This window comes from Dipodomys merriami, unplaced genomic scaffold (genome assembly GCF_024711535.1).
Source record: "Dipodomys merriami isolate MVZ:Mamm:240054 unplaced genomic scaffold, mDipMer1.0.p SCAF_128, whole genome shotgun sequence".
In the NCBI taxonomy this organism is placed as follows: domain Eukaryota; kingdom Metazoa; phylum Chordata; class Mammalia; order Rodentia; family Heteromyidae; genus Dipodomys; species Dipodomys merriami.
In genome coordinates, this window is record NW_027202582.1 from 18,778 (window position 1) to 89,922 (window position 71,145).

General features: G+C 41.5%; 3 protein-coding genes across 8 annotated transcripts in view; all 3 read right to left on the reverse strand.

The window, feature by feature from the left end:
* Positions 1–433, reverse strand: part of LOC138824225 (steroid transmembrane transporter SLC22A24-like) — an 18,632-nt gene extending 18,199 nt beyond the window's left edge. For all 3 annotated transcript variants that reach the window (XM_070017898.1, XM_070017896.1, XM_070017897.1), the window contains exon 1: positions 1–433. This exon is cut by the window's left edge and continues 127 nt beyond it. In XM_070017898.1, the coding sequence (XP_069873999.1) occupies positions 1–275 (275 nt within the window). In that variant the 5' untranslated portion in view covers positions 276–433.
* A 6,907-nt stretch (positions 434–7,340) lies between these two features.
* LOC138824226 (steroid transmembrane transporter SLC22A24-like) lies at positions 7,341–40,467 on the reverse strand. 2 transcript variants are annotated; one of them, XM_070017899.1, is made up of 10 exons: positions 39,903–40,467; positions 35,457–35,560; positions 23,644–23,798; positions 23,365–23,527; positions 21,640–21,763; positions 18,467–18,585; positions 14,828–15,042; positions 12,930–13,041; positions 9,699–9,902; positions 7,341–7,768 (listed from the first exon to the last, which is right to left on the reverse strand). In XM_070017899.1, the coding sequence occupies exons 1-10, from the start codon at positions 40,329–40,331 to the stop codon at positions 7,708–7,710; spliced, it is 1,686 nt and encodes a 561-aa protein (XP_069874000.1). In that variant the 5' UTR covers positions 40,332–40,467; the 3' UTR covers positions 7,341–7,707. The 2 variants fall into 2 exon arrangements, with proteins under 2 accessions (XP_069874000.1, XP_069874002.1); XM_070017901.1 differs by lacking the exon at positions 9,699–9,902.
* A 7,188-nt stretch (positions 40,468–47,655) lies between these two features.
* LOC138824228 (steroid transmembrane transporter SLC22A24-like) overlaps positions 47,656–71,145 on the reverse strand; it is a 29,004-nt gene continuing 5,514 nt past the window's right edge. The window contains exons 3-10 of one of the 3 annotated variants that reach the window (XM_070017904.1): positions 68,043–68,197; positions 67,764–67,926; positions 66,077–66,200; positions 62,972–63,066; positions 55,902–56,116; positions 53,140–53,251; positions 49,974–50,177; positions 47,656–48,069 (exon numbers count right to left, since the gene is read on the reverse strand). In XM_070017904.1, the coding sequence (XP_069874005.1) occupies positions 48,009–48,069; positions 49,974–50,177; positions 53,140–53,251; positions 55,902–56,116; positions 62,972–63,066; positions 66,077–66,200; positions 67,764–67,926; positions 68,043–68,197 (1,129 nt within the window). In that variant the 3' untranslated portion in view covers positions 47,656–48,008. Of the gene's footprint in view, positions 48,070–49,973; positions 50,178–53,139; positions 53,252–55,901; positions 56,117–62,971; positions 63,088–66,076; positions 66,201–67,763; positions 67,927–68,042; positions 68,198–71,145 lie in introns of all 3 variants that reach the window. The other 2 variants (XM_070017903.1, XM_070017905.1) reach the window with 2 other exon arrangements.

Sequence of the window (71,145 nt, forward strand, 5' to 3'; positions counted from 1 at the left end):
ACAAAGCGCCGGCACTTCTCTGGCCTGAGGTTGGAGTCGAGTGGGATGGAGATTCTCAGGAGGTCCTCCTGGCTGAGGAGCCCAGTGCCATTGTCAGAGAGCGTGCCATTGTCGAGGATGCGCACCCAGCAGCGGTGCTCAGGCACGGCAGCCGTGAAGTTCTCTAATAGAATATGAGGATATGCTATAAGAATTATGATAAAAAAGCAAAGTAGCTGAAGGATCTGGAATCTTCCTAGGACTCCAACATGCTCCAGTAGGACCTCGAAACCCATTGGGACTGAACAGGAAGTCTCCCCCAACGGGAATGTGAGTGCTGCTATGAGATATATTGAGAGGGGAACACGTTTCCCTCCACTAGCCCAGCAGTGCTGCACTTGTCCCAACTGACTGTCTTCTCATTGGGCCCTGTCTCACCACTCTATGCCTGGGGAAGGAATTTCCTGGTCCTGTGGGTTTTGGCAGCTAGATGGTTTTAATAGTTACTAGAAGAGACTTTTTGTTGTTGGTTTCCAGGAATGACTGTGATCTTTGTACTTCTTGAGAAGCTGAGTGATTTTATAATCTAAATGCATGTGTAAAATGTTATTTTCTTTTTTTTCCCCCTTCTTCAGAAGAGGGACATTGGACACCCAGAAATTAACTGGTTTATTATATTTCTGTGCAAAAAACTGGAGCAGAGTAGAATTTTCACTCAAGGTAATGAAAGATGTGGTTAATTAGATGTAAAGCAAAGTGGAATAGTGAATATTAATGCTGACTTTTGGTTAGTGTTTAAATTCTTCTAGCCATGGTGCTTTTATAACATTTGAAATAGGGAAAAAAGAATAGAGAAAGGGAGGAAGCAATTAATGTATTTGTGTGTATGCTGGTCATGGGGCTTGAACTCAAGACCTGAGAGCTCTCCTTGAGCTTCTTTTGTTCAAGGCCAGCATTCTACCACTTGGGCTACAGCTCCATTGCTTTTGTTTCAATGGTTAATTGCAGGGAAGAGTGCCACAGATTGGCCTGGGAAAGTGGCTCAGTGGTAGAGTGCTTGCCTTGCATTCATGAGGCCCTGGGTTTGATTCTTCAGCACCACATATGCAGAAAAGGCCAGAAGTGGTACTGTGCCTCAAGTGGTAGAGTGTTCACCTTGAGCTAAGAGCTCAGGTGAGTTCAGGCACAGAGTTCAGGCCTCATGACCAAAAAAAAAAAAAAAAAAAAAAAAGAATACAGCATATATTCCTGATGGAGCTGTCAGTGAAGTGAGATTACATCCCCTGACCAGGTAGGATTACAAGCATGAGCCAGTGATGCTTGACACCACTTCTCCTCTTCCTCTGCCCTCCCTTCTGGTTCTCCTCCTCTTCTTCCTCTTCCTCTTCTTCCTCCTCCTATACTTCCTCCTCCTGTTCCTCCTCCTCCTCCTGCTCCTCTTTTTTTCCTTCATCCTCCTACTTTTTCTCCTCCTCCTTTTTTTCTTCTGCCTCCTCTTTTTCCTCCTCCTTCTCTTCCTCTTCCTTTTCCTCTGTCTTCTTCCCTTTTTTTTATGAGTCATGGGGCTTGAACTCATCACCTACGAATGTATGTGATAAAATGTCCAGTCATCAAATAATATAAATAAATATAAATAAGTAAATCTAAGAGGTGAGTTTAAAAAAATAAAAATATTCTAGTGTGGTGTCTCGCACCCATAATTCTAACTACTCAGGATGGGGAGATGGAGAGGATGATGGTTCAAGGCTAGCCTAGGCAAAGCTCATGAGATCTCACCATGAGTAGTAAGAGTTGGTTGGGCGGTGTGTGCCTATCCTCCCAGCTAGGTGGGAACACATATGTGAGCATCATGGTCCAACAGGAGGCCCCATTAGACAAATTTTTGAAGGCAAAATGTCTGGAGATGAGGCTCAAGCAGTACAACACCTGACAGTTCAAACTCTAATATCACCAAAAGAAAAGCAGAATAGAAATAAACACAAAGGGTGGGGGGAGATGGTGGTTTGGAGACATCCTACATTGCCCTGCATCTTTAAAAATCTGAAACAAATCAGATGAGGACAGTAGTTAGTGTACAGAAACTAGATGAATCCAGAATTAAGAATTTTAGTTTCATGAAAGTGTCAATGGAACCTAACATAGGACTCTAGGCAAAATTGTAGAGAAAGGGGTAAAAGTACCTCCCTGGGGTGTGTGTGTGTGTGTGTGTGTGTGTGTGTGTGTGTGTGTGTGTGTGTGTGTGTGTGTGTGTGTGTGTGTGTGTGTGTGTGTGTGTGTGTGTGTGTGTGTGTGTGTGTGTGTGTGTGTGTGTGTGTGTGTGTGTGTGTGTTTACATATGTGTGTGTGTTTGCCCACATGGTCACACATACTCCAGTGCTGTGGCTAGGGTCCTGGGCCAGTAAGCTTTCCTTCAGCTATCTGCTTCAAGGCTGATCCTCTCCTGCTTGAACCATGGGTGCACTTGCAAGTGTGTTTTTGAGTAAGACTCTCACAGAATTTTCTGCCTGTGCTGGTTTCAAGCCATGATCCTCAGACTTGAGCATCCTGACTAGCTGATGAGAGAAAAACTCTCTTTTCTATAGAAGTGTATTGCTTATAAATTTCTGCCTTGGTGTGGTGGCTTGACTCCTGTTAAGGAAAAGAAGTGATCTGGGATGAGAAAGGACTGTTGAAATGTAAGGTTCTGTCTTTAAAGTGTTCTTTTTTCTTTTCAAGATGGAATTATGCCATACTCCAGACTATTCAAGATATAGCAGAGGGTGTGGACATCTTGTATGATTACTTCTGTACTGTTATTCTTATTTCTAAGTCACCTTATATAAATACACTGTACACTATCAAACTAGCCAGTAGGGAGCAGATTATGTTCCTAAACTCAGCTATTCTGACCAGAGAAGCAGTATCTCTGCATTAGAAGTAAACATCAGAGCAGCCTGCCTGCTCTGTGTGCTTGCTTGCCTGATTTTGGACAGTGGCTCACCCTTCCACACAGAAGTAAATTTCGCCATGAGGAGCAGTTCTTTATTTTTGTGCTTATCGTTGTGACCCCTGTGGTTCTTAGCATATTTATTACACTAAGATTGCAGGTGTGAGACACTGGGACCCAGTTTCATGGGCTTTTCTGCCTTTGCTAGTTTCAAAGTACAGGTTATTTTTGTTGTTGTTATTGTTGTTGTTTGTTTGTTTTTGCCAGTCTTGGTCTTAAACGCTGGGACTGAGTAGTGTCTTTAGGCTCTTTTTGCTCAAGACTAGCGCTCTACCCTTTGAGCCATAGTGCCACTTTTGGCTTTTTCTGTAATTAATTGGAGGTAAGAGTCTCATGGACTTTCCTGCCCTTCCTTGGCTGGCTTCAAACTGTCATGCTCAGATCTCAGCCTGGTGAGTAGCTAGCATTACAGGCACACGCCCCCCAGCACCTGGCCTGAACTAGTCTTACAGATCTCAACCTCCTGACTCGTGTGTGTGTGTGTGTGTGTGTGTGTGTGTGTGTGTGTGTGTGTGTGTGTGTGTACTATGTGTATCTATATGTGTATGAGAGAAAGATACAGAAATAACAAAACCCATATGGACATTTATCAGAAAGATAAGAAATGTGGATAGAGGAGAGGAAGACAAGAAAAAAATGGTGGTAGGTGTTAGGTTTTTAAAGAGGATTCTGAGTAAGAACAACACCACGCATGTCCTATTCAGGTAAGGGGTAGGTTTATTCATTGTTCTAGCTGGCACCAGGCCGTGTTGGCACTTCTCACGGCTGGCTAGTGTGAATTGCAGATGTCTGGCTAAATGGATAGAACTAGCAGGGCCTTGCTTGGGGAATGTGTAGATACAGTGTTGTTTAGCCCCAGGGGAGCCCTTTTCCTTGTGCTGTGTTTATGTATAATGCTTTGCTAAGGCCTTGTCTCCACTGTAACAGAGTTTGGTGCAAGTTCTGTACTGGGTAACAGGTCTTTGTAACAATTGGCCACCTGCAGACTTCTAGAGCTCCAATAAAGACTCCAAAACTTAACCTCTCTATTTTGTTATGACTGGATTTATATCTGATTTAAGGTAAAATATTACAAACTCCATAAATTTCAATTTCCTTGTGACTAAGTAATATTCCATAATATGTTTCTACAATTTATATTACTTAATCTATTAAGTACCTCAGCGGATTGGGAATTAGGATAATTTAAGGAAACTGAGGCATGGTGAAGTCAACTGAGATGTGGTATTTAGAAACATAGAAGTGCCATCTTTGTTTCAAAGAGGGACAATGGGATGTTATTCCTTCCTTGAAGGATGCATTCCTCACCCCAAGAATGAACTCTTGTCTGACTGGACTATTCCTTCCTGAGAAAAACTGCTTCCCCAAACGTAAGCCCCTTCCTGCTCCCAAATGCTGATAGTGGGGCACCTCCTTGTGCCAAGGATAGAGACCTGTATTATGGCAGGTTGCATTTTACCTGGAAACTCAGAAAGTAACAACAGGTGTGATTAGAGCACAGACAAATCACTATCTTTACATAACTTTGAAGCCAGATCCCCTGCCTTTACCCTATAAATACCCCCAACAGCCCAAGGAGCTGGGTATTTCTCTGTGTGTCTCCTTCTGTATGTGTGTGCTCTCCCTCTGGTCTGTGTCTCTCTACAGGTTTATCTATGTGTGTGTCTCTATAACACTGTAAAAAGAAGCATACTCTGCTAGAGTGTGCTCTTGCCCTTCTGTTTGTTTTTTGTCTGTCAGTCTGTATGCCTGTTTGTTTATTTATTCAATAAAATTGTGCCAAGTTTTCTAACTGTTAGTGAAATGAGCTTCCTTCCCACAGCTTAGTCCACTCCTTGGATTCTCACAGCTTAGCATGCTCCCTTCCCAGGCAACACTAGGCCCATATAGTAAAGGCAGGAAATAATCAACTTCCAACCCCCTTTACCTTGGGATGGCAGTTCTTTGGGGGCATCTACCACCATTGAAGGCAACAAGAGCCCCTTAGAGTGACTTCAGGTGAGGGCAGCTGCAGGACCCTTCACCTAATATTTGGACAGCAGCCATAAATCCTAATCTGCCATGATGAAGCCCCTGGCCCTCACATCCACACCAGGGTCTCTGCCTCCTAGCCCCTTCTAGTTGCTCCTAAACCTCTTAGGTTATATAGGTCACCTCAGACAATAGCCAGTGCTTCTTCTCACTTCTCTCTGTGAGAAGGAGTCTTGATAGTCCCCTTTCCTGGCAATGAACCTTTCTTTATTCTCTGTACCTTTATTTGTGTATGGTTCTCTGACAAAGTCTAATAACCTTTCAGTTAAACTTTCACTTACCATTCTGACTTGTCCAGAAATTCTAATTCTGCGATCAAAGTCAAGGACCCTAAGTGAAGAGTTCGTACATTAAAAGGGAAGCTTCACCAAACCTCGTCTCCGACTACTGAGAATTCCAGTTTGGCTTTGTGAGCATAATAATCCTTCACAAGCCCCCCTGAGGACCATGAGGACTCAAGCAGGCACAGTAGAAAGATGGTTATAAGGTTTATTAGAGGGACCATATTTCCCAGAAGAGGAAACAGAGGACATAGGCCCTATGCAAGTGGAAAGTGATGGGGAGGCGTGTGTGTGTGTGTGTGTGTGTGTGTGTGTGTGTGTGTGTGTGTGTGTGTGTGTGTGTGTGTGTGTGTGTGTGTGTGTGTGTGTGTGTGTGTGTGTGTGTGTGTGTAAGCACGTGCGCAGGTGGGTCTGGGTGGAGAAAGGGAGTGGCCAGCTCTCTGGCAGGACCTCTAGGGCAGGGAGGAGTTCAAGTCTGGTTAGAGCTGAGGACCGGAGTTGGGGATAATACTAACAGCTACAATAAACATGGATATATATACACAGGTATCTCTTGTATATTGATTTGCAGGTCTTTGTATATATGCCCTAGAATAGTTAGCATGTTCATATGATCCATTTATAGTTTGTTGGGGAATCTCTGCACTGATTTCCATAGCGATCACACTTGTTTAAAGTCCCACTAACAGCATAGGCGAGTTTGCCCTCCTCCCCATCCTCATCGGCAATGGTTGTCTGTCTTCTTGATGATTTCAACCCCACTGGAGTGACACTGAATCTTGGTGTAATTTTTGAATTGCATTTCTTTTCTGACTGAGGACTTTGAAATGTACATTATTCTGAAAATTATTTGTTCAGTTTACTTGTTCATTTATAAATTACATTATTTGTTTCTTTACTTTATATATTTTTGAGTTCTTTGTGTCACCAGAGGGAGGTCAGGATTAGTGAAGTTTCCCTTTCAATGTAGGAATGCTTCACTTAGGACCTTTGACCTCGATTGCAGAATAAAAATTTCTGGACAAGTCACCAAGAAAACTTGGCACAGCTTTTCTGAGTAATTATGGAAGCAGGCAAGCAGACAAACAGACAAAAAGCAGACAGACAGACAAACAGAAAGGCAAGGGCACATTCTGTTAGACTGTACATGCTCTCACAGAGAGAGAATGAGACAAACATGGAGAGAAAGAGCCAGAGACAGACACAGAGAGACAAGGACACACAGAGAGACACACAGAGACACACCCACGTAGAGAGAGACACACAGCTCCTTGGGCTGTTGGGCCATTTATACGGTAAAGGCAGAGTCTGGCTTCAAAGTTACGGTTTTACTTTCTGAGTTTGCAGGTAGTTCTGCATCTCGAGTTAAGGAGGTCCTTGCTATCTGCATTTTGAGGCAGGGGGTGGCTTACATTTGGAGAAGCACTTTTCTCAGGAAGGCATACATCCTGTCAGACAAGTCTTCTTTCTTGGGGTAAAGAATGCATCCCTCAAGGAAGGGGAAGGTATTTCCCTCAAATGCAAAGATGGTACTTCTGTGTTTTAAAATTCCATATTTCTCAGTTGCCTTCACCAGGACTCAGTTTCCTTAAGTTATCCTGTCTCATTTTCCCCTAAATGGCTTTATTCCCTTAATTTTAAGGGAATTACATGAAGGAATATCTCCTGTATTTGCTGTTAGCTGATAATCATTTTTCCTGAGTCAATTCTGCTTCATTTGTATAATCTGGATATGGTACCTTTATCTATTGCATAGCTGGTCAAGACTTTCTCCCATTCTGTCAGTTGTCTCTTGTGTGTTGTAAACACAATGTGCAAGGTGTTTGATGCTTTGGTTTTTGGTGGGCTTTTGTTAAAAAAAAGATACTGTTTAATTTTATTTATGTATTTTTAGTCTTTCGTGGTGCTTGAACTCTGGGCTTGGGCACTTTCCCTGCGCTCTTCAGCTCAAGGCGAGCACTCTACCACTTGAGCCACAGCGCCACTTCCTTGTTGGGCTTTTATTGTAGTGCCTTTTGAAATCATGACCTCATATTGCCATGCAAGCTCTCTACCACATGAAGTACACTCCTAGATAATTTTCTTTCTTTATTTTCTAAATAAGGTCTCATATTTATGCCCCAGCTAGCTTAAACCCCAGTCGTTTTAATACTTCCCTTCTTCCTGGATGACAGCATATGACAGCATGCACAACTATGCCTATCTTTTGGTAGTTATGATGAGGTCTTTACACACTTTTGCTTGGGCTGACCTCAATGTCTGCACTGATTTCCATAGTGAGTGCACTAGTCTACAGTCCCACTAATAGTACAGGAGAGTTCCTCTCCCTCCCCATCCTCATCAGCATTGGTTGCTTGTCTTCTGGATGATTTCATCCCTACTGGAGTGAGCCCTATTTTGGGCTTGTTTGGATCAACTCTCCGGAATTCCTTAAAATTGTGTGATTTTCACGGCAATATCTTCCTTCTTTACTTTTCTTGAAGCAGTTTTGCTGTGAAGTAAAAAAATCGAAACAAAAACAAAATCAGAAGACAAAGAAGATGTAGATTAAGCACATAATTCCTGCATGCCTGAGGACAGTCTCTGCCTGGCACCTTTGTGCCCCAATATCAGAGGGCTTCACACTGGCCTTGACACCAGCATATGCTGGGGTAGATGGTACTGACTGTTTCTTCTTATAAAACTGTCATTTAGACATTGGTGTTTGGAAAAAATCAAAGGGAGAACACAAAATTTAAGGAATCATAAATTTTTCCTCATTTTAAATTGTGTGTGTGTGTGTGTGTGTGTGTGTGTGTGTGTGTGTGTGTGTGTGTGTTTGTATCCTGGGGCTTGAACTCAGGGCTTGGTACTGTACCTGAGCTGCTGTGCTGAAAGCTACTGCTCTACCACTTGGGCCACATATCCGTTTTGATTTGTGGTGGTTAAGTGGAGAGAATAGGTCTCTTGGATTTTCCTGCCCAGGCTGGCTTCCAACCATGATGATCCTCAGATTTCAGCCTCCTGAGTGACTAGGACTATAGGTGTGAGCCATAGGTGTGCACCTTATATGTTAGTTTCATATTTCTTAAATTCTTCTTCCTCAAAATTTCCATTGCCTTTGGCAGAAACTTTGGTTAAATCTTATACGATCCAATTATTGAGGAACTTGTTCAACTATGCAAGAAGAGGATTTGTTTGTTTTTTGCCTGGTTTTAATTCCACAATTCTCCTTTACCTGAAGAAATACCCAGGATTGTGTCTATGTGATAAACTCACACCTTTGCCCATAATATATTGAGCACTCATTGTGCTGATGGGTAATAAAACCAGGGATCTGAGAAGAAGACATTTAATTTTCATTTCATTTCTGAGAAAATATAAGGAATGTATATTTCTTTCTTTTTTAAATATTCTTGGGTCAGTTGTGGGGCTTGAACTCAGAGCCTGGGTTCTGTCCTGATCTCTCTTTTTCTTTTTTGGTTGGGGGGGGGTTGGGAATTATGTTCTGGTCGTGAACTCTGGGCCTGGGCACTGTCCCTCAGCTCTTTAGCTCAAAGCTAGTGTTCTACCACTTGAGCCACAGCACCACTTCCGGTTTTTTTCTTTTTGCTTATGTGGTGCTGAGGAATCGAACCCAGGGCCTAAGGCATGCAAGACAAGTGCTCTACCAATGAGCTACCTTCCCAGCCACTGTCCTGATCTCTTTTGCTCAAGGCTAGCCCTCTACCATCTTGAGTCACAGCTCCACTTCCTGTGTTTGAGTGGTTAATTAGAGACAAGAGCCTTATTCTGGGGACATTTCTGCTTGGGCTGGCTTTGAACTGCGATACTCAGATCCTCAGATCCTCAGATCTCAGCCTCCTGAATTGCTACCTGGCAAATGTGTATTTCTCGTAAAAGCCCAGACTATATGACATGTATAAGTTTGACTAAATTGGACCTTTCTACCACTAAACTTACTGGTGTAAGACAGCCTGTGTCAACCTGATGAGATTGATTTGGGAAGAGAAAAGAGGAGGAGGAAGAGTGGAGGAAGGTGACTCTGATCACTATGCATCATTGTATAACAAATCGATGTTAATAAAAAATCAAAAACCAACAGGCAGCCTGTGTGATCTAGAGAGCCTCAGAGGAGTGTTCAAACTCAAGAATGCAATGCCACCCTACAAAATTAAGAAGAGTGAGGGGAGGGGTTGGTGAGAATGCTGAAAGGGATAACATTGATGAAGGTTCAACATATCACAAAATACCTTGATAAATGGCAACTCCTTTGTAGAACTACTTAATAAGAGTAAGAACAATAACAATAACAAACAGTTTTGTGGATAGGGATGAGGTTGATAATGAATAAGTGACTTGTATACACACAGAATATCCCTGGTCACAGATACAGGACACAGTCCCTGCCTAGTCAGGTGCTCACTGGAGTGTTTACTTACTCATTTTCCACATCCTGGATAGTGTTAGGGAGAGGTCGATTTTTTGTTTCTGGAAGGCAGAGGACTGCAAGGACAGAAAGGATGGGGAAGGCTCCATAGAGAATCCAGGGCAGGTGGGGAGAATACACTGCTAAGGTCATAAAGAGAGGCGCCATCACTGCCCCTACTCTGCCGAAAAGTTCAATGATTCCTGAAATGGTTGACCTTAGATTGCAAAGAAAATAATAAGGAAAGTATTTAAGAACTTGTATATTTTCTTTTTCTTTTTCACATTTTTTCTTTCTTTCTTTTTTTTTGGGGGGGGGGATATGGGTCTTGAACTCTGGGCCTGGGCGCTGTCCCTCAGCTCTTCAGCTCAAGGCTAGCACTCTACCACTTGAGCCACAGTGCCACTTCCTCCTTTTCTTTTTTTAAAGCCTTGATCTTCCTATGTAGACAAGGAGGAGACTGTCCTGACTTGCTCTCACAACTTCTTGGATTTCAGGTATCTGACATCATGCCTGCATCAAGTAAATTTTATTTATTGTCTTCATTTCATTTTGGAAGCAACACAATAAAGTTATTAAACACATAGGCTCTGGCAGCCAGTTGTCAATTGTCACACTTACTGCTAATGATTTAGAACCCTTAGTTTCATTATTCTTCAAATAGGGATACCTACAACACTAAATGAATGATTTAGATGGAGCATCTCTCTCAATATAATACAGGATATATACTCAACTTACAACCCACAGTTTAACTTTTTCTTCTAGTCCTAGGGCTTGAACTCAGGGTGTGGGTACTGTCCCTGAGCTTTTCTCTGAAGGCCAGTCCTCTACTACTTGAGCTCCAGTACTGTCTTTCTTTGGTTAATTGGAGATTAGGCTCTTATGAACTCTTGCCTGAGCTGGTTTCAAACTGTGATCTTCAGATTTCAGCCTCCTAAGCAGCTAGGATTACAGGCATGAGCACTTGAGAGTCAGCTTTCAATTATTTTTTATTCATTTTCTTTTTTTTTTTTTTTTTGGGTCCGGTCGTGGGCCCTGAATTCTGGGCCCGCTTGCTGTCTCTCAGCTCTTCAGCTCAAGGCTAGTGCTCTACAATTTGAGCCACAGGGCCACTTCCGGCTTTTTTCTTTTTGCTTATGTGGTGCTGAGAAATCGAACCCAGGGCCGCCTCCATGCATGCAAGGCAAGTGCTCTACCACTGAGCAACCCTCCCAGTGCCTCAGCTAATTTTTATGTCTAGCAACGTGCCATGTCCTTTAATGAAATCATAGTCTTCCCTTTTTTATTCATGTTTTTTGTAAAAAGGAATTAGTATTGTGATAATTCTTATATTATGTGATTCATCCAAAATGTACCTTAATCTCATTTACCCTGTTTTATTCTTTCTTAACTTCCCTCTCTCCCTTTTGAAACAATTTTAACACGTTTCACCATTTTTTTTCATTATACACACAAAGTATTTCAGCCATAATCACCCCATCTACTTCTCATTAACGCTTCCAATGTTTGCTGGTTAATTAATGATTTTTAATGAGTGAATGATTAACTGGATTGTTTTTTGCTGTTTAATTCTTTGAGATCTTCTTATGCACTGTATATTAATCCTTTATCTGATTAACAGTTTAAATGCATTTTTTTTCCATTCTGTTGTCTCTCTGGTCACCTGGTAATCATTTCTTTCACAATTCAGAAGTTTTGTCTCAATTCTTTTTTTTTGGGGGAGGGGTTCCTGTCTTGGGCCTGAACTCTGGGTCTAGGCACTGTCACTCAGCTCTTCCGCTCAAGTTTAGTGCTCTGCCACTTGAGCCACAGCGCCACTTCCGGCTTTTTTCTTTTTGCTTATGTGGTGCTGAGGAATCGAACCAGGGCCTCATGCATGTAAGGCAAGTGTTCTACCACTGAGCCACCTTCCTAGCCCCTTGTCTCAATTCTTGATTCTACTTGCTGATCAATTAGAGTGTTATTCAGAAAGCTATCACCTATGAAAACATCTTTGGTTCTTTGCCTGTGCTTTCCTCAATCAGTTTCACAGTGTCAGGCCATAATTACTATCTTGATCCATTTTGTATTAAATTGATTTTTGTATGGAGTGTGAGATAGTAATGTACTTTGAATTGCTTATATTTATTTATATATTGTGTTTCTCCAACTATTTGTTAAAGAGGCTATCTTTTTTGAATGTAAGTTTTTCCCCTTTGTTTAAGATCAGATGGCCAGAAGTTGTGTGTTTTTTTCCTGTGTCTTCTCTTCTCTTCTATCATCTAGGTGTCTACTTTTTGTGTTGGTATGTGTTTTTTTTTACTGTGTCTCAATAGTGTGTTTTGATGTTGGGAAGTATGACATCTGTAGCAGTGTCCTGTTAGTTCCGGATTGCTTTGGCTAGTTAAAATCTTGTGTAATCTTGTGTAATCTCATGAACCTCAGGATTGATTTTTTTCTATTTGTATAAAATGATATTGGAATTTTGGAACAGCTTGTATTGAAACTAGATTCCCTTCAGTAGTTCACCACCTTATTTATTCTCCTGATTCATGAACATGGGAGATCCATTTTCTTTTTAACTTTATTGGCTTCTTTAAAAAAAAAAAATTAGTACCACCCAAGCAGAAGCAGCCACAGACAGTAGTTAGGCCCTGAGATCAAATCCTAGGACCAGCACCATAAAGAAAAGTGATATGGGTCATCTGTGAAAAAAATCACGGCTTCTTTCTTAAAATGTATCATTTTTATTGTAGAAGCCTTTCATCTCCTGCGTTGGCTTTACTTGCAGGTGTTTAATTTAATTTGTGAGGCTATTGCAAGTGCAACTCTTTTCTTTCTGACCTCATTATTATTGGTAAATAGAAAAACAACTGATTTTTCCTCTTTCCTGGTTGTTGTTGTTGTTGTTTTGTTGTTGTTGGTGGTTTGGGGGCTTGAGCTCAAGGCCTCTGTTCCTCAAGTCTACTACTTTAAGGCACAGTTCCACTTCTGATCCTTGACTTTACAGGAAATAACTTTATTTTTTCCTTCTTAGTACAGTGTTGCCTATCAGTTTAAATATATAGCCTTTATTATGTAGAGATATGGACCTTCTAAATATTTAAATGTTTTATTATTTTTTGAAAGTTGAGAAGTTTTAATTTTGTCCCCACAATAAATGTCATTAGATCAGAAAATCTTCTCTGGAAACAGATCAGGTTTGTTTTGTAATTTTTAAGTGTTATGTAGCCCAGGATATCTTAAACTTGAGAGACAGTACCTCACTACAGTTGGGATGAGCTCCATATGGTGAATTGAATAGGCTGTGAAGCCAGAGGTATCAGCACCAATTCCCAGAATTGCTAAAACCATGCGCAGGGTCTGCTGAGTTTCTGTAGAGAGGAAGACACATCAGAGGCAGGCATACTTGACTGGAGAAATCTGTCTACCCCAAACAATTATGAGAAGTTCTATTGGAGGGATTTGCTAGCAAGAAACATGTGATAAACAAACAGAACCTAGGAGAAACTATGTAACAGATGAGCTAGTGAAAGCAGACTCTAGTAAGTTTGGGCTTAAGCACTGATTGAAGGAATGGAAAACACTTGTTGCAACTATCCCTGCCCATTTGAGTTTTATCAGCCATGGCAGAGGCAGGGAAAGTCAGGAAATGCTCTTTTTGTTGTTGTTGTTGTTGTTCAGGATGTGGTAGGAATACATGGATAAAAATCCGAGGCATTAATGACTCATGCCTTCAACAGTTTAGAACTAACAACAGGAGATTATTTCTTGACATAGGACAGGTATTCCAGCAGATGTACTAACAAGAGAAATGGATTCCGTTGGGAGTGAACTTTGTGAAGAAAGCAGGATCTAGATAACAAGCCAGGATTTTAAAATTTTAGCATTAGGACTCCTATGAGAAAGCTAGTGCTGTGTTGGGAATCACTGACACAGAAAATGAAAAAAGTTTTGAAGCCTAATAAAAGTAGTCAAAGATATGATTAAAAACGAAGGTACTTTCAGAGGAGAGCCGGCTGGCAGCAGGAGATAGAAGGGAGTATACAGTTCTAGCTTCTTCAAATACATTCCTGCCGTGAGAACATGATGGAGGGGACCAATGTAGTCCCCACAATCATCACTTAACGCCATGCAATTAATATAGTAAATTGTGCTGGGTGAGTTTCTTCATCTATTTGTTATTTAGGAATATATTATAAAACAAAAACTGGATTATACCTACTAAAGGGGTGACAAAAACAAATGTACTCTTACTTACCTGACGTACACAATCATAACCCCTCTTATATCTCTGTTATAAGAAAAAAAATTAAATACCATACTTAGGTTAGTGTCTTGTCTTTTTCCTATTCTTTCTCTCTACCTGAAGGCAAGGGATTTTGTTGTCGTTGTTTATTTTTTGTTTTCCTAAATCTTATTCCAGTGGCCTGGTGTTCCTGGTACATGCCTGAAATTCTAGCTATTTAGAAGGCTGAGATCTGAGGATGGCAGTTCAAAGCCAGCCTGGGCAGGAAAATTCATTAGACCCTTATTACTGATTAACCACCACAACACTGTAAGTGATGCTATGGCTCAAAGTGGTAGAGTGGTAGTCAAGCCAAAGAGTTTAGAGACAGCAACCAGCCCCTGAGTTCAAGCTCCATGACTGAACCCCTGCCCTCAACCTGCCAAATCAACAACAACAAAACCCTTCATTCAAATCAATGAGCCTCTTTTTTTAACTGTTGCATTTAGAGTGTAACAAAGGATAGAATAACCAAGATAGAAAGACTTGATAAATTGGAAAAAATAATTCCAGGGAGAGGATTGTGTGTCTTCCTGGGTTTACAATTGCAAGATCTTTGATAACACCATGCATGCAATTAGTTCTAAAGAAATTGTTAGGTATCAGTGGCACTGATGTTCAGATTTATTGTATATTTGATAAGGACAGCCTCGGGTCCTGAAGAACATTGTCTCCTTAAGAACTTTGGCTCAGTAAGAGCCTAAGTTTTGCAAACAACTGCTGTAGGGACAGCTTCTAAGCCTTCACACTAACTTCATGGGATCCTCCGGTTATCCATGGTGATGCCATTCTTTTGGCCCAGATGAGTAAACCAAAGAAATTTCTGGAAGATAGGAGTCATTACTTACTTTTTTCCCCAACTCATTTCTCACCTGGGGACAAAAAGGTGCTGACCAGAATCGAAAGTCCTGTGAGGAACATGAATAGTATCTGACTTTGTTTTCGGCCCAGATAATTCAATACCAAGAAGGGAACGAATCTGCTGATGAGTGTGACAAGGCCAAAGAGAATCTGGAACAGAAAGATATTGCTCCCCAGGTGCTGCAGGTTGAATACCAGGCCGTAGAAGGGTATGGAATGTGCCATTCTGAAGTTAAAAGAATAAAAACACATTTAAGATGATAGAGCAAATTAATTTAAGATACAAAGGAAAAGAAGATCAGTGAAGCCGGGTGCCAGTGGCTCAGGCCTGTAATCCTAGCTACTCAGGAGGCTGAGCTGTGAGGATCCTGGTTCAAGTCCGTGAGACTCTTATGAAAACCGGAAGTGGCGCTGTGGCTCAAGCTGTAGAGTGTTCACCTTGAGCTGAAGAGCTCAGAGACAGCATCCAGGTCCAGAGTTTAAGCCACAAGCCCGTCCCCCCCCCCAAAAAAAAAAATAAAAGAGCACTGAATTCCTTGCTTTCCCTGGGGAAATAGTACAAGTTTCCCTGCAGGAGCACACAAATGTATCAGTAGACATTAGATTTAGGTCCAAATCATTGTGACTCATACTTTCCTGCCTAGGACCTATTTTGGTAAAAATTCTTCATGAACTTCAAAATACTCTGTTTCTTCATCACTACTGACTAGATTCTTCAACATCACATAAGCAGAAAAAGCTGGAAGTGGCTTTGTGGCTCTAGTGGTAGAGTGCTAGCCTTGAGCTAAAGAGCTAAAGTGCCCAGACCCAGAGATAGGCCCCATGACTGAAAAAAAGAAAAAGAGAGAAAGAGAGAAATAGAGAGGGGGGTGGCTGAGATCTGAGGTTTAAGTTTCAAAGCTAGCCTGTGCAGAAAATATGTGGGACTCAGGCCGAGTGCAGGGCCTCAACTGGAAAAATGTTGGCCTTGAGCAAACAAGGTAAGGGACAATGCCAAGGTCCCAAGTTCCAGCCCCAGGATCAGCAAACACACCCAACATACACATAGGGCATTTTTTTTTTATTAACTTGGAATTTGTTGGGGGAAGCCAAAACTAACTCCTTTTTTTAATATACCAGGAGTTCCCCCACTCCTGAAAATCAAAATACTGGTTTCTCAGTAGCCCCCAGGGTCAGGAAATATGGTGTTTATTGAGACCCCAGGAAATGTGGAAAGCCCTGCTGATTGTTGTGGTAAGGTTGTGAGATCTGCAGCCCTGTTTGCTTATCAGTAACCCAGATAAGATCAGCCCTGTTTGGTTAACAATAGTAGATCAGCCCTGACATCCATCCCTATCCTGCCCCCAGGAGAAAGAATACCTGCTTGCTTTGTGTGGGCCCCCCAATTTCACTCACCTAATCAAACCAGAATGATAGGTTAGTTAGAACAGATACGATAAGATGGACTCTAACTCCACTGGCCACTGACATAAATATGCACTCTTTATGTGGGTGTTGTAAACCGTTTGGCCACCTGCCTGTGGCCAGGCTTGACCACATGGATTTTGCCTTTAAAAACCCTAGCTTGTGGGCCATTCAGGGTCAGAGTTTTCATGTGTGCTGCATCCCTGGCCGGTTAGCTTTCCTCTTCCACAGTAAAGTCATCTTTTTACTTGAGGCTATCTCTGAGTAGTGGACGCTTTTCCCCATAACGGAACTCAAGGGCTAACAAAAGCTTTTTTTTTTTTTTTTAATAAAGAAGCAAATTAATCTCAGAAAGAGACGGAAAAGTATGGTTATCATTTTTCTTAATGGGATTAAGGTAGAAGAGAAATGATTCAAGGAATGAAAATGTGCTCATTTGGTTGGCTAATTTATGGGTCTGTGGATTTATAACATAGATCTTGATGAACACAGAATTTGTGCCTTTTTCGTTTTTGTAAGTAATGGTGTTTTGTCAGGTATGAGAACTTCAATTCTGTTACTTGAGCCACAACCCCAGCTCCTTTTCCTTTTTGTTATTTTTCAAAGAGAGTCTTGCTTTTTGCCAGAGCCAGCCAGGACCCAAACCTGGCTGTTTATGCCCCTGCATAGCTGTGATGACACCACCCCTTTCTTCTGATTGGTTGAGATGAGGTCTTGTGAACTTTTTGGCTGAGCTGGCCTTGAACTGTGATCCTCCCAACATCAGCACTTAGAACACTTAGAATCATGTTGTGAGCCTCTGAGCCTGGCTGCAATTTTCTTTATGTAAGTTTTATTTCAATAAAAACTAAAAAGATAAAAAGTTCAAGTATGTTTCACAGTAGACTACTCCATATGCTAATATGCAGTGCTGAACTTTGTTCTGGAATGTGATTTCCATATTTCTGTAGTTCAGTCTCACTGAGAGATCTCATAAGTTAACCTTAAAGGTGGTAATTAAACATAAACCCTTTAACATCATTTTTCTTATCTTATGTATTGAGCTGTTGTATATAATGCTGCCACTGTTTTGTTTTGTTTTGTTTTGTTTTTGAGCGTCCTGGTCCCTGAACTCAGGGCCTGCATGTAGTCCGTGAGGGTCTTGGTGCTCAAGGCTAGCACTGTACTACTGGAGCCACAGCTCCACTATCTGGTATTTTCTTAGTCCTTTAATGGAGATAAGGGTCTCCTGGACTTTTCCCACCCTGAGCTGGCTTTGAACTGTGATCCTTACATCTCAGCCTTTTGAGTAGCTAGGATTATAGTCGTGAGCCACCAGTGAAATACCTGACCAATAATTTACCTGAGACCTCATTTTATTCTGGAATTTAGCCTCTGACCTACTGTAGTCCTAAAGCCAGAAAATCCCACAGAAAGCTAAGTAGAAACAGTCCTTGGAAAACTGCAGATGATGCTTACCTAAGATAAGCCAAATTGCCTGAGATTCTAGACAGCACCCCACCTAGAAATAGTGACCAATATCTAACCAGAAAGTCCTGCAGTTCTGCATGTACTCCCTGTACCACCCTTGTGACTTTAACCATTAACTTTTTTTTTTTGGTCCAGTTGTGAGGCCTGAACTCTGGGCCTGGATGCTGTCCCTCAGCTCTTCATTTCAAGGCTAGCACTCTACCACTTGAGCCACAGCGCCACCTCCGGCTTTTTTCTTTTTCCTTATGTGGTGCTGAGGAATTGAACCCAGGGCCTCATACATGCAAGGCAAGTGCTATACCACTGAGCCACCTTACCAGTCTTTTAGGAAATAATTTTAAAGCGCATCAACATCTCTATCCGACCAATAACCCTTTCTAAATTCCTTCCCGCCATTGGACCCACGAACCATGTATTAGAGATGTTTTATGATTTTCCCAGGGTGTGTGTTGAGTTGTCAAGGAATGATATGATGAGTGCAAAGCCCCAGCCTTCCCTAAAGAGTGTATAAAACGGCTGCAAACCCCAGGCTCGGGCCTCTCAGCGTCACCAGTTGTTTGTTGTGTGTGCAGAAGACCGAGCTAGCTTGCAACAAATACCTCGCTGCTGATTACATCGATCTTGGTCTCTGGTAGTCTTTATGGGGGTCCTGAACTCAAGCATTATACCAGTCCCTGGCCTGCTGTTGCTATTGTTTTTGAAAGAATAAATGTAGGTCCTCTCTAATAAGATATTGGAGGTAAAACATATTGATAAGTTTATTTAAAGGAACATACCTGATAAAACTCAGGCAGCAGCTTCTCATACACAGCCTGGGTGCATGGAACAACTGAAAAATGGATATTTTTGCCTTGGCGTTGTCCTCAAAATCTTCCTGCAGGTTGGATTTCACAACCTTGGACGACAAAAGTCAAAAGCATTCATGAGATGTCAATCATGTGCCAATTATATTGCTAAATACTAGAAGATGAAACACATATGGTATGTTGTATCATCAAGGAAAACTACAGAGTAGGGACTTGGGCAGAAACCAGTCTGGGTTCTTCCCAGTTGGGTAGAACCAGGAAAGATACAGGAAGAGGGGAATTAGATAAGATTAAAGCCTGTTTAAATACTGAGGCAAGGACAAGTAAAGTACCTTGACATTTAAGAAGGTATGTGTGTGTGTTTGTGTGTGTGTGTGTTTGTGTGTGTGTGTGTGTTTGTGTGTGTGTGTGTGTGTGTGTGTGTGTGTGTGTGTGTGTGTGTGTGTGTGTGTGTGTGTGTTGGTCCTATGGCCAGAAGTAAGGGCCTGGGTGCTGTCCCTGAGCTGCTTTTCCTTAAGGCTAGCACTCTACCACTTGATCATAGCAACTCTTTTGCCTTCCTCTGTTTTTTTTCTTTTTAAATTTTTTTTTTTTTGAATCCGGTTTTGGGGCCTGAACTCTGGGCCTGGGAACTGTCTCTCAGCTCTTCAGCTCAAGGTTAGAGCTCTACCACATGAGCCATAGCACCTCTTCCGGCTTTTTTTCTTTTTTCTTATGTGGTGCTGAGGAATCCAACCCAGGGCTTCATGCATGCAAGGCAAAGGCTCTACCACTGATCTACCTTCCCAGTCCTCTTTGCCTTCTTCTGTATAATCTTTTGGAGATAAGAGCCTCAGGCTGGCTTGGAGTCTTGATCCCCTGTTCTCAGCTTCCTGAGTAGCTAGGATTACAGGGGTAAGGCAGATGTGCCTGGCTTGTGTTTATTATTTTTATAACAGTTTATTCATTTTCTATATTAGGACTGTGGAGAGTTAATACTGGATATGACAGACTGTTCTATGAGTGAGTTAGTATTTTAGATTTTCCAAGTAAAGACACAAAATACAAAATGAGGAAGTGTCGCTGAAATGTTCCTTGGGACACTATTTAGTAATACTGTTTATTTCAAATGTTATCTATCATTAATGACAGATGTGAAGAATTCAGAGCTCCGATTGAAAGGCAAGAGTTTGTTGCTGAGGATCAGTCTGCAAGAATTTTCTATGCCTTCAAAACTACAATAGGAATTTCTAACATTTGCCTAGATGGATTCGGCTAGGCTCTGGATTTCTTTGTATGTTACCTCTCCCTTTTGAACAAAAACAATACAGTATTTCCACAGTGCTCATATAATCATTGCATTTTGGATGAGTTTGGGATGGTGGACTTTTTTTTTTACTCTGTAGCTTCACAGATTTATATACAAAGATTCTATAATCAGAGAACAATGCTTAAGTAGTCCCATCCACATTTACACCTCATTAAAATGTTAAGATTCTGTGGGCTAGAGGTGGAGATCATTTTCGTAGCATGTAAGAGGCCCTTAATTTAGTACCAGCAGTAGGAAAAATAGATTCTGAACTTTGAGCATATGTTGGTTGTAATGAAAGGAAACTTTTGGAGACACTGCTATTTCATATAGCAGAGGGATGACATTACTTTGATGGGGAACATACAACCTTTGTGTCTTCCTTGGTTAGCATTTTCTTACGTGGCATTTGCTGGCTTTCAGAGCAGCCTGTGGGCACGTTTGTCCGCAGTGCCACTGCCGCCCAGTTTGGTGATGTGTCAAAGGCCTCCTCCAGCTCTTATCACCTCAGTCCTTTCTAGAACATTAATGCTGGCTGAACACTTTTTGGTTTTCTCACCAATGCCTGGCACATGGACTGGATTAGCTCTGATTTTGTATTAGACTGTCTCTCAATTTTTCAGCCCTAGTTTAAAATGTTTCTTGCAGACAGATGCTATGAAGTTAATTCCGTCAGTTATATCCAACATTGTGCTGACACACTTTATGTATTCAAAGGTATTTATTTAAGTCTTTCTTTAGTTAAGCTGCTCCTGGGACTTGAACTCAGGGGCTAGGCATTGCCCTTGAGCTTTTGTGTTCATGGCTGCCACTGTGCCACTTGAGTCATAACACCACTTCCAGCTTTTGGGTGGTTAATTGGAGATATGGGCCTCACAAACGTTCCTTCCTGGGCTAGCTTTGAGGCTCGATCCTCAGAGCTCAGCCTCCTGAGTAGGTAGGATTATAGGCATGAGTCACTAGGGCCCAGCTACAAAGATTTTAAAATGAGTGAGTAAAATGTATCTATGAGTGAGCCAGCCATATTAGGACCTAGGTTCTAGAAATATGGAGAAAAACAAATAAGAGAAGCATCAGCAAACCCCAAACCAAGAAAAGAAATGCAAAAAAAAAAGATTTTCAAACAGCTTTTCTACATAGGCAACATCTAAGTACTCTCTGATAATGACAGTGTAAATGTCAGAGAAAGAAGGACTTTTATATAATTACTGCCAAAGCACTTGGATTAGAGAAGAGTTCCTATTTGTTGCCTACTAAGCATTTAATCTTTGAAAGAAATGCATGGAAGTTAAAATGATATTCAATCCTTTCCCTAAAGTGAACCATGATTTATTGAACTAGTGAGAAAGGGTTACTGCTTCCTTGCCCATATGTGTGTCGTGTGTTGGAAATTGCTCTTTTATTCAAACAATGATGTGATTTCTGACAAAAGATAGACACATTTTTTATTTGGTTCCTGTTTCCCTACACAATAATAAGACTGTGGGGGAACTAAGACGGTGATGTGCAAGTGTCACTTAGAAGCAGCGTGCTCAGGAGGCTGAGAACAGAAGATCCCAGTTCAATGCCAGCCTTGGCAGGAAAGTTCCCAAGACTCATATCTCTAATCAATCAACAGAAAACCGGATGTAGCATGGTGGCTCAAAGTGATAGAGTGGTTGCCTTGGTCGAAAAAGCTCAGGGTCAGTATCCAGGCGGTGACTTCAAGCCCCATGACCGAAAAAAACAAAATACAAAAACAAAGAAACTTCTCACTTAGAAAATTCTAATTTGGGATATGCCTAAAGGACCCAGAATAGTAGGATTGTGAGTTCAAATCATCCATTCCCAGTAATCAGCCCCCTTCTCAGATCACCTCAATGCTCAGGGTCTCCCCAGCATTCTTCTTTCCATTTATACGTGCAACTCTTCTAAGTTCCTCTAAGCCCTTTTCTAGCTGATTGCTAAAAACCAGCCACCGAGCAGACTCTACCAGCATCCTGAAAAAGAAGACAACACAGCTACAGTAAACATCTAACCTCTTATTTTACACATAACTTCAATCTGAAATATCTTTTCCTCTCCATTTCATATAGACTTTTTACATCATTGTAGAGTCATTTCTGATTAAATCTGCCTTCTCTGGTGGACTTACAGGAAGGGTATCTAAGTGTTTGTTTGTTGAAAGTAATTATAGACAACAAGGAGGAATGAACAAATGGTCTGAGTATCCATTGACATTCCAGTGTTAATATACCTATATGATCTATATGCCATATAATTAATCTCTGTATTGGATTTTTTTCAGAGATTTTATACACAATAAAATTCTTCACACTGGGAACTGGTGCTCAGACTTCTAATGATAGCTGCTCAGGAGGCTGAGATCTGGGGATCACACTTTCAAGCCAGTCTGGGCAACAAAGTCCATGAAAATTTTATTCCTCAGTATGATCAAAAACCAGAAGGAAAATTGTTGGCTCAAGTCTTAGAGTTTGCTCATTTTATCACTTTGATGAAAACGTAAAAAGTACAAAGCATTAAGTATTAAAGAAGATAGCAAAAGAAGGAAAGACCTCTCATGTTTATATACTACTGAAACTTTCTACTGATTCAATGCAGTCCCCCTCAGAATTCTAGTGACATGCCTTGTGTAAATAGAAAAGGCAATCTTAAAACTGATAGGGAAGTGCAACAGACTCTGCCGAGTCAAAGCATTCCTGGACAAAAAAAGCAATGCTGGAGGTATCACAATATTCGGCTTCAAATTGTGCTACAAAGCCAGAGTAATGAATCATCATGGTAATGGTAGGAAAAAAAGATACGTATTCCAATGGAATAGAATATAAGTCCTAGAAATAATATCACAGAGTGGCATATTATTACTCAAAAAGATAAACAAATTTATGTTGTTTATAGCAAAATGGATGGAACTGGAGGTCAAGTTAAGTGAAAAAAAAACAGAGTCTGAAAGACACATATCATATACTCTTGTCTGCAAATCTGGACTTAAATATATTTTATATGATATGGCACTTGTATGTTATGAGTATAACAGGGGCCCAATGCTGGGGAGCCATAGGAACACAGGGAGATTGAAGTCAGTAGTTGATGGGGGTGGAGTGCAAATATAACTTCATTCTGTAAAAAACAGCAGAGTTAAGCCTGTTAAACCAATTAAAATTAGTTTTTAAAAAGGAGGGAAGATGGCATAAGAAAAGGGAATAGAAGATGTGAATATAGTCAAAGTACATTCTTTACATGCGAATTGAAGGTGTGAATATGGTGAAAGTACATTATTTACATGTGTCGAAATAGCTCCCTCAGACCCCTCTTATTCTAAGCAATATATGCTTAAAAAGGAGAGAAAAAAAAGATTCCATAATAATTCTGTGGTTAAGATAGAAAAGCGCTAACTCCACAGCTGCAGCCTCCTCGCAGAGTACATTCTGTTCTCCTTTGTATCTCAGTAGCACAGTGGTGACTGTGGGTGAGGTGACAGGATCATTCAGAGAATACACAGATCCCAAGTGTCAGGTCCTCCCTCTAAGCCTCTATTTCCCCTTTCATTAGAGTTAAAGGCCACACATATTGTCCATACCTTGATAACACGCAGCAGACCAACAGAGGTATGGATAATATCAGCTGCAGGGTGATCCAGCTGCGAAAGAGAAAAGCCAGTCCTCCCAGCAGCATCTGCCCAGTACTGTAGGAAGTCAACATTGCTAACACAGCTGGGGATTGAGGTCTTGTCCACTCTATAACTGGAAGAAAACACACTTGTAATCATAGTTATATGGTTATAATTATTTTTTCCAAATCATGTTTTCAAGACATTTCTAGTCAAGAAGGATATTAAAGAATCAAATGACTTACTTACTGAGAACAAAAGCGTTTGCTACAACAGGGGGGACAGATAACCCAGCTAAGAATCGCAGGGAACAGTAAACAAGGAAGGTGGGAGCAAAGGCTGCACAGATGTCACCGATGGCCATTTGGAATAAACACCACCTGAAGATGGTTTTCCGCCCAAACCTAAGAAATATTGGACTATGTGAGATTATTCAAGACCAAAAACAATAACACTAAAAACAGCCAAAGATATCACATCATGAAATTTAAGGTAGATACTGAATCTTCCTATAAAGATTAGGTATCATCGATTTGAAATATGCTATTCTTTAAATTAAATATTAAAAATTAATGCTAAATATTATTTCTACATTATACTTGAGATTTGTTGCAATTTCTATATTAGCCAACAGCTGAAATGGAAGAAGCTGAGAAATTTGCCAATGAATTTAATGTCCACAGTCTCTCAGTGAGGACACGCAAAGTCACCATAAGAATTCTGGTGCCATGTCAAGCCATATAAAAGAAGAGGATAACATATGAGACTTTGTCAGAAGTGTTCATTAGTAGACACATATTTGGGATGACAGGTTTGTGTGTTATGTATGCTTAGAGTCCTGAGGAGTGAAATCAAGAAAGTTCTGCTATCTTTATTAGTGTCTGTGCACTGTCAAGGTGGAAGTCCAACTTGTTTGACAGACAGAATGGGAAGACAATCCATCAAAGTTTCAGATAGATAGCTAACACCCTCTCTCAGCTGTGTCTGGCTTCTTGTGCCTTGGAAAGTCTGTTTCATCATGAACAATAGACAACTCAGAAACCTCCTCTCCCTTCAGGAGTGGATAGAAAGTTCACAGAAGAGAGAATAAGGCTCAAAGAAGATTTAAACCATCTAAATAGACCCATATCAAGGAATGAAACAATAAGAGATCTCCCATACAAGAAAATCCCATAACCAGATGGATTCACAGTCGAATTCTATAAGGCCTTCAAAGCAGAACTGACACCAGTATTCCTCAAACTTTTCTATGAAATTCAAAGCAAATGTTCACTCCTAAACTCATTCTATGAAGCCAGCATAACCCTCAATCCCAAAACCAAACAAGGACTTATCAGAAAAACAGAGAGAGAGAGAGAACTATAAATCTATTTTTGATGAACATCGATGCAGAACTTTTCAAAAAAATTCTGGCCAATCACTTCAACAACTCATCAAAAAACATACACAATGAGCAGACAGTATTTACTCCAGGGATGCAAAGCTGGTTCAATATTTCCAAGTCAATTGTTATAATCATCACATCAATAAGAGTAAGGTCAGGAATCACATGATCATTTCAATAGAGGAGGAACCTCAAAAAAATAGAACCCAAACTTCCAAGAATCAACAATGAATTAATAAATGGGCAAAAGAACTGAACAGAGACTTCACAAAAGGAGTACAAATTAGCCAGGTGCTGGTGGCTGTAGTCCTACCTACTCAGGAGGCTGATATATGAGGATCATGGGCAGAAAAGATTGGTAGGCTGTGAGATCCAATTCACCATCTGTTCCACCACCCCCCCAAAAAACCCAGGAAATAGATTTGTGGCTTAAAGTGGTAGAGTGCTACCCATGAGCAGAAGAACTCAGAGACAGCACTAACGCCCTAGGTTCAAAGTCCATGATTGACAACCCCTCCCCCCCAAAACAGAAGAACTACAAATGGCCAATCAATACATAAAGAAACACTAACTCTGGTGACAAGGAAATGGTCATTGAAACAATACTTGAATTCACCTCACTCCAGGCAAAATAGTCATCATCAAAAACGTAAGCAAGTAATGGAGGCAAGGATTTTTGGGGGTAAATCACACTTTATTAATACACTACTTTTGGACCATAAACAAATGTGAGCACTGGATAAACCAGTATAGATGTTCTTTAACAAACTGCAATAAAAAAAAACTACCATGCAATCTAGTGCTACCACTCTTGGACATTTATTCAGAATGATGTATATCAGATTATTATGGAGGCCCCTATATGCTCATATTCATGGAAGCACTATTCACAAGGGTCACAGGCCATGAAGGGATCCAGAAAATGTATGTATCATGAGTGTTATTAAGCTAAGAAAAAGAATGAAATTACATCATTTCAGAGAAATTAATGGAACTGAAGATCATCATATGAAATGAAGTAAGCCAGATTTAAGAGTACAAAGTTCACGTTTTCTCTCATATGTACATGCTAGACCTAAAATAAGCATATATAAACACATATCATATACACATGTTGTATATACAATTATATTTATCGAAATTATATAAGATTGTACTATTATATATTACAGTATTATACTAATGTATATTATATACTACAGTACTACAATATATAATTATACATATTATGATTATATATATAATCATACATACAACATAGCATTTTATCATGTATATATGAAATCATTAAACTGTGGTGATGGATATATAAAATCCCATGGTGAAGCCCCTTTAACAATTAAAAAGCATTTCAATAAAAGTGAGTATTAGAAGATGGAGCATGACTGTCTGGGGTGAGGGCACTCTTAGGAAGAAACTGAACAGAGGTTAAAGGATGGTGAATAGGATCAAAATACTTTCTATACAGAGGTGGAATGGAACTATCAATATAGGTTGTTGCAAGTGCTTTAGAAAGGGAGAGAGGGAGGGATGGAGAGTGATACATGGAGTTACTCTAATCACGATACATCATATGCATAAATGGACATGTCAAAATGAAATCTTGTACAAGTAAGAGATGTTACTAAGAGGCTACTAGGAGATGTAAGAATGCATAAATAAGGAGATAGAGGCAAGATGGCAGATTACTGAGAGGAAAGTCAGTGTCTCTCCTCACTGACAGAAGGCCCAGAGCTCAAGTAGGAAAAGCAAGCTGAAGTAGGGATACCACGCATAGTCCAGTAGAAATAAATACTATGGAATCTTAAGCCTGTGAAATTGAGGTGGGGTAGTGGGGGAGAGAAAACCTGACTTAAAGGTATCCAAGAGCCCTGTGGCGGGGGTTCAGGCCTGTATTCCTAGAAGCTCAGGAGACTACGCCAGCACGGCCACTATGAAAGTCTATGAGATTCTCATCTCCAATGTTGGGAGTGGAAGTGTGACTCAAGTAGTAGAATGCCTACCTTGAGAGAAAAAAAACTAAGAGAAGGGACGGTGCCCTTCCCTTGAACTTTTTCAAGTCCCAGGACTGGCACACACACATGCATGCACTCCCCCACCCCTACCACCCCAAACAGAAAAATAAAAACCAGTCTCAGAAAGACAAATATCACATGCTTGGTTCTCCTTCCTTCCCTCCCTCCTTTCCTCCTCCCTCTGTCTTCCCTTCTTTTCACACCCTTCCCTTCCTTTCCTTTCTTGCCAGCATTGGGCTTGAACTCAGAGACTGATTAATCTCCCTTAGCTTTTTGCTCAAAGCTAGCACCCTATCATTTGAGCCACAGCTTCACACCAGCTTTTTACAAGTTCATTGGAGGTAAGTGTCTATGGACTTTCCTTCCCAGGCTGGGGTACAGCTTTGATCCTCAGATCTCAGTCTCTTGAGTAGCTAGGAGTGTGTCACCATACCTGGCTTTTAGTGTCTTTCTTTTGGGTTTTATAGCTTTCATTGTAGAGGTCTTTAACTTCTTTGGTCAAGTTTAATCCTAAATATTTTAGTTTTGAAAGCCATTGAGAATGAAATTGTTCTTCTGGCTTTTTTCGTAGAGGGTTTATTGTTGTTATATAGAAAAGATACTCGTTTTTTATTTTGTTGATTGTGAATACATCAGTTCATCAGATCCCACTATTGTCTAAGTTTATATAATACAAATTAAAAGTTCTCTAAATGTCTTCTTTTTTGTGTTTAATTGTGAAAGTACTGTACAGAGGGGTTACAATTACATGGGCAAGATAATGAGCACATTTCTTATCAAGCATTGTAGCCTCCTCCTTTGTTTCCCCTTCCCATCCCTTCTTATCCTCCCTTCCCCCTCCCCGTTCCCCCCACCAAAGTTGTAAAGTTGGTTTTGCTACATAATGACTTGTACATCTCATAGTTGCAATGGGTCCTCCTGTATCCCTGTTTTTTCCCTTCCCCTCCACATATACCAACATCATAGATAGTGAAAGCAGGGGTTATACCATGGGTGAGGGACATACAAGGCAACAAAGACATAATCTTATAAATATGTTAGAAACAATTGCATGAAAGATCTCTCTATCTCTCTCTCTTTTTTTTTTTTTCGGTCAGTGGTGGGGCTTGAGTTCTAGACCTGAAGCTGTCCCTGAACAAATCAGCTCAAGGCTCATGCTCTACCACTTGAGGACTACTTCTAGTTTTCTGGTGTTTTTTTAAAAATTGTAATTAAGTCCTTACATAATTTCCCAAATTTCACAGTATTGTGGGATAATGATGCTCATTTAAAGGCACAAACTCATTCTAACTTTCCTGGAGCAAATTGTCTATCATGGTCTATAACATATAACGGTGTACACATATACACCATACATGTGATCAGCAGCATGGGGTTATTTAGTAGTGGTTTGACCAGATGACTGGAAGTTCTTTGTTTCTTAAGTCCTGTTAATTTTGGTGTATCACCTAACATTTTGGATTTAACATCCAGTTATCAGGGAGACCATGTACCGTTTGTCTCATTGCTTTTGACTTACCTCGCTCAACATGATTTCTTCTAGCTCCATCCATTTCCCTGCAAATGCCATTATTTTGTCATTTCTAAGGCTGCATAATATTCCATTGTGTATAGATACCACAATTTTGGGATCCATTCATCTGTGGTGGGGCATCTGGGTTGTTTCCATATCCTAGCTATTGTGAACAGTGCTGCAATAAACATGGAGGTGCACGTGTCCTTGTATATTGGTTCCTGTTGTTCAGGGTAGATGCCTTTAGAAGGGGTATGAGTGGGTCATAAGGGAGGTCAATCTTTAGCTTTCTGAGGACCCTCCAGACTGCTTTCCAAAGTGGTTGTATAAGTGTACATTCCTACCAGCACTGTATTAGGGTTCCTCTTTCTCCACATCCCCTCCTTCATTTGTCGTTGGCTGACTTGTGGATGTGGGACATTCTGATTGGGGTAAGGTGGTATCTCAGGGTTGTCTTTATTTGCATTTCCTTCACAATCAGGGATGGTGAACATTTCCTCATGTGTTTCTTTGCCATTTTTATTTCTTTATCTGAGAAGTACCTCTATAGTTCCCTTGTCCATTTAGTAATTGGTTTGTTAGGTTTGGGAGGGATTAGTTTCTTGAGTTCCCTGTATGTACTGGATGTTAACCTCTTGTCTGATATATTGCTGGTAAACATTATTTCCCAATTAGTTGGTTGTCTTTCTAGCTTGGTTGCAATAGATTTAGCTGTGCAGAAGCTTTTTATTTTAAGGTACTCCCATTTGTCGAGCCTCTCTCCAATTTGTTATGATCCTAGGACTCTGTTCAGGAAGTTCCTTCCTGTGCCTATAAGTTCAAGTGTGTCTCCTACTGTGTCCTGCAATAGTTTCAGAGATTCAGGTTTAATGTTAAGGTCTTTACTCCATTTTGAGTTGATTTTGATGCATGGTGATAGGCTGGGGTGCACTTTTAGTTTTCTGCATGTGGCCGCCCAGTTTTCCCAGCACCAGTGGTTGAAGAGGCTGTGTTTCTTCCAGTGTATGTGTTTGGCTCCTTTGTCAAATATCAGCTGACTGTAAGCCTGTGGATTTATTTCTGGATCTTCTATTCTGTTCCATTGATCTTCACTTCTGTTTTTGTGTCAGTACCATGCTGTCTTTGTTATTATAGCTCTATAGTAGAGTTTGAAGTTCGGCATGGATATCCCTCCCATGTTGTCTTTATTCCCTAAAATTTTTTTGTTTATTCTAGGTCTTTTGTTGTTCCATATGAATTTTTGGACTGTTTTCTGTATTTCAGTGATGTACGTCATTGGGATTTTCATAAGAATTGCATTGAATTTGTATATTAATTTTGTCACTATTACCATTTTCACTATATTAAGTCTGCCTATCCAAGAGCATGGGCGGTCTTTCCATTTCCTAGTGTCTTCTGCAATTTCTTTCTTTACCTTTTTATAGTTTTCATTAAATAGTTCTTTTACATCTTTGGTTAGGTTAATTCCTAAATATTTTATTTTTTGGGAGGTTATTGTGAATGGGGTTGCTCCCTTTATTTCCCTCTCTTCTTGTCAGTGTACAGGAAGGCAACTGAATTTTGTGGTTTGATTTTGTATCCTGCTACTTTGCTGAATTGATTTATGATTTCTAAGAGTTTGGGGATGGAGTTTTTGGGATGGTGAAGGTATAGTATCATGTCATCTGCAAAAACGGATGGTTTAACTTCTTCTTTCCCTATGTGGATCCCTTTAATGTCTTTTTCTTGCCTTATTGCCCTGGCTAAGGTTTGGGGGACTATATTGAAGAGGAGTGGAGAAAGTGGGCATCCTTGCCTTGTTCCTGATTTTAGGAGAATTGGTTGTAGCTTTTCCCCATTAAGTATAATATTGGCTATTGGTCTGTCATAAATGGCTTTTATTGTTTTAAGAAATGTTCCTTCTATTCCTATTTTCTCCAGAGCTTTTAGCATGAATGAGTGTTGAATGTTGTCAAAGACCTTTTCTGCATCTGTGGTGATAATCATGTGATTCTTGACCTGGGCTCTGTTGATGTGTTTGATTACATTTATTGACTTAAGCATGTTAAACCATCCCTGCATCTCTGGGATGAAGCCTACCTGGTCATAGTGTATGATTTTTTTTATGTGTTTCTGGATTCTGTTAGCTAGAATCTTGATAAGGATTTTTGCATCTGTGTTCATCAAGGAAATTGGCCTGTAATTCTCTTTTTTGGTTGGGTCTTTGCCTGGTTTGGGGATGAGTGTGATATTGGCTTTGTAGAATGAGTTTGGGATAGCTCCCTTCTTCTCTGTTTCTCTGAAGAGCTTGAGGAGTATGGGTATTAGTTTTTCTTTAAAGGTCTTATAGAATTCTGCTGTGAATCCATCTGTTGCTGGGCTTTTGTTTGTTGGAAGACTTTTGATAGGTTCCTGTATCTCCTTGTAGGATGTTGCCTTGTTTAATTGAATTACTTCTTCTTTGCTCAGTTTGGGCAACCTGTATTTCTCTAAAAATGCATCCATTTCTGCCAGGTTTTCTTCTTTTAGAGAGTATAACTTTTGAAAGTAGTCTGTTAAGATTGTTTGGATATCTTGGGTACATGTTGTGATTTTTCCCGTGGCATCCCTAATCCTGTTAATATGGGTTTCCTATGTTCTTTTTTTAATTAATCTTGTCAACTGTCCATCAATTTTATTTATTTTTTCAAAGAACCAGGTTTTTGTTTGTTTAATTTTGGCTATAGTTTTCTGATTTTCTAATTGATTAATCTCTGCTCTTAATTTGGTTATCTGGCTCCATCTAGTAACTTTAGGTTCCATTTTTTCATGTTTTTTCTAGCTGTTTTAATTGCAACATGAGATTATTTGCTTGCTCTGTCTCTATTTTCTTAATGTGGGCACTGAGCGCATTAAATTTCCGCCTCAGGATTGCCTTTGCTGTGTCCCACAAGTTTTCATTTTCATTGAGTTGTAGGAAATTTTTTATTTCTTCTTTGATCTCTTCCATTACCCAGGCATTGCTAAGGAGTGTGTTGTTCAATTTCTATGTATTAGAGACATTTCTGTGATATGCTTCGTTATTGAGAACTAGCTTGATTTCACTGTGTTCAGATAGGATACAGAGGATTATGTCGATCCCTTTGTATCTGCCTAAGTTCCTTGCATGAACTATGATATGGTCTATTTTGGAGAAAGTTCCATGAGCTGCTGAGAAGAATGTGTACTGTGTTGTTTTTGGGTGAAATACTTGGTAGATGTCAGTTAATTGCGCTTAAGTATGGCCTCACTAAATTCGGTAGCTTCTTTGCCAATCCTCTGGTTGGTAGACCTGTCCTTTGTTTAGAATGGGGTGTTAATGTCTCCTAGTATTATCGTATTGGGATCTATTTTATTTTGTAAGTTTGAGAGTATTTTCTTAACATATCTGGGTGCACCAATGTTTGGGGAATATAAGTTGATGATGGTAATATCCTCCTCTTGGATTGTTCCCTGTATTAATATGTAGTGTCTGTCCTTGTCTTTCTGTACTGATTTTAATGAAAAGTTTATTTTGTCAGATATCAGGATAGCTACACCTGCTTTCTTACTGGGGGCATTTGATTGGTAGATCCTTTTCCAACCCTTTACTCTGAGTGTGTTTGTATGTTTGGCTGAGAGGTGGGTCTCCTGTAGGCAACAGATGGATGGGTCATGTTTTCTGATCCAGTCTGCAGTTCTTTTTCTTTTGATTGGCGAATTAAGCCCATTAATATTAAGAGATAGTATAGAGAGATGAGATGCATTGTGGTCCCTGTCATTCCCTGTTTTCCTCCGTTTTTCTTCTTTCCTTTCCTCCTGTGCTTGCTCAGTTAGACTTTGATTAATGCCTGTCTGGGTGCAGGTCCCAGTTCCTCGTTGCTTTCTTCAGGTTGTGTTCCTCCTCTTAGTATGCTTTGTAATGCTGGCTTAAGGTTTATGTATTCATTTAGTTTTTCTTTGCTATTAAAATTTTCAGCTCTCCATGGAATGTGAATGCTAGCTTTGCCGGGTATATCAGTCTGGGATGGCAGTTATTGGCTCTCAGGGCTCGTGTGGTACTTTCCCAGGCCTTTCTTTCATTCAGTATTTGTGTGGAGAGATCTGTAGTGATTCTAATTTTTTTCCCATTGTAGTATAGCTCCTTCTTCATTTTTGCTGCATGCAAGATTGTTCCCTTATTATTCAGATCTATCATTTTTACTATATTGTGTCAAGAAGAGTTTCTCCTGGGATCTTGCTTGTAAGGTGTTGTATATGCTTCTGTTATGTAGGTAAGATGTTCTTTTTTGAGATGGGGAAATTTTCACCGATTATCTTGTTGAATAGGTGTTGTATTCCCTTGCTATGATATTCCTCACCTTCTTCATCCACTCTATTTCTTGGCACTATCTGCTTGCTCTTGAATTTCCCTTTGGCATAATTTGAGTGAATTTTCCATATCTATCATTTTTTGGTCCAGTGGGTGTATTCTGTCTTCTGTATCTGATACTCTACATTCCATTTCATTCACTCTTTTAACTGTGGCTTCCATTATGGTTTGCATGGAGGAAATGGACTCCTTTATGGATTCGATGTTGGTTCTCAAAGTACTGATCTCACCTCTTAATGAGGTATGTACTGCCTCTATTTTGGCACCTATCTCACTTCTTAGTGAAGTGTGTGTAGCCTCTTTATTTGCATGCATCTCCTGTTTGATATCCTGCATCTCTTTTGATAGTTCATCCCTGTGCTCTTTCAATTTCTGGTCTATTTCTTGCTTTATTTCTTGAGTCATTGCCTCTAGCATCGCTTGGATGTAGGTTTTGTCTTCCATTCCTGCTTTGCTCCCACTGTGGCTCTTCCCTGGGTGGCTGTTGGCTCTTGGGGATAGCTTGCTATCCTGGGTGTTGATAAACCTTGTAATTTTTCTCTGTGATTTTCACATGGGGGTTCAGGGATTATTGGAGACTAATCTGAAATTTTGTTTTGGTGTGTCTGTCTTTGCTTGGTTTCTGTTTCTGTATTGGTAGAGAGAGTCTGTACCTGATCTGGGTTCTGTTGGGGGCCTACCTCCAGCTGCTGGTTTGACCTACATAGGATTTTCGGCTCTCTGCTGTAGATCTCTGGCAATTCCTGCCTTTGGAAGGGTTGAGCAGCCTAGACTGCTCGTGTTTGTTCCTACGCGTGCTCTTGGCAAGATCGGATGTTCTGGATGCACTCTCCCAGATGCTGGAGTCTGCTATGGGCTCCTAATGGTCTTTTTTCGTTGTTGTTGGGTTGTGGGCTTGAACTCTGAGCTTGGGTGCTGTCCCTCAGCTCTTCAGCTCAAGACTGGCACCCTACCATTTGAGCCACAGCACCACTTCTGGCCCTTTCTGCTTATGTGGTGCTGAGGAATCAGATCCAGGGCCTCATGCACCCAAGAGTATCACTCTACTGCTGAGCCATCTTACTAGCCTGAACTCCTGCCTATCATCAGGTGTTGGCGGCCAGTGTTGTCCAATTACCAGCCTAGATAATATGGGTCGGATTCTGGTGGGGTTTGGGCTTCTCTTGTCCTGAGCCCCCAGGTCTTTTGTTGTCACAGATGTGCTTCACAGGGGGTGCAGTTCCCTGTTTTGCTCCTCTCAGCTGAGGCATATGCTGAGCTTTTGACTTCAATTGAAAGGAGTTGGTTGTGTTGCTCAGGCACCGGATCCCCAGGCTTGGTCCCGCCCCCCTGCCTGGGTCACACCAGTTGTGCCTGTGCTGCTGTCTATACCACCTGGTTATGCAGCCTGGGATACAGAGTTCACATTTCTTATAGTGTTGGGTGTCTTGACCCAGGGGCACTGTTCCTGGCTTGGGCATTTAAGCTCCCTTCCAGGGGTGCTCTTGCTCTAGCCTGGCCAGTGAAGTGTGCTCCGTGGGCTGGTGGAGCTCTTGAACAGTTCCCAGTTTTAGTGGGTCCTGTGGTCCAGGTGTTGGGGTAGGGAGTCTGTGTTAGAATCTGAGGATTCCCTCCAGCTCTGGTTGCCCTTGAGGGATACACTGTTCCCTGTGGGGTACCTATCCTGGAGCTAGTTGTTTCTGTGTGATGTAGGTCATCAGTTGCCATTGCAATCAGAGTTCAGTTGGGGTGGTTGGGGGTTGGGGTGGGTGGTGGTGGCTCCATGTGATTCTCTTCTGTCTCTGCCTCCATTGATGTGGAAGCTGTCGAATCCACAATGCGGGATGGGCCTCTGGCCTCTGCCCAAGGCGTCTGGGTGGGGCCTCCGTACAGGTTCTGAGCACTGGGGTTTGTCTCTGTTTACACTCTCCAGATCAGCACCAGTTCCTTGCAGGTCTTCTGCTCTGGTGTTCTGTGGGCGTCCTGTGTAGCTCTGGGGCTCCCGTCTTGGGGCCAAGTTCCGGGCTCGGGGGTTTCTCATTGCAATCGGCAGGTCTGACACTGGTACCTCAGGCGGCTTCTGTGCAGGTTATCTGCAGACAGCCCCCTGTGTTTCTGGAACTCCGGCATCCCCCACCAGGCCGGCTGGCCGCGGCTTGGCATGCTGCTACGGGGCCAGTAAAGATTGGGGGTGTTGCTCTGGGGTTCCCGCCCTGGGGTTAAGCGGCTTTGGCGGGATGGATCCTCTCTGCTCAGATGGAGAGTGAGGGGTGGGGGTGGGATCTTTGTGCAGACTCCCAGCTGGTAGGATGCTCTGTTTGTGGCAATCAGCAACTTTGCAGACCCGTACCTCAGGCGGCTTCTGCGCGGGTGATCTGCAAGCAGCCCCCTGTGTCTCTGGGACTCCAGTAGCGCCCGCCGGGCCGGCTGTCCATGGCTTGGTGCGCTGTCACGCGGCCAGCAAAAATTGGAGAAGGGTCTTCACTCTTCTCTGTTCTCAAATTCTACTTTTTCTCTCTTTTTTGTTATTTTCCACCTCCTGTTTTTCTCTAGGTGTTCGTCTTCTTCTTGTTGTTGGTCTCTTGGGGAGATTAAGCATTGGAACTCGCACTCTCTTTTGGTTGGGGAGAGCTGTGGCATTTCCCTACTGCCCCGTCGCCATCTTGGTTCCCCCCCTTCTAAATGTCTTCTAAAAGATACTTTTCTGCTGAGTGCTGGACTACTATTTAGAGCACAAAGTTAGAGCTCAGCTGAGATTTCTTGACTACAGAAAAGACTATACCATCTGATCAACATCCACAGAGAAAGTGCAATGACACCTACCTGTCTGAAAGATGGCCAAATATCAGACCTCCCAGCAGTGACCCAATCATAAATACTACTTGAACTATCGATTTGGATGACTGGTACTCACATACTAGGTCCCACTGGAAGAGAAAGGAAGAGAGAGCGGTGTCAGGAGAGTTGAAGCCTTCAGTGGAAACAGACTGTAAGCGCCTTCCCGTGAGGGAAAATGTGCTGTGGTATGTGGATCCTGCTTCCTGTCCATTTCCTCTGCAGCCACTCTCCTCTGCCAGGCCACACACCTTCAAATACTCAGCTCCTTTCAACTCTTCAGGTTCTGTCTCTGTCTTCAAAGTTTCCATGGCTCTCTCCTCTTTTCTAGCTCTTTCTCAGCTCTTTCCTTCTCTTCTCTTTCCCAGCTCTCTTTCCTAGTTCTCTCTTTCCACCTTTCCCAGATGCTCTCTCTTCTAGTTCTCTCTCCTCATTTCTAGCTCTTTTCTCTCTTTTCTAGCTCTTGCTCTTTTCCAGGTCTGTCTCTTTCCCAGCTCTTTCTCTTTTCCACCTCTCTCTTTTCCCATCTATTTCCTAGGTCTTTCCCAGGCCTTTCCCAACTGCAGGGAGGACCAAGATGGCCTGGTGAGAGCCAGAACGATGAATAAACCTATCCCTTACGTGAATACCACGTGTGTGGTGCTGTTCTTACTTGGCTACCTCTTTTTAAAAATCTAACATAAGGGGCTAGGAAGGTGGCTCAGTGGTAGAGCGCTTGCCTTGCATGCCTGAGGCCCTGGGTTTGATTCCTCAGCACCACATAAGCAAAAAGAAAAAAGCCAGTAGTGGCATTGTGGCTCAAGTGGTAGAGCACTGGCCTTGAGCTGACGACCTGAGGAACAGAGCCCAGGCCCAGAGTTCAGGCCCCATGACCGGACCCAAAAAATAAAAAAGTAATCCTAACATATATGGTGCCGGGTTCACACGGCACCACCAGGATAGATCTGATTCCTCTCGGTTTTGTTTTTTTTTCTTGTTTTACTTTTTTTTTTTTTTTGTTCTTCCCTTTTTGCTCTGAGGAATACCCACATTTCTAATGGCCTTTTTGCGAACTGGCCTGTGTGCTGCGGACACAGCGCATCGATACCATTGCTGGCCTTCACATCCACGTCCACACCACTTCTATCCTCTCTGTGGCTCTCTGTCACTCAGTCTCTGTCCAGACGTGGCGCCACGCCAGAGAGCTCCTACAGCCTTTAGCTGAAAGGCCTGTCACCTCTGAAGCCGAAGACGCTTGGCTTTGGGGGCTTGGCCATTTCTCTCTAGAGGGCTCTGGGGAAGTCAGGATGCTGCTTCTGCCTTGTCAGCTCTCCTTCACTCACCAGACTGACTCTCCTACACATTTAATGGGGTGCTGCGAATCACGCCTGAGCCGTGGAACCCCTTTGAAATGCCTCCTGCGCTCTCTGGAAGGCCAGAGCGCCTCATTTTTATTCAATTCTCAGATGTAGACAATTTCTGCCACTGCAGTGGTAAATGGTCAGGAGTCTGTTTACTTTCAGGCTCTCTTTGCTCTCTCTCTGCCATTCATTTCCAACTTTTCCTATCTCTCCCTTTCTCTTTTCTACATTTTGGCTTGTGCCCTGAAGAGTGCGACGCAGGCTGGGTCCCCGCAACCCCCCCTTTTGGATCCCTCTCTAAGGCTAGCCAATGTAGGCTTGATCTATTTGTTCAGGGTTTCTTTGCATTTTTTCAGAAATTCGCCATCTTGAGTTCCCCATCTTGGCCACATGGTGGGTTAAGGGTTTGGCCCCATCTGGCCCTTAACCTTCCATCAAGCTTACTACTCCATCCAGCTATTCTGAGGTGCCTTGCTAACAAGTTGCTCTTTTCACAGGCCCTGGTAAGTGAGGCCCAACCATTTGATGTGCTTTGTTAGCAAAGATGTCTAAACATTGTTGTCAAAATTTTAGGTTTTGAGTTTTGCCTTTTTTGTTTTGTATTGTGTATTCTACTGACTACATGGTTCTAAAACACTGGGCATATCTGTGCTAAAATTCTCATCACATCTCATGAGTTTTGTCATTTCAGAATATTTGTTGGCAATTCTTAATAAGGACCAGGTAAGCTCTACTTATTCTATTTGATCTCCTTGTTGCTTTAATTGGAAATAATAAAGGGCATTTGTGGCAAAGATTTCAGTTCAAAGCCTACCCACACTGAAAAATCCCTAAGACTCCATCTCCCAACTAACCTGCAGAGAGCCAGGCTGGAAGCATGGCTCAAGACTCTTATCTCTAACCAGCCAAACACTGGAAGTGCTATTGTAACTCACTGTATTTCAAGATTATTAAAAGGCTGGAATGTAAGGTCGGCTCCTGGATGGCTAGCAGACTCCACCCTCCTCACAGCAAAGTCTCCACCCAGTACCTGCATTACCTAGGCAACTGGGACACCTGGAAGAGGTCACATCTGCATCTGCTGAGGTCACATCTGAATATGATGTGGCCACACCTTTTCCACCTATACCCTAGATAAGGCCTAGCCCAGGCCCAGATGCCCTCTCTCTGCTCTTTTCTAGCTTGAAGCTCTTTCCTTCTCTTCTCTTTCCCAGCTGCCTTCTCTTTCCTAGCTCTCTCTTTCCCACCTTTCCCAGACACTCTCTTTGCTAGCTCTTTTCTCTTTTTTCTAGCTCTTTTCTCTCTTTTCTACCTCTTTCTCTTTCCAATCTCTATTTTCCCAGCTCTTCCCCAGGTCTTTCCCAGGCTTTTCCCAACCACATGGACAGCCAAGATGGCCTGATGGCAGAACCATGAATAAACCTAATACCCCTTACATGAAGAAAAACAAAAAAAGTTTCCATGGCCTTATATCTCTATTCTCCTCAGATGACCAACTCCATCTGTTCCATGCATTAGCTTCTACACACATTCTGTGTGTGTGTGTGTGTGTGTGTGTGTGTGTGTGAGTGTGTGTGTGTGTGTGTGTGTGTGTGTGTGTGTGTGTGTGTGTGTGTGTGTATGTCCATCCTGGAACTTGAAGTCAGGGTGGGATCTGGGCGCTGTCCCTGAGTTTTTTGGTTCTCTTTTTCTCAAGTCTACTGTTTTCACTTGAACCACATGCTTTTCAGGTTTTCTTTTTGAATTTCCTGGCCTGGATGGCTTTGAACCAGGATGCACAGATCTTAGAATCCTGCGTAGACAGGATTATAGGTATAAGCTACCACCACCTGGTTCTATGCATTCCTTTGTCAAAATTTTATTTCCTCAGCATTTATGTATGCATGCATGCATGATGTATGTATGTATGTATGTATGTATGTATGTATGTATGTATGTATGTATTTATCTTGTTGTTCTTGGGGGGCCGGGGCACTCTCCCTGACCTCTTTTGCTCAAGGGTAGCACTCTACAGCTTTGAGTCACAACACCACTTCTGGTCTTCTAGTGGTTAAATGAGGATAAGAGTCTCACAGACTTTCCTGATGAACCATGATCCTCAGATCTCAGCCTCCTGAGTAGCTAGGATTACAGTGCTGAGCCACCAGCACACATATTCTTTAGTTACTATAATTTATAGCATAGAAAGGAATATTTTAAAGACAATTGAGTTACCATAATGGAGAGTACATGACAAAAACTCTTCTTTTTCTCCCCCACAGTATAACCCATGCTTTCACTGTATTTGATATTGGTACAATTTGTGGAGGGGAAGGGCCAAAACAAATTGCATAACTAGGGATACAGGTGGACCCATTGCAACAATGAGATTTCAAGTTGTTATGTAGAAAAACGAACTTTTAAACTTTGGTGGGGTGAGGTAGGGGCAGTATGGGAAGGGATGGGAAGGGGAAACAAAGAGGAGGCAATAATGCTTGATAGGAGATGTACTCGTTATCTTGCCCATGTAATTGTAACTCCTCTGTATGGTATCTCACAATGAAAAAAAAAACAGCACTCTCTTTTCCCTAGGAAGAAACATTTCCTTTATACTGGACTAATACAAAGTCTATTTGATTTCTTTTACTTCTGAATAATTCAACTGACAAACTAACTCTCATCTTTGGATATACCCATCCATTCAGTTAAAAAGTATACATATGCTGGGGACTAGATTTATGCCCCAAAGGTTCTGACTAACTTGATCTCGGTAATAATTCATAATGAGTATTGAGAGCCACTGACCTAGCACAATATTTTTCTTCATTGTATTTCCATTGTTCTTTAAAATTACAACTGTCTTTCTCATTAGATCAAATTATTTAATAGCAGTTGTCTGTTTAAATTGTTTCATTCATGACCTCAGTACTAGTAACTCACCATCGTGGTAGTATAGATGAGCAGTTGGTACTTGCTGAAGGAATAGGAAATACAAATTGCTGACTCATATACTCTGGGAAGAGAAGGGGATTGAATATATAAAGCAAGTCTGTGCTTTGTATTACTGCAAAAACCTTTGATCAGACACCCAGAAGATTTAAATGGGGCCTCTTACCTCAGTGACAATAGTGGAGTGGAAGTAGCTTTTGTCATACACCCAGCCGTCCACACAGGGCTCTGTTTCTGCCTCACTCAGGTTCCATAAGGTGCTGTTCAGGTGGAGGAGCTGCCATTGGGGATGGACAAAGCGCCGGCACTTCTCTGGCCTGAGGTTGGAGTCGAGTGGGATGGAGATTCTCAGGAGGTCCTCCTGGCTGAGGAGCCCAGTGCCATTGTCAGAGAGCGTGCCATTGTCGAGGATGCGCACCCAGCAGCGGTGCTCAGGCACGGCCGCTGTGAAGTTCTCTAATAGAATATGAGTATATGCTATAAAGCCAGTGATGTAAAAGAAAAGTAGCTGAAGGATCTGGAATCTTCCTAGGACTCCAACATGCTCCAGTAGGACCTCAAAACCCATTGGGACTGAACAGGAAGTCTCCCCCATGGGGAATGTGAGTGCTGCTATGAGATATATTGAGAGGGGAACACGTTTCCCTCCACTAGCCCAGCAGTGCTGCACTTGTCCCAACTGACTGTCTTCTCATTGGGCCCTGTCTCACCACTCTATGCCTGGGGAAGGAATTTCCTGGTCCTGTGGGTTTTGGCAGATAGATGGCTTTAATAGTTACTAGAAGAGACTTTTTGTTGTTGGTTTCCAGGAATGACTGTGATCTTTGCACTTCTTGAGGAGCTGAGTGATTTTATAATCTAAAGGCATGTGTAAAATGTTATTTTCTTTTTTTTTCCCCTTCTTCAGAAGAGGGACATTGGACACCCAGAAATTAACTGGTTTATTATATTTCTGTGCAAAAAACCAGAGCAGAGTAGAATTTTCCCTCAAGTTAATGAAAGATGGGGTTAGTTAGATGTAAAGCAAAGTGGAATAGTGAATATTAATGCTGACTTTTGGTTAGTGTTTAAATTATTGTAGTCATGGTGCTTTTATAACATTTGAAATAGGGAAAAAAGAATAGAGAAAAGGAGGAAGAAAATAATGTATTTGTGTGTATGTTGTTCCTGTTGCTTGAACTCAAGGCCTGAGAGCTCTCCTTGAGCTTCTTTTGTTCAAGGCCAGCATTCTACCACTTGGGCCACAGCTCCATTTCTTGCATTTCAATGGTTAGTTGCAGGTAAGAATGCCACAGATTGGGCTGGGAAAGTGGCTCAGTGGTAGAGTGCTTGCCTTGCATGCATGAGGCCCTGGGTTTGATTCTTCAGCACCACATAAGCAGAAAAGGCCATAAGTGGTACTGTGGCTCAAGTGGTAGAGTGCTCACCTTGAGCTAAGAGCTGAGGGTGAGTGCCCAGGCCCAGAGTTCAGACCCCACGACCAAAAAAAAAAAAAAAAAAGACCATAGATATTCCTGATGGAGCTGGCAGTGAAATCAGATAACATCTCCTGATCAGCTAGGATTACAAGCATGAGCCAGTGATGCTTGACACCACTTCTCCCCCTCCTCCTCCTCCTCTTCCCTCCTTTCTGTTTCTCCTCCTCTTGCTCCTCTTCCTCTTCTTCCTCTTCGTCTTCTTCCTCCTCCTGCTTTTCCTCCTCCTGTTCCTCCTCCGCCTCCTCCTCTTTTTTTCTTCATCCTCCTACTTTTCCTCCCCCTTTTTTCTTCTTCCTCCTCCTCTTTTTCCTCCTCCTCCTCTTCCTCTTCATTTTCCTCTGTCTTCTTCCCTTTTTTTATGGGACATGGGGCTTAAACTCATCACCTACGAATGTATGTGATAAAATGTCCAGTCATCAAATAACATAAATAAATATAATTAAGTAAATCTAAGAGGTGAGTTTAAAAACATAAAAATATTCTAGTGTGGTGTCTCACACCCATAATTCTAACTACTCAGGATGGGGAGATGGAGAGGATGATGGTTCAAGACTAGCCTAGGCAAAGCTCATGAGGTCTCACCATGACTAGTAAGAGTTGAGTGTGGCGATGTGTGCCTATCCTCCCAGCTAGGTGGGAACACATATGTGAGCATCATGGTCCACAGGAGGCCCCATTAGACAAATTTATGAAGGCAAAATGTCTGGAGATGAGGCTCAAGCAGTACAACACCTGACAGTTCAAACTCTAATATCACCAAAAGAAAAGTAGAATAGAAATAAACACAAAGGGTGGGGGGAGATGGTGGTTTGGAGACATCCTACATTGCCCTGCATCTTTAAAAATCTGAAACAAATCAGATGAGGACAGTAGTTAGTGTACAGAAACTAGATGAATCCAGAATTAAGAATTTTAGTTTCATGAAAGTGTCAATGGAAAAAAAAAAAAAAGTTTCAATGGAACCTAGCATAGGACTCTAGGCAAAATTGTAGAGAAAGGGTTAAAATTACCTCCCTGGTGTGTGTGTGTGTGTGTGTGTGTGTGTGTGTGTGTGTGTGTGTGTGTGTGTGTGTGTGTGTGTGTGTGTGTGTACACATATGTGTGTGTGTGTGTGTGTGTGTACATATGTGTGTGTGTTTGCCCACATGGTCACACATACTCCAGTGCTGGGGCTAGGGTCCTGGGCCAGTAAGCTTTCCTTTAGCTATCTGCCTCAAGGCTGATCCTCTAATGCTTGTACCATGGCTGCACTTGCAAGTGTGTTTTTGAGTAAGACTCTCACAGAAATTTCTGCCTGTGCTGGTTTCAAGCCATGATCCTCAGATTTGAGCATCATCAGTAGGTGATGTGAGAAAAAACTCTCTTTTCTATTGGAGTGTATTGCTTATAAATTCCTGCCTTGGTGTGGTGGCTTGACTCCTGTTAAGGAAAAGAAGAACTGATCTGGGATGAGAAAGGACTATTGAAATGGAAGGTTCTGTCTTTAAACAGTTCTTTTTTTTTCAAGATGGAATTATGCCACACTCTACACTATTCAAGATATAGCAGAGGGTGTGGGCATACTTTATGATTACTTGTGTACTGTTAATCTTATTTTTGAGTCACCTTATATAAATACATTGCACACTATCAAACTAGCCAGCAGGGAGCAAATTATGTTCCTGAACTCAGCTATTCTGACCAGAGAAGCAGGATCTCTGCATTAGGAGTAAACATCAGAGCAGCCTGCCTGCTCTGTGTGCTTGCTTGCCTGATTTTGGCCAATGGCTCACCCTTCTACACAGAAGTAAATTTCACTATGTGGAGCAGTTCTTTATTTTTGTTCTTATCGTTGTGACCACTGTGGTTCTTAGAGAGCATATTTATTACACTAAGATTACTGGTGTGAGACACTGTGACCCAGTTTCATGGGCTTTTCTGCCTTTGCTAGTTTCAAAGTACAGGTTATTTTTGTTGTTGTTATTGTTGTTTGTTTGTTTTTGCCAGTCTTGGCCTTAGACTCTGGGGCTGAGTGCTTTTTTTTGGCTCTTTTTGCTCAAGACTAGTGCTCTACCCTTTGAGCCATAGCGCCACTTTTGGCTTTTTCTGTAATTAATTGGAGGTAAGAGTCTCATGGAATTTCCTGCCCTTCCTTGGCTGGCTTCAAATTGTCATGCTCAGATCTCAGCCTGGTGAGTAGCTAGAATTACAGGTGCAAGCCACCAGCACCTGGCCTCAACTAGTCTTACAGATCTCAACCTCCTGCCTGTGTGTGTGTGTGTGTGTTTGTGTGTGTGTGTGTGTGTGTGTATGTGTGTGTGTGTTGTGTGTGTGTGTAGTATGTGTATCTATGTGTGTGAGGAAGATACAGAAATAATAAAACTCAGCCCTATCGACATTTATCAGAAAGATAAGAAATGTGGATAGAGGAGAGGAAGACAAGAAAAAAATGGTGGTAGGTGGTAGGTTTTTAAAGAGGATTCTGAGTAAGAACAACACCACACATGTCGTATTCAGGTAAGGGGTAGGTTTATTTGTTGTTCTGGCTGGCACCAGGCCGTGTTGGCACTTCTCACGGCTGGCTAGTGTGAATTGCAGATGTCTGGCTAAATGGATAGAACTAGCAGGGCCTTGCTTTGGGGAATGTGGAGATACACTGTGTTATTTAGTCCCAGGGGAGCCCTTTTCCTTGTGCTGTGTTTATGTATAATGCTTTGCTAAGGCCTTGTCTCCACTGTAACAGAGCTTGGTGCAAGTTCTGTTCTGGGTAACAGGTCTTTGTAACAATTGGCCACCTGCAGACCTCTAGAGCTCCAATAAAGACTCCAAAACTTGACCTCTCTATTTTGTTATGGCTGGATTTATATCTGATTTAAGGTACAGTATTACAAACTCCATAAATTTCATTTTCCTTATGACTAAATAATATTCCATAATATGTTTCTACAATATTACCTAATCTATTAAGCACCTCAGGGAATTCTGAATTAGGATTATGTCCCTACCCGCAGGACTTCAACGAGGGCAATGAACCTAAGCGAGACCCACAGGACTTCAACTAGGGCAATGAACCTAAGCAAGAAGGAATGAAGGGACAAGACAGGGATTCTGATCAAGTTGCAAATTTTTATTTTTCACACAGGGGTATTTATATGCTTAGAATAAGGAAGCCTTTTCATTGGCCATAGCAGCTGTAGGATGTTTGCTTAGGGCAGTGTGAAAAGGTGGTCCTTAGCAGCTACCTGGTGTTTATTTGGGGCAGGATGAAAAGACCAGATTCTGTAAACAGCCTCGAGATGTTCCAGCGAGATAGTCAAGCTTATCATGCAGAGAGACTCCCTTTTGGGCTCCAGACAGGATAATTTAAGGAAACTGAGGCATGGTGAAGGCAACTGGAATACGGTATTTAGCAACATAGAAGTGCCATCTTTGCTTCAAAGAGGGACAACGGTATGTATTCCTTCCTTGAAGGATACATTCCACACCCCAAGAATGAACTCTTTTCTGACTGGACTATTCCTTCCTGAGAAAAACTGCTTCCCCAAACGTAAGCCCCTTCCAGCCCCCAAATGCTGATATTGGGGTACCTCTTTGTGCCAAAGATAAAGATCTGTTTTATGGCAGGCTGCATTTTACCTGGAAACTCAGAAAGTAACAACAGGTGTGATTAGAGCAAAGACAAATCACTATCTTTACATAACTTTGAAGCCAGATCCCCTGCCTTTACCCTATAAATACCCCAACAGCCCAAGGAGCTGGGTATTTCTCTGTGTGTCTCCTTCTGTTTACATATTTATCTATGTGTGTGTCCTATAAACCTGTAAAAAGAAGCATACTCTGCTAGAGTGTGCTCTTGTCCTTCTGTTTGTTTTTTTGTCTGTCAGCCTGTTTGCTTGTTTGTTTATTTATTCAATAAAGTTGTGCCAAGTTTTCTAACTGTTAGTGAAATGAGCTTCCTTCCCACAGCTTAGTCCACTCCTTGGATTCTCACAGCTTAGCATGCTCCCTTCCCAGGCAACACTAGGCCCATATAGTAAAGGCAGGAAATAATCAACTTCCAACCCCCTTTACCTTGGGATGGCAGTTCTCTGGGGCATCTACCACCATCGAAGGCAACAAGAGCCCCTTAGAGTGACTTCAGGTTAGGGCAGCTGCAGAACCCTGCATCTACTATTTGGACAGCAGACATAAATCCTAGTTTGCCATGATGAAGCCCCTGGCCCTCACATCCACATCAGGGTCTCCACCTCGTAGCCCTTTCTAGTCCCTCCAAACCTCCTATGCTATATAGGTCACCCCAGACAATAGCCAGTGCTTTTCTCACTTCTCTCTGTGAGAAGGAGTCTTGATAGCCCCCTTTCCTGGCAATAAACCTTTCTTTATTCTCTGTACTTGGATGTGTGCATGGTTCTCTGGCAAATCTAATAACCTTTCAGTTAAACTTTCACTTACCATTCTGACTTATCCAGAAATTCTCATTCTGCGATCAAAGTCAAGGACCCTAAGTGAAGAGTTCCTATATTAAAAGGGAAGCTTCTCCAAACCTCATCTCCGACTACTGAGAATTCCAGTTTCACTTTGTGAGCATAATAATCCTTCCCAACCACCCCTGGGGACCATGTGGACTCAAGCAGGCACAGTAGAAAGATGGTTATAAGGTTTATTACAGGGACCATATTTCCAAGGAGAGGGGGCAGAGGACATCTGCCCCTATCCAAGTGGCAGGTAGCTCTTGTGGCAGGTAGTGAGGGAGGAGTGTGTGTGTGTGTGTGTGTGTGTGTGTGTGTCCCCACACACAGGGGCACAGGTGGGTCTGGGTGGAGAAAGGGAGTGGCCAGCTGTCTGGCAGGACCTCTAGGGCAGGGAGGAGTTCTAGTCTGGTTGAAGCTGAGGACCCCAGGTGGGGATAATAAATAAAACAGTTAGAATAAACATGGATATATATACACAGGTATCTCTTGTATATTGATTTGCAGGTCTTTGTATATATGCCCTAGAATAGTTAGCATGTTCATAAGATCCATTTATAGTTTGTTGGGGAATCTCTGCACTGATTTCCATAGCGATCACACTTGTTTACAGTCCCACTAACAGCATAGGCGAGTTTGCCCTCCTCCCCATCCTCATCGGCAATGGTTGTCTGTCTTCTTGATGTTTTCAACCCCACTGGAGTGAGACAGAATCTTGGTGTAATTTTTGCATTGCATTTCTTTTCTGACTGAGGACTTTGAAACATACATTATTCTGAAAATTATTTGTTCAGTTTACTTGTTCATTTATAAATTGCATTATTTGTTTCTTTACTTTATATATTTCTGAGTTCTTTGTGTCACCAGAGGGAGGTCAGGGTTAGTGAAGTTTCCCTTTCAATGTAGGATTGCTTCACTTAGGACCTTTGACCTCGATTGCAGAATAAAAATTTCTGGACAAGTCACCAAGAAAACTTGGCACAGCTTTACTGAGTAATTATGGAATCAGGCAAGCAGACAAACAGACAAAAAGCAGACAGACAGACAAACAGAAAGGCAAGGGCACATTCTGTTAGACTGTACATGCCCTCACAGAGAGAGAATGAGACAAACATGGAGAGAAAGAGCCAGAGACAGACGCAGAGAGACAAGGACACACAGAGAGACACACCCACGTAGAGAGAGACACAGACAGCTCCTTGGGCTGTTGGGCCATTTATACGGTAAAGGCAGAGTCTGGCTTCAAAGTTATGGTTTTACTTTCTGAGTTTGCAGGTAGTTCTGCATCCCGAGTTAAGGAGGTCCTTGCTATCTGCATTTTGAGGCAGGAGGTGGCTTACATTTGGAGAAGCACTTTTCTCAGGAAGGCATACATCCTGTTAGACAAGTGTTCTTTCTTGGGGTAAGGAATGCATCCCTCAAGGAAGGGAGGTATCTCTCTATGAAGCAAAGATGGTACTTCTGTGTTTTTAAATACCATATTTCTCAGTTTCCTTCACTACGACTCTGTTTCCTTAAGTTATCCTCACTCATTTTCTCCTAAATGACTTTATTCCCTTAATTTTAAGGGAACTACATGAAGGAATATCTCCTGTATTTGCTGTTAGGTGACCATCATTATTCCTGAGTCAATTCTGCTTCATTTGTATAATCTGGATATGGTATCTTTATCTATTGCATAGCTAGTCAAAACTTTTTCCCATTCTGGGGGTTGTCTCTTGTGTGTTGTAAACACAATGGACAAGGTGTTTGGTGCTTTGGTTTTTGTTGGGCTTTAAAAAAAATGATACTGTTTTATTTTGTTTATTTTTGGTCGGTCATGGGTTTAAACTCTGGGCTTGGACGCTGTCCCTGTGCTCTTCAGCTTTAGGAGAGCACTCTACCACTTGAGCCACAGTGCCACTTCCTTGTTGGGCTTTTATTGTGCATTTCGAAATCATGACCTCAAACTTGCCATGCAAGCTCTGTACTTTATGAACCACACTCCTAGATATTTTTCTTTCTTTATTTTCTAAATAGGGTCTCACATTTATGCCCCAGCCAGCTTAAACCCCAGTCATTTTAATACTTCCCTTCTTCCTGGATGACAGCATATGACAGCATGCACAACTATGCCTATCTTTTGGTAGTTATGATGAGGTCTTTACACACTTTTGCTTGGGCTGACCTCAATGTCTGCACTGATTTCCATAGTGAGTGCACTAGTCTACAGTCCCACTAATAGTACAGGAGAGTTCCTCTCCCTCCCCATCCTCATCAGCATTGGTTGCTTGTCTTCTGGATGATTTCATCCCTACTGGAGTGAGCCCTATTTTGGGCTTGTTTGGATCAACTCTCCGGAATTCCTTAAAATTGTGTGATTTTCACGGCAATATCTTCCTTCTTTACTTTTCTTGAAGCAGTTTTGCTGTGAAGTAAAAAAATCGAAACAAAAACAAAATCAGAAGACAAAGAAGATGTAGATTAAGCACATAATTCCTGCATGCCTGAGGACAGTCTCTGCCTGGCACCTTTGTGCCCCAATATTAGAGGGCTTCACACTGTTCTTGACACCAGCGTATGCTGGAGGAGATGGTACTGACCGTTTCTTCTTGTAACATTGTCAATTAGACATTGGTGTTTGGAAAAAAATCAAAGGGGGAACACAAATTTTTCCTCCTTTTAAATTATGTGTGTGTGTGTGTGTGTGTGTGTGTGTGTGTGTGTGTGTGTGTGTGTGTGTGTGTGTGTGTGTGTGTGTGTGTGTGTATCCTGGGGCTTGAACTCAGGGCCTTGGCTGCGCTGCTGTGCTCAAAGCTACTGTTCTACCACTTGAGCCACATATCCATTTTGATTTGTGGTGGTTAAGTGGAGAGAATAGGTCTCTTGGATTTTCCTGCCCAGGCTGGCTTCCACCCATGATTATCCTCAGATTTCAGCCTCCTGAGTGACTAGGACTATAGGTGTGAGCCATAGGTGTGCACCTTATATGTTAGTTTCATATTTCTTAAATTCTTCTTCCTCAAAATTTCCATTGCCTTTGGCAGAAACTTTGGTTAAATCTTATACGATCCAATTATTGAGGAACTTGTTCAACTATGCAAGAAGAGGATTTGTTTGTTTTTTGCCTGGTTTTAATTCCAAAATTCTACCCAGGATTGTATCTATGTGATAAACTCACACCTTTCCCCATAATATATTGAGCACTCATTGGGCTGATGGGTAATAAAATCAGGGATATGAGAAGAAGAAATTTACGTCTCAGCTCGTTTATGAGAAAATATAAGCAATGTATGTTTCTTTTCTTTTTTAAATTTTTTGGGTCAGTTGTGGGGCTTGAACTCAGAGCCTGCGTTCTGTCCCTGGGTCGTGTTCTCGGGTCGGGCCTGAACTCTGGGCCTGGGCGCTGTCCCTCAGTTTTTCAGCTCAAGGCTAGCATTCTAGCTTTTGAACCACAGTACCATTTCCAGCTTATTATTTTTGCTTATGTGGTGCTGAGGAATTTGACCCAGGGCCTCAGACATGCAAGGCAAGTGCTCTACCATTGAGCTACCTTCTCAGCCCCTGTCCTGGTCTCTTTTGCTCAAGGCTAGCCCTCTACCATCTTGAGTCACAGCTCTACCTCCAGTGTTTGAGTGGTTAATTAGAGACAAGAGCCATATTATGGGAACATTTCTGCTTGGACTGGCTTTGAGCTGCAATTCTCAGATCCTCAGATCCTCAGATCTCAGCCTCCTGAATTGCTAGGATTATAGGCATGACCCATCACTACCTGGCAAATGTGTATTTCTCATAAAAGCACAGACTATATGACATGTATAAGTTTGACTAAATTGGACCTTTCTACCACTAAACTTACTGGTGTAAGACAGCCTATGTCAACCTGATGAGATTGATTTGGGAAGAGAAAAGAGGAGGAGGGAGAGTGGAGGAAGGTGACTCTGATCACTATGCATCATTGTATAACAAATCGATGTTAATAAAAAATCAAAAACCAACAGGCAGCCGGTGTGATCTAGAGAGCCTCAGAGGAGTTTTCAAACTCAAGAATGCAATCCCACCCTACAAAATTAAGAAGAGTGAGGGAAGGCGAGAATGCTGAAAGGGATGACATTGATGAAGATTCATCATATCACAAAATACCTTGATAAATGGCAACTCCTTTGTAGAACTACTTAAAAAGAGTAAGAACAATAACAATAACAAACAGTTTTGTGGTTAGGGATGAGGTTGATAATGAATAAGTGACTTGTATACACACAGAATATCCCTGGTCACAGATACAGGACACAGTCCCTGCCTAGTCAGGTGCCCACTGGAGTGTTTACTTACTCATTTTCCACATCCTGGATAGTGTTAGGGAGAGGTCGATTTCTTGTTTCTGGAAGGCAGAGGACTGCAAGGACAGAAAGGATGGGGAAGGCTCCATAGAGAATCCAGGGCAGGTGGGGAGAATACACTGCTAAGGTCATAAAGAGAGGCGCCATCACTGCCCCTATTCTGCCGAAAAGTTCAGTGATTCCTGCAATGGTTGACCTTAGATTGCAAACAAAATAATAAAGAAAATGTTTAAGAACTTTACATGTATATTTTCTTTTTCTTTTTTACATTTTTTGGATCTGGTCGTGGGGCCTGAACTCTGGGCCTGGGACGGACATGTCCCTCAGCTCTTCAGCTCAAGGCTAGCGCTCTACCACTTGAGCCACAGCACCACATCTGGCTTTTTTTCTTTTTACTTATGTGGTGCTGAGGAATCGAACCCTGGGTCTCATGCATGCAAGGCAAGCACTCTACCACTGAGCCACCTTCCCAGCCTGTATATTTTCTTTTTCTTAAAAAAAATTTTTTTTTTTTGGATGTGGGGCTTGAACTCTGGGCCTGGGCGCTGTCCCTCAGCTCTTCAGCTCAAGGCTAGCACTCTTCCACTTGAGCCACAGTACCACTTCCTCCTTTTCTTTTTTTAAAGCCTTGATCTTCCTATGTAGACAAGGAGGAGACTGTCCTGACTTGCTCTCACAACTTCTTGGATTTCAGGTATCTGACATCATGCCTGCATCAAGTAAATTTTATTTATTGTCTTCATTTCATTTTGGAAGCAACACAATAAAGTTATTAAACACATAGGCTCTGGCAGCCAGTTGTCAATTGTCACACTTACTGCTAATGATTTAGAACCCTTAGTTTCATTATTCTTCAAATAGGGATACCTACAACACTAAATGAATGTTTTAGAAGGAGCACCTCTCTCAACATAATAGAGGATATATACTCAACTTACAACCCACAGTTAAACTTTTTCTTCTAGTCCAAGGCTTGAACTCAGGGTGTGGGTACTGTCCCTGAGCTTTTTCTCAGAAGGCCAGTCCTCTACTACTTGAGCCACAGCTCCATTAATGTCTTTCTTTGGTCAATTGGAGATTAGACACTTATGAACTCTTGCCTGAGCTGGTTTCAAACTGTGATCTTCAGATTTCAGCCTCCTAAGCAGCTAGGATTACAGGCAAGAGCACTGACAGTCAGCTTTCAATTAATTTTTATTTTTTTATTTTTTGTCTTTTTGGGTTCGGTTGTGGCACCTGAACTCTGGGCCTGGGCGCTGTCCCTCAGCTCTTCAGCTCAAGGCTAGCGCTCTACCACTTGAGCCACAACACCATTTCCGGCTTTTTTTTTCTTTTTGCTTATGTGGTGCTGAGGAATCAAACCTAGGGCCTGATGCATGCAAGGCAAGCGTTCTACCACTGAGCCATCTTCCCAGCCCCTCAGTTAATTTTTATGTCTAGCAATGTGCCATGTCCTTTAATGAAGTCATACTCTTCCCTTTTTTATTCATGTGTATTGTAAAAAGGATTTTGTATTTTGATAATTCTTATATTATGTGATATATACACAATCTACCTTAATCTCATTTACCCTGTTTTATTCTTTCTTATCTTCCCTCTCTCCTTTTTGAAACAATTTTAACACATTTCACTATTTTGTTTCCATACATACACAGTATTTCAGCCATAATCTCCCCATATCCTTCTCATTTTATGCTTCCAATGTTTGCTCGTTAATGATTATTATTGAATGAATTGTTAAGTGGATTGTTCTTTTGCTTTTTAATTCTTTGAGATCTTTATATGATGTATATTAATCCTTTATTTGATTAACATTTTGAAATGCTTTCTTTTCCGTTCTGTTGTCCTCTGATTGCCTGGTAATCATTTCTTTCACAATTCAGAAGTTTTTGTTCTCAATTCTTGATTCTACTTGCTGATCAATTAGAGTGTTATTCAGAAAGCTATCACCTCAATCAGTTTCACAGTTTCAGGCCATAATTAATATCTTGATCCATTTTGTAATGAATTGGTTTTTGTAGGGAGTGAGAGATAGTAACCTACTTTGAATTGCTTATATTTATTTATATATTGTGTTTCCCCAACTATTTGTTAAAGAGGCTATCCTTTTTGAATGTAAGTTTTTCCCCTTTGTTTAAGATCAGATCGCTAGAAGTTTGTGTGTTTTTTTTTTCTGTGTCTTCTTTTCCATCAGTCTAGGTGTCTACTTTTTGTGTTGGTACCATGTGGTTTTTGTTACTGTATCTCAATAGTGTATTTTGATGTTGGGAAGTTTGACATCTCTAGCAGTGTCCTGTTAGTTCAGGATTGCTTTGTCTAGTTAAGATCTTGTGTAATCTCATGAATTTTAGGATTGATTTTTTTCTATTTGTATAAAATGATATTGGAATTTTGGAACAGCTTGTATTGAAACTAGATTCCCTTCAGTAGTTCACCACTTTATTTATTCTACTGATTCATGAACATGGGAGATCTATTTTCTTTTTATCTTCATTGGCTTCTTTCAAAAAAAAAAAATTAGCACCCCCCAAGCAGAAGCAGCCCAGGGACAGCACTCAGGCCCTGAGATCAAGTCCCAGGACCAGCACCACAAATCAAAGTGATATGGGTCATCTATGAAAAGATCATGGCTTCTTTGTTAAAATGTGTCGTTTTTCTTGTAGCCCCTGCGCTGGCTTACTCCAGGGATTTAATTTTTGAGGCTATTGCAAGTACAACTCTTTTCTTTCTGACCCTCAGTATTATTGGTAAACAGAAAAACAACTGCTTTTTCCTCTTTCCTGGTTGTTGTTGTTGTTGTTGTTGTTTTGTTGGTGGTGGTGGTTTGGGGACTCTATTCCTCAAGGCTACCACTTTAAAGCACAGTTCCACTTCTGATCCTTGACTTTACAGGAAATAACTTTATTTTTTCCTTCTTAATGCAGTGTTGCCTATCAATTTTGACATATAGCCTTTATTATGTAGAGGTATGGTCCTTCTAAATATCTCCTTTAAATATTTAAATGTTTTATTATTTTTTGAAAGTTGAGAAGTTTTAATTTTGTCCCCACAATAAATGTCATTAGTTCAGAAAATCTTCTCTGGAAGCAGACCAGGTTTTGTTTTGTAATTTTTAAGTGTTATGTAGCCCAGGATGTCTTAAACTTGAGAGACAGTACCTCACTACAGTTGGGATGAGCTCCATATAGTGAATTGAATAGGTTGTGAGGCCAGTGGTATCAGCACCAATTCCCAGAGTTGCTAAAACCATGCGCAGGGTCTGCTGAGTTTCTGTGGAGAGGAAGACACATCAGAGGCAGGCATACTTGACTGGAGAAATCTGTCTACCCCAAACAATTATGAGAAGTTCTATTGGAGGGATTTGCTAGCAAGAAACATGTGATAAACAAACAGGACCTAGCAGAAACCGTGTAACAGATGAGCTAGTGAAAGCAGACTCTAGTATGTTTGGGCTTAAGCACTGAATGAAGGAATGGAAAACATTTGCTGCAACTCTCCCTGCCCATTTGAGTTTTATCAGACATGGCAGAGGCAGGGAAAGTCAGGAAATGCTCTTTTTGTTGTTGTTGTTCAGGATGTGGTAGGAATACATGGATAAAAATCTGAGGCATTGAGCCTGAGAAGATGGCTCATTGGTAAAGTGCTTGCCTTGCATGCATGAGGCCCTGAGCTAGATTCCTCAGCACCACATAAGCAAGAAAAAGAAAAGCCGGAAGTGGTACTGTGGCTCAAGTGGTAGAGCGCTAGCCTTGAGCTGAAGAGCTGAGGGGCAGCGCCCAGTACCAGAATTCAGGGCCCACAACCGGACCCCCCCAAAAAAAATCCGAGGCATTAATGACTCATGCCTTCAACAGTTTAGAACTAAGAACAGGAGATTATTTCTTGACATAGGACAGGTATTCCAACAGATGTACTAACAAGCGAACTGGATTCCGTTGGGAGTGAACTTTGTGAAGAAAGCAGGATCTAGATAACAAGCCAGGATTTTAAAATCTTAACATTAGGACTCTTATGAGAAAGCTAGTGCTGTGTTGGGAATCACTGACACAGAAAATGAAAAAAGTTTTGAAGCCTAATAAAAGTAGTCAAAGATATGATTAAAAACGAAGGTACTTTCAGAGGAGAGCCGGCTGGCAGCAGGAGATAGAAGGGAGTATACAGTTCTAGCTTCTTCAGATACATTCCTGCCGTGAGAACATGATGGAGGGGACCAATGTAGTCCCCACTGTAAGGGTTGAGAAGCTCGCTGCACACAAGGAAGACTCTAAGAGAAGTTCTCTCATGCAAAGAGCAAGGGGATTTATTCACCAAGCATGCAAGGGGCTCACTGAATACACAGGAACAGAGAGCCCTGAGCTGAAAGCAGGCAGGGTTTATAAAGGCAAAAGACTACAAAGTGACAAAAAGATACATTAACCAGGTGTTAACATCCCAGGGGGGTTAGCATCAGCTGGAGGTTATGGAACCAAAAGCTACAAAGTGACAGTAACTGGGTGTTAACATCCCAGGGCGGTTAGCATCAGCAGGGGGTTACAGAACCAAAAGCTACAAAGGGACAGTAACCAGATGTTAACATCCCAGGGCGGTTAGCATCAATGTCCCCTGAGTGAGATGAAGTTGTTTTTGCTAGAGTTATTTTTGCTCTTTTACTTTCTCACCCACAATCATCACTTAAAGTCATGCAATTAATATAGTAAATTGTGCTGTGTTGCTATTTAGGAATATATTATAAAAAAAGCTGGAATATACGGACTCAAGGGGTGACAAAGAGAAATGTACTCTTACCTGACTTACACAATCATAACCCCTCTTATATCTCCTTTATAAGAAAAAAAATTTAAGTGGGAAGGTGGCTCAGTGGTAGAGTGCTTGCCTTGCATTCCTGAGGCCCTGAGTTCTATTTCTCAGCACCACATAAGCAAAAAGAAAAAGCCAGAAGTGGCTCTGTGGCTCAAGTGGTAGAGCACAAGCCTTGAGCTGAAAAGCTGAGTGACAGTGCCCAGGCCCAGAGTTTAGGCCCCACGACTGGACCCCCCCCCCAAATAGAAAGAATAAATTTAAAAACCATACTTAAGTTAGTGTCTTGTCTTTTTCCTGTTGTATTCTTACTCTCTGCCTGAAGGCAAGGTTTTTTTTTATTGTTGTTGTTTATTTTTTGTTTTTGTTTTTCTAAATCTTATTCCAGTGGCCTGGTGTTCTGGTACATGCCTGAAATTCTAGCTATTTAGAAGGCTGAGATCTGAGGATGGCAGTTCAAAGCCAGCCTGGGCAGGAAAATTCATTAGACCCTTATCACTGATTTACCACCACAAAACTGTAAGTGATGCTATGGCTCAAAGTGGTAGAGTGGTAGTCAAGCCAAAGAGTTTAGAGACAGCAACCAGGCCCTGAGTTCAAGCTCCAGGACTGAACCCCTGACCCCAACCCCCCAAATCAACAACAACAACAAAACCCTTCATTCAAATCAATGAGCCTCTTTTCTTAAACTGTTGCATTTAGAGTGTAACAAAGGAGAGAATGACCAAGATAGAAAGACTTGATAAATTGGAAAAAATAATTCCAGGGAGAGGATTGTGTGTCTTCCTGGGTTTACAATTGCAAGATATTTGATAACACAATGCATGCAATTAGTTCTGAAGAAATTGTTAGGTATCAGTGGCACTGATGTTCAGATTTATCGTAGATTTGATAAGGACAGCCTCGGGTCCTGAAGAACATTGGCTCCTTAAGAACTTTGGCTCAGTAAGAGCCTAAGTTTTGCCAAAAACTGCTGTAGGGACAGCTTCTAAGCCTTCACATTAACTTCATGGGATCCTCCGGTTATCCATGGTGATGCCATTCTTTTGGCCCAGATGAGTAAACCAAAGAAATTTCTGGAAGATAGGAGACATTACTTACTTTTCCCCAACTCATTTCTCACCTGGGGACAAAAAGGTGCTGACCAGAATCGAAAGTCCTGTCAGGAACATGAATAGTATCTGACTTTGTTTTCGGCCCAGATAATTTAATACCAAGAAGGCAACGAATCTGCTGATGAGTGTGACAAGGCCGAAGAGAATCTGGAACAGAAAGATGTTGCTCCCCAGGTGCTGCAGGTTGAGTATCAGGCCGAAGAAGGGTATGGCCAGTGCCATTCTGAAGTTAAAAGAATAAAAACACATTTAAGATGATAGAGCAAATTAATTTCAGATACAAAGGAAAAGAAGATCAGTGAAGCCGGGCGCCGGAGGCTCACGCCTGTAATCCTAGCTACTCAGGAGGCTGAGCTGTGAGGATCCTGGTTCAAGTCCGTGAGACTCTCATGAAAACCGGAAGTGGCGCTGTGGCTCAAGCGGTAGAGTGCTTGCCTGGAGCTGAAGAGCTCAGGGATAGCGCCCAGGCCCAGAGTTTAAGCCCCATGAACGACCAAAAGAAAAAAAAGATCACTGAATTCCTTGCTTTCCCTGGGGAAATAGTACAAGATTCCCTGCAGGTGAGCACAAATGTAACAGTAGACATTAGATTTCGGTTCAAATCATTGTGACTCATACTTTCCTGCCTATGACATATTTTGGTAAAAATTCTTCATGAACTTCAAAATACTGTTTCATCATCACTACGGACTAGATGAAGAAATAAGATTAATCTCTATTAAGTGACTTGTTCTGTATCTCAGCACTGGTATGGAACCCTCTTCCATTCAACCTCTGTAATGTTCATTCCAATTACTGTATGCTTTTTGTCTCATAAGATGTGAGATATTTAGCAAATTTAGTCAGAGATGTCTTCAACATACACGTATTCAAAACATATACAGCATTTAAAAATATATTATAATCTTGGGCTGGGAAGGTGGCTCAGTGGTAGGGTACTTGCCTTGCATGCTTGAGGAACTGGGTTCAATTCCTCAGCACCATATGACAAGAAAAAGCCAGAAGTGGCACTGTGGCTCAAGTGGTAGAGCGCTAGCCTTGAGCTGAAGAGCTAAGGGACCGTGCCAAGGCCCAGAGTTAGGCTCCATGACCAAAAAAACAAAACAAAACAAAACAAACCTATTATAATCTTATATCTTTTTTTTTTTTTTTGGCCAGTCATGGGCCTTGAACTCTGGGCCTGGGCACTGTCCCTCAGCTCTTCATCTCAAGGCTAGCGCTCTACCACTTGAGCCTCAGCGCCACTTCCAGCTTTTTTCTTTTTGCTTATGTGGTGCTGAGGAATCGAACCCATGGCCTCATGCATGCAAGGCAAGCGCTCTACCACTGAGCCACCTTCCCAGCCCTAATCTTATATCTTATATATAACGTGTATACTTTATATTATATATGCTATGTATTATGTATGTTACCTATAGCTTATATGTTTAAAATATATCTTGAATATAATAAGTATGTATAATTGACTTTCAAATTAAACACATACAATGGAATCATGTGCATTTTCACCAGCAGTCATAGGGCTTTGTTTTTTGTTTGTTTGCCAGTCCTGGGGCTTGAGCAATGGCCGAAGCACTGTCTCTGAGCTTCTGTGCTCAAGGCTATTATTCTACCACTTGAGCCACAGTGCCACTCTGGCTTTTTCTGAGATTATTGGAGATAAGAGGTTTATAGACTTTCTGGTGTCAGATCTCAGCCTCCTGAGTAGGCAGGTTCACAGGCATGAGCCACTGATGCCAGGTCGTGTGCACTTTTCATTTAATTTAATCAATGTAAAATGCATCATACTGGTTAGTGTCTCATGCCAGAACTCCGGTGGGCTTTAGGAAAGTGAATCCAAGCCCAAAAAATTGTTTCAGTAAATCTTTCCAATGCTTTCTCTCTAATAATAGAAATTCATGGTCTTTTAGATTTTCTCTTGTTTTCTTCCCCTGCTCCAAGTATCTCAATGCCACTATAATATAACAAAGAGAAGAGAGTGTTTTATTTCTATACAAGGATTGTGACTACTTGCTCTAAAATGATATACTCACTTGCAATTAAAAGAAACACATTTAATAATACTTAGTGTTTAAGAAGCATTGACTGGGATTTTTCCTTGTATGTTGTGCTAAAATTCATGACAATATTGGCCTAGGGAACTTTTAGTTGCTCAATATACAGATGGAAAACTATTGTCACACACCAATTAATAGCATCTCTGGGCAATAGACTGTTGGAGAGCACTCTCCTTTGTTATTAAAAAATTTTAATTGTTGTTACAAAGATGATGTACAGAGGTGTTAGAATTCCATAAGTCAGGGAAAGAGTTTATTTCTGTCACTGTCCTTTGGAGGGGAATCATAGTTGGGAAGGCACTACAATTTCAATAACCAGCAACAAACCATATCAAAATAGAAGATGGGAAATGCTGGTGGGGAACCCAGGGACCTGACTGCTCTGCTTTAAGAGGACAAAGAATTCAGGGTGGGTCAATGAACTCCCTGAAGGTACTAAGTTCCAACACATCTGTGGTAAGTGAATTATCCCAGAAGCCGTATTTTGGAAGATAGAATTTTGGAGTCTTTATTACACAGCAGGCTGCATGCAGCCAGTTGTTACAAAGGCCTGTAGTTCCCAAGTACATATAACACAGTTAGGAAACAGTCCAGAGAGCAAAGAAGGAACAAAAACAAAGCAAGAAACCAATTCAGCTTCAATTGAGAGTGAGTTGAGATGCTACAATGACCAGGGATGAGCCAGGAGCCAGGACACAGGACAGGATCATGGAGACACATGGCATAGCATCCCTGCCTAAGTAGGGCCCATGCAGGGGGCAAGTTCACAGGACACTTCCCAGGTACTGGACTACAGGTTCATCAACCTATCAGCCAAGTGCCTGCCAGTATCTCCAGGGATCAAGGTATGCCCCTTACCTGAAGGTTGGCGATATCACCCTCCCCCACAATGAAAGCAAGTTAACATCTGCATTTCTCTGAAGCAGAGCCTCCTAGCTCACCTTGAACTAAGCATCTGCATTTCAAAGGATGGTTTGTGTCACCTCTAGGCCAGCCCCCCTTTCCCCCCCACCCCCATCTCCTGCTTAGGTACCAGGATATGTGCAAGAAATTATTTAGGCTCAGCTACCTTACTTCATATCCAAAGGGAGAATATGGTTTTGAGTGAACAGAAGCATTCAAGATCCAAGGTTCAGCAGATTAGAAGCTTCCTGTGTGTAAGGGGAAAGACAACATACTAAGGAAAGAAAGAGAAGAAGACCATTAGGAACTGTGAAAGAGAGGACAGCTAAACACCTGGAGGTGCAGAAAGGCCATGGAGAGAAAAGAAGAAAACATCCATACTTGAAGGAGGTTATGCCAAAGCCACTACCACAAGGGCTGCCAGGCAAGCTGGGGGACCACAGAGTAGACATCCTGGACACAGGAACAAACATGAAACCCAGTGTGGATGTGGGATTTGGTGTGATAGTGACTCTTGTTGGGCAGTCTAGAACTGGAGCACAAAGGAATTCTGTCACTCTCCATAGCTCAGAGTGTACATATATTGGGTGAATGTCAGTGACTCACACCTGTAATCCTAGCTCCTTAAGAGGCTGGGATCTGGGCTGGGAAGGTGGCTCAGTAATAGAATGCTTGCCTCCTATGCATGAAGCCCTGGTTTCGATTCTTCAACATCACATAAGCAGAAAAAGTTGGAAGTGGCTCTGTGGCTCAAGAGGTAGATTGCTAGCCCTGAGCTGAAGAGCTGAGGTACAGTGCCAAGGCCCAGAGTTAGGCCCCATGACCGAAAAGAAAAAGAGAGAAGGGGGGGGGGGGAGTGGCTGAGATCTGAGGTTTAAGTTTCAAAGCTAGCCTGTGCAGAAAGTCTGTGAGACTCAGGCAGAGTGGAGGTATGCCTCAACTGGAAAAGTGCTAGCCTTGAACAAACAAGGTAAGGGACAGTGCCCAAGTCCCAAGTTCCAGCCCCAGGATCAGCAAACACACACCGATATACACATAGGGCATTTTTTTTTATTAACTTGGAATTTGTTGGGGGAAGCCAAAACTAATCCTTTTTTAATATACCAGGAGTTCCCCCCCACCCCTGAAAATCAAAATACTGGTTTCTCATAAGCCCTCAGGGTCAGGAAATATGATGTTTGTTGAGACCCCAGGAAATGTGGAAAGCCCTGCTGATTGTTGTGGTTGAAAGACCCCAGACTCCTGGGATACTTTTGTCTACGGGAGGGCGCCCCAGAAGCTAAGACTCCAAACCAGTAGATGCAACAAGCAAGAGGAGTTTATTCAGCATTTGCGCAAACGGTCTCTCTGCCCCAGCAAGGGAGAGAGAGCCCCAAGCAGCGGTTACAGTATTCTTAAAGGCAAAACCACAAGATTAGCATATAACACCAGGTGTCCCCCGGATTGGCCCATTTAGAAGTCACTATGTACTCCAGCAATCATTTTTACTACGCGGGGAAGTTTATAACATTCTTTGTAAAATTGATTGGCTCGGGTGATTTAAAGGAGGTAGTTACTCTGGGAGGTAAGAGTTAGGGGAGTTCACATAGTAACAGGCTTGTGATTGATTAACATTTGGCCTCGTTTGCTGGACTTGCCAGGTGGTCCTTATCTTGGGTCCCATTCTTGGGTCCCATTTTTGGGTCCCATTTGGCCACTTGGGGAATTTACTTGTTTGTTCTTTATCTATGACCACAGACCTTGTCCCAGGCCGGCATCTAGGCTCCGAGACTTTTTACTCAGTTCCTTATTTCCAGAAGGGAGGGGGGTTAGTGCTAGGGCGAGCAAGTTTACAAAAGCAAAATCAACAGTTAGCAATTGTAAAATGTAATTCTAATTTTTAATCTTTCAATGGTAAGGTTGTGAGATCTGCAGCTCTGTTTGGTTATCAATAGCCCAGATAAGATCAGCCCTGTTTGGTTAACAATAGTAGAACAGCCAGGCCATCTAGCCCTATCCTGCCCCCCAGGAGAAAGAATACCTGCTTGCTTTGTGTGGGCCCCCCCAAATTCACTGGCCTAATCAAACCAGAATGATAGATTAGTTAGAACAGATAGTATGAGATGGACTCTAACTCCACTGGCCACTGACATAAATATGCACTCTTTATGTGGGTGTTGTAAACATTTTGGCCACCTGCCTGTGTCCAGGCTTGACCACATGGATTTTGCCTTTAAAAACCCTAGCTTGTGGGCCATTCAGGGTCAGAGTTTTCATGTGTGCTGCATCCCTGGCCGGTCAGCTTTCCTCTTCGGCAGTAAAGTCATCTTTTTACTTGAGGCTATCTCTGAGTAGTGGACGCTTTTCCCCATAACAGAACTCAAGGGCTAACAAAAACTTTTTTTTTTTTTAAGAAGCAAAATAATCTCAGAAAGGGAGCAATAATTATGGTTATTATTTTTCTTAATGAGATAAAGGTAGAAGAGAAATGATTCAAGAAATGAAAATGTGCTCATTTGGTTGGCTAACATATGGGCCTATGGATTTATAAAATGGATCTGGATGAACACAGAATTTATGCCTTTTTCTTTTTTGTAAGTAATGGTGTTTTATCTCAGGCATGAGAACTTGGATTCTGTTACTTTACCTACAACCCCAGCTCGTTTTCCTTTTGTTATTTTTCAAAGAGAGTCTTGCTTTTTGCCAGGGCCATCCAGGACCCAAACCTGCCTACATATGCCCCTGCATAGCTGTGATGACACCACCCCTTTCTTCTGATTGGTTGAGATGAGGTCTTGTGAACTTTTTGGCTAAGCTGGCCTTGAACTGTGATCCTCCCAACATCAGCACTTAGAACACTTAGAATCATGTTGTGAGACTCTGAGCCTGGCTGCAATTTTCCTTATGTAAGTTCTATTTCAATAAAAACTAAAAAGATAAAATGTTCAAGTATGTTTCACAGTAGACTACTCCATATGCTAATATGCAGTGCTGAACTTTGTTCTGGAATGTGATTTCCATATTTTCTGTAGTTCAGTCTCACTGAGAGATCTCATAAGGTAACTAAAGATCTCATAACTAAGATCGCATAACTAAGATCTCATAAGGTAATTAAACATAAACCCTTTAATATGATTTTTCTTATCTTATGTATTGATCTGTTGTATACAATGCTGCCACTGTTTTGTTTTGTTTTTTGTTTTTGAGAATCCTGGGGCCTGAACTCAGGGCCTGCATGTAGTCCCTGAACCTCTTGGTGCTCAAGGCTAGCACTCTACTACTGGAGCCATAGCACCACTTTCTGGTATTTTCTTAGTCATTTAATGGAGATAAGCGTCTCATGGACTTTCCTACCCTGGGCTGGCTTTGAACTATGATCCTCAGATCTCAGCCTTTTGAGTAGCTAGGATTACAGGCATGAGCCACCAGTGAAAGACCTGACCAATAATTTACCTGAGACCTCATTTTATTCTGGAATTTAGCCTCTGACCTACTGCAGTGCTAAAGGCAGAAAATTCCACAGAAAGTTAAATAGAAACAGTCCTTGGAAAACTGCAGATGATGCTTACCTAAGATAAGCCAAATTGCCTGAGATTCCAGACAGCACCCCACCTAGGAGTAGTGACCAATATCTAACCAGAAAGTCCTGCAGTTCTGCATGTACTCCCTTGCACCACCCTTGTGACTTTAACCAATCATTTTAAAGCGCATCAACCTCTTGATCGGACCAATAACTCTTTCCAAATTTTTTCCCGCCATTGGACCCACGAACCATGTATTAGAGATGTTTTATGATTTTCCCGCGGTGTGTGTTGAGTTGTCAAGGAATGATATGATGAGTGCAAAGCCCCAGCCTTCCCCAAAGAGTGTATAAAACGGCTGCAAACCCCAGGCTCGGGCCTCTCAGCGTCACCAGTTGTTTGTTGTGTGCCCAGAGAACCTAGCTAGCTTGCAATAAATACCTCACTGCTGATTACATCGATCTTGGTCTCTGGTGGTCTTTTTGGGCATCCCGAACTCAAGCATTATACCAGTCCCTGGCCTGCTGTTGCTATTGTTTTTGAAAGAATAAATGTAGTTCCTCTCTAATAAGATATTGGAGGTAAAATATATTGATAAGTTTATTTAAAGGAACATACCTGATAAAACTCAGGCAGCAGCTTCTCATACACAGCCTGGGTGTGTGGAGCAACTGAAAAATGGGTATTTTTGCCTTGGCGTCCTCAAACTCCTCCTGCAGGTTGGATTTCACAAACTTGGACAACAAAAGTCATAAGCATTCATGAGATGTCAATAATGTGCCAATTATTTTGCTAAATACTAGAAGATGAAACACATATGGTGTGTTGAATCCTCAAGGAAAACTACAGAGTAGGGACTTGGGCATTAAATCCATCTAAGGTGGGAAGAACCATGAAAGATACAGGAAGAGGGGAATTAGATAAGATTAAAGCCTGTTTAAATACTGAGGCAAGGACAAGTAAAGAACCTTGACATTTAAGAGTATGTGTGTGTGTGTGCGCGTGAGTGTGTGTGTGTGTGTGTGTGTGTGTGTGTGTGTGTGTGTGTGTTGGTCCTACGGCTTGAAGTCAGGGCCTGGGTGCTGTCCCTGAGCTGCTTTTGCTCAAGGCCAGACTCTAACACTTGACCGTAGCAACTCTTTTGCCTTCTTTTTTTAAAAAAATTTTTTGGGGGGGGTCCGGTTGTGGGAACTGAACTCTGGGCCTGGGTGCTGTCCCTCAGGTCTTCAGCTCAAGGCCAGTGCTCTACCACTTGAGCCACAGCACCACTTCCAGTTTTTCTTTTATTTTTGTTTATGTGGTGCTGAGGAATCCAACCCAGGGCTTCATGCATGCAAGGCAAAGGCTCTACCACTGAGCTACCTTCCCAGCCCTCTTTTGCCTTCTTCTGTGTGGTTTTTGGGAGATAAGAGCCTCAGGCTGGCTTTGAGTCTTGATGCCCTGTTCTCAGCTTCCTGAGTAGCTAGGATTACAGGGGTGAGACAGATGTGCCTGGCTTGTGTTTATTATTTTTATAACAGTTTATTCATTTACTACATTAGGCCTGTGGAGAGTTAATACTGGATATGACAGACTGTTCTATCAGTGAGTTAGTATTTTAGATTATCCAAGTAAAGACACAAAATACAAAATGAGGAAGTGTTGCTGAAATGTTTCTTGGGACACTATTTAGTAATACTGTTTATTTGAAATGTTATCTATCATTAATGACAGATGTGAAGAATTCAGAGCTCTGATTGAAAGGCAAGAATTTGTTGCTGAGGACCAGTCTGCTAGAATTTTCTATGCCTTCAAAACTACAATAGGAATTTCTAACCTTTGCCTAGCTGGATTCAGCTAGGCTCTGGATTCCTTTGTATGTTACCTCTCCCTTTTGAACAAAAACAATACAGTATTTCCACAGTGCTCATATAATCATTGCATTTTGGATGATTTTGGGACAGGTGGACTTTTTTTTTACTCTGTAGTTTCACAGATTTATATACAAAGATTCTATAATCAGAGAACAATGCTTAAGTAGTCCCATCCACATTTACACCTCATTAAAATGTTAAGATTCTGTGGGCTAGAGGTGGAAATCATTTTCGTAGCATGTAAGAGGCCCTTAATTTAGTACCCAGCACTAGGAAAAATAGATTCTGAACTTTGAGCATATGTTGGTTGTAATGAAAGGAAACTTTTGGAGACACTGCTATTTCATATAGCAGAGGGATGACATTACTTTGATGGGGAACATACAACCTTTGTGTCTTCCTTGGTTAGCGTTTTCTTATGTGGCATTTGCTGTCTTTCAGAGCAGCCTGTGGGCACGTTTGTCCGCAGTGCCACTGCCACCCAGTTTGGTGATGTGTCAAAGGCCTCCTCCAGCTCTTATCACCTTAGTCCTTTCTAGACCATTAATGCTGGCTGAACACTTTTTGGTTTTCTCACCAATGCCTGGCACATAGACTGGATTAGCACCTATTTTGTATTAGACTGTCCCACATTTTTTCAGCCCTAGTTTAAAATGTTTCTTGCAGACAGATGCTATGAAGTTAATTCCATTAGTAATATCCAACACTGTGCTGACACACTTTATGTATTCAAAGCTATTTATTTAAGTCTTTCTTTACTTAAGTTGCTCCTGGGACTTGAACTCAGGGGCTAGGCATTGCCCTTGAGCTTTTGTGTTCATGGCTGCCACTGTGCCACTTGAGTCATAACACCACTTCCAACTTTTGGGTGGTTAATTGGAGATATGGGCCTCACAAACGTTCCTTCCTGGGCTAGCTTTGAGACTCGATCCTCAGAGCTCAGCCTCCTGAGTAGGTAGGATTATAGGCATGAATCACTAGGGCCCTGCTACAAAGATTTTAAAATGAGTCAGTAAAATGTATCTATGAGTAAGCCAGCCATATTAGGACCTAGGTTCTAGAAATATGGAGAAAAACAAATAAGAGAAACATCAACAAACCCCACAACAAGAAAAGAAATGCAAAAAAAAAAAAAAAGATTTTCAAAGAGCTTTTCTACATAGGCAACATCTTAGTACTCTCTGATAATGACAGTGTAAATGTCAGAGAAAGAAGGACTTTTATATAATTACTGCCAAAGCACTTGGATTAGAGAAGAGTTCCTATTTGTTGCCTACTAAGTATTTAATTTTTGAAAGAAATGCATGGAAGTTAAAATGATGTTTAATGCTTTCCCTAAAGTGAACCATGATTGATTGAACTAATGAGAAAGGGTTACTGCTTCCTTGCCCATATGTGTGTCGTGTGTGGGAAATTGCTCTTTTATTCAAACAATGATGTGATTTCTGACAAAAGATAGACACATTTTTTATTTGGTTCCTGTTTCCCTACACAATAATAAGACTGTGGGGGAACTAAGACCGTGATGTGCAAGTGTCACTTAGAAGCAGCGTGCTCAGGAGGCTGAGAACAGAAGATCCCAGTTCAATGCCAGCCTTGGCAGGAAAGTTCCCAAGACTCATATCTCTAGTCAATCAACCGAAAACCGGATGTAGCATGGTGGCTCAAAGTGACAGAGTGGTAGCCTTGATGGAAAAAGCTCACGGTCAGTATCCAGGCGGTGACTTCAAGCCCCATGACCGAAAAAACAAAAACAAAAAAACTTCTCACTTAGAAAATTCTAATTTGGGATATGTCTAAAGGACCCAGAATAGTAGGGTTGTGAGTTCAAATCATCCATTCCCAGTAATCAGCCCCCTTCTCAGATCACCTCAATGCTCAGGGTCTCCCCAGCATTCTTCTTTCCATTTATACGTGCAACTCTTCTAAGTTCCTCTAAGCCCTTTTCTAGCTGATTGCTAAAAACCAGCCACCGAGCAGACTCTACCAGCATCCTGAAAAAGAAGACAACACAGCTACAGTAAACATCTAACCTCTTATTTTACACATAACTTTAATCTGAAATATCTTTTCCTCTCCATTTCATATAGACTTTGTATATCATAGTAGAGTCATTTCTGATTAAATCTGCCTTCTCTGGTGGACTTATAGGAAGGGTATCTAAGTGTTTGTTTGTTGAAAGTAATTATAGACAACAAGGAGGAATGAACAAATAGTCTGAGTATCCATTGACATTCCAATGGTTAATATCCCTATATGATCTATATGCCATATAATTAATCTCTGTAGAGGGTTTTTTTCAGTGATTTTATACACAATAAAATACTACACACTGGGAACTGCTGCTCAGACTTCTAATTATATCTAATCAGGAGGCTGAGGTCTAAGGATCACAGTTTGAACCAGTCTGGGCAACAAAGTCCATGAAAATTTTATTCCATAGACTGATCAAAAACCAGAAGGAAAGTTGTTGGCTGAAGTCGTAGAGTTTGCTAATTTTATCAATTTTGTTCAAAACTAAAAATGTACAAAGCAGTAAGGATTGAAGAAGTCAACGAAAGTTGGGAAGACCTCTCATGTTTATATACTACTGAAACTTTCTACTGCTTCAATACAGCCCCCATCAGAATTCTAGTGACATGCCTTGTGTAAATAGAAAAGGCAATGTTAAAACAGATAGGGAAGTGCAACAGACTCTGCCGAGTCAAAGCATTCCTGGACAAAAAAAGCAATGCTGGAGGTATCACAATATTTGGCTTCAAATTGTGCTACAAAGCCAGAGTAATGAATCACCATGGTACTGGAAGAAAAAAAAAAGATATGTATTCCAATGGAATAGAATATAAGCCCTAGAAATAATCCACAGACTGGAATATTATTACCCAAAAATAAAAACAAAATTATGTTGTTTATAGCAAAGTGGAAGGAACTGGAGATCATCGAGTTAAGTGAAAAAAGCAAGACTCTGAAAGGCACATATCATATACTCTTGTCGGCAAATCTGGACTTAAATATATTTTATATGATATGGCACCTGTATGTTATGACTGTAAAAGGAGCCCAGTTGCTGGGGAGCCATAGGAACACAGGGAGATTGAAGTCAGTAGTTGATGGGGGTGGAGTGCAAATATAACTGCATTCTGTAAAAAACTGCACAGTTAAGCTTGTTAAACTAATTAAAGTTATTTTTTAAAAAAGAGGGGAAGAAGGCATAAGAAAAGCAAGTAGAAGGTGTGAGTATGTTCAAAGTGCATTATTTACTTGCGTGAAAATAGCTCCTTGAGACCCCTCTTATTCCAAGCAACATATGCTTAAAAAGGAAAGAAAAAAAGATTCCATAATAATTCTGTGGTTAAGATAGAAAAGTGCTCACTCCATAGCTGCAGCCTCCTTGCAGAGTACATTCTGTTCTCCTTTGTATCTCAATAGCACAGTGGTGACTATGGGTGAGGTGACAGGATCATTTAGAGATTACACAGATCTCAAGTGTCAGGTCCTCCCTCTAAGCCTCTATTTCCCCTTTCATTAGAGTTAAAGGCCACACATATTGTCCATACCTTGATAACACGCAGCAGACCAACAGAGGTATGGATAATATCAGCTGCAGGGTGATCCAGCTGCGAAAGAAAAAAGCCAGTCCTCCCAGGAGCATCTGCCCAGTACTGTAGGAAGCCAACATTGCTACCATAGCTTGGGATTGAGGTCTTGTCCACTCTACAACTGGAAGAAAACACAGTTGTAATTATAGTTGTATGGTTATAATTATTTTTACCAAATCATGTTTTCAAGACATTTCTAGTCAAGAAGGAAATTAAAGGATCAAATGACTTACTTACTGAGAAATGAAGAGTTTGCTAAAATAGGCACGAGAGACAACCCAGCTAAGAATCGCAGGGAACAGTAAACAAGGAAGGTGGGAGCAAAGGCTGCACAGGTGTCACCGATGGCCATTTGGAATAAACACCACCTGAAGATGGTTTTCCGCCCAAACCTAAGAAATATTGGACTATGTGAGATAATTCAAGACCAAAAACAATAACACTAAAAACAGCCAAAGATATCACATCATGAAATTTAAGGTAGATACTAAATCCTTCTATAAAGATTAGGTATCATTGATTTGAAATATGCTATTCTTTAAATAAATATTAAATATTAATCAATGCTAAATATTATTTCTACATTATACTTGAGATTTGTTGCAATTTCTATATTAGCCAACAGCTGAAATAGAAGAAGCTGAGAAATTTGACAATGAATGCGATGTCCACAGTCTCTCAGTGAGGACACGCAAAGTCACCATAAGAACTCTGGTGCCATGTCAAGCCATATAAAAAAGAAGATAACATATGAGAGTTTGTCAGTAGTGTTCATTAGTAGACACATATTTGGGATGACAGGTTTGTGTGTTATGTATGCTTAGAGTCCTGAGGAGTGAAATCAAGAAAGTTCTGCTATCTTTATTAGTGTCTGTGCACTGTCAAGGTGGATGTCCATCTTGTTTGACAGACAGAATGGGAAGACAATCCATCAACGTTTCAGATAGATAGCTAACACCCTCTCTCAGCTGTGTCTGGCTTCTTGTGCCTTGGAAAGTCTGTTTCATCATGAACAATAGACAACTCAGAAACCTCCTCTCCCTTCAGGAGTGGATAGAAAGTTCACAGAAGAGAGAATAAGGCTCAAAGAAGATTTAAACCATCTAAATAGACCCATATCAGGCAATGAAACAATAAGAGATCTCCCATACAAGAAAAGCCCATGACCAGATGGATTCACAGTTGAATTCTATAAGGCCTTCAAAGCAGAACTGACACCAGTATTCCTCAAACTTTTCTATGAAATTCAAAGCAAATGTTCACTTATAAACTCATTCTACGAAGCCAGCATAACCCTCAATCCCAAAACCAAACAAGGACTTATCAGAAAAAGAGAGAGAGAGAGAGAACTATAAATCTATTTTTGATGAACATCGATGCAGAACTTCTCAACAAAATTCTGGCCAATCACTTCAACAACTCATCAGAAAACATACATAATGAGCAAACAGTATTTACTCCAGGGATGCAAAGCTGGTTCAATATTTCCAAGTCAATTGTTGTAATCATCATATCAATAGAGGTAAGGTCAAGAACCACATGATCGTTTCCATAGATGCAGGAACCTCGAAAAAAAAAAACCCCTAACTTCCAAGAACCAACAATGAATTAATAAATGGGCAAAAGAACTGAACAGAGACTTTCCAAAAGGAGTACAAATTAGCCAGGTGCTGGTGGTTGTAGTCCTACCTACTGAGGAGGCTGATATATGAGGATCATGGGCAGAAAAGATCGTTAGACTCTGAGATCCAATTAACCATCCGTTCCCCCACCCCCCAAAAAAACCCAGGAAGTAGATTTGTGGCTCAAGGTGGTATAGTGCTACCCATAAGCAGAGAACTCAGAAGACAGCACTAAGGCCCTAGGTTCAAAGTCCATGGTTGACACCCCTCCCCCACAAAAAAGAAAAGAACTACAAATGGCCAAGCAATACATGAAGAAATGCTGACTATCTCTGGTGACAAAGAAATGGTCATTGAAACAAAACTTGAATTCACCTCACTCTAGGCAGAATAGTTATCATCAAAAACGTAAGCAAGTAATGGAGGCAAGGATTTTTTTGGGGAAATCACACTTTTTTTATATACTACATTTGGACCATAAACAAATGTGAGCACTGGAAAAAACCAGTATAGATGTTCTTTAACAAACTGCAAAAACAACTACCATGCAATCTAGTGCTACCACTCTTGGACATTTATTCAAAAGGATGTATATGAGACTATTATGGAGGCCCCTATATGCTCATATTCATGGAAGCACTATTCACAAGGGTCAAGCTATCAATACTACTCCCAGGCCATGAATGGATCAAGAAAATGTATGTATCATGAATGTTATTAAGCTAAGAAAAAGAATGAAATTACATAATTTCAGAGATTGATGGAACTGGAGATCATCATATGAAATGAAGTAAGCCAGGTTTAAGAGTAAAAAGTTCACATGTTTTCTCTCATATGTACATGCTAGACCTAAAATAAGCATATATAAACACATATAAGATATACATGTTACATATAATAATTATATTTATGTAAATTATATAATTATAATTACATAATTTAGATAAATATAGAATTTCATTGGCTGCTTCAGCCAATGAAAAAGCTTCCTTATTCCAAGCATATAAATACCCTTGTGTGAAAAATAAAAATTAGCAACTTGATCAGAATCCTTGTCTTGCTGTCATTCTTCGTGTCTCTTGTCCCTTCATTCCTTCTCACTTAGGTTCACTGCCCTCGTTGAAGTCCTGTGGGTCTCGCTTAGGTTCACTGCCCTCGTTGAAGTCCTGCGGGTCTCGCTTAGGTTCATTGCCCTCGTTGAAGTCCTGCGGGTCTCGCTTAGGTTCATTGCCCTCGTTGAAGTCCTGCGGGTCGGGACAACTAGCGCCCAATGTGGGGCACGAGCCTCTGACTAAGGAAGGAACGCAGTCCTCCGGGAAAACTTGGCCAAGTAGAGTCCAAGATGGCCTCGACAGACCCCCAGAGAGACAAATCCAGGAAGAGAGTGGGGACGGCGCATGGTGAGTGACCCACTATGGGAGAAGCAATTCGTCACATGATCTATTTCTGTCAGACCTCAAGGAGGCATTGAAGACCTGGGGAATGGGGGTTAAGAAAAAGGATTTAGAATTATTTTTCTCATTCATAGAGGACGTGTGTCCTTGGTTTCCCTTTGAAGGAATCATAGATGCAAAAAGATGGCAAAGAGTAGGAGATTGTTTAGCAGATTATTATGAAATCTTTGGTTCAGAAAAGGTTCCTGCTACCGCCTTTTCCTATTGGAATTTGATTAATGAAGTTTTAAAATGTTCTCTATTTGATAGTGGAATTTTAAAACT

Coding starts and splice junctions, on each gene's coding strand:
- LOC138824226 (XM_070017899.1), bottom strand. CDS start 40,331: ATGGGGGAGACTTCCTGTTCAGTCCCAATGGGTTTTGAGGTCCTACTG. Junction 35,561..39,902: donor ACTCCACTATTGTCACTGAG/GTAAGAGGCCCC, acceptor TTTCTCTTCCAG/TGGGACCTAGTATGTGAGTA. Junction 9,903..12,929: donor CTCATCCCAACTGTAGTGAG/GTACTGTCTCTC, acceptor TTGCAATCTAAG/GTCAACCATTTCAGGAATCA.